Genomic DNA, 72,089 nt, shown 5'->3' with positions numbered 1-72,089 from the left:
ATGACCGTAGCTGAACCTGATTCAGCCGATGAGGGGATGTTGTTCGGCACATCCTTCGTGAAGGACATGGGATCTTATGTCAAAACATTTACGGCGATCGACAAGGCGCAGGCAAATATGAAGCGCGTATTCGCGCCCAAGGTTTTCGGAGGGGCCGGGCGTAGCAGGAACCGTCCACCCGGCCGTGGTTTCCGAGGCTCGTTCCGTGCCACCAGAGGTTCCTTTTCCCCCTCCCGAGGGTTCCAAGATCCGAAAACGCCTCCCTTCTTTCCGGCAAGAGGGAGATCGTGGGGCTCCAGATACCCCCGTGGTGGGTCTTCGGGCAGACGCCCTTACGGTGAGTACCCTTTCTTCCCCTCTAGATCAGGTTCGGGTGGCGGGGAGGCTGGCTTTATTCTACCTAAGGTGGGCAGATATAACCTCAGATGCTTGGGTTCTGCAATGCGTAAAGGGTTATCAACTGGAGTTTGTCTCCCTGCCTGTTCAAACGTATGCCCCCAGGGAATTGTCTCTCCCACAGGAGCAGGACGCGATGATCTCCGCAGAAGTCGAGGAGATGTTCTCGAAAGGCGCAATCGAAGAATTGCCGTTCGCCACTCCAGGCTTTACGAGCAATCTCTTCCTAGTGCCCAAGAAAGGGTGCGGAGTCCGCCCAGTGATAAATCTTCGCCCTCTCAACGCCTTCCTGCGCTACCAACACTTTCAGATGGAAGGCATTCATTGTCTCAGAGACCTTCTGAGACAGTCGGATTGGATGGCCAAGTTGGACCTGAAGGACGCGTACTTCACAGTTCCAATAGCAGTAGAGTCCAGGGACTACTTACACTTCACCTGGCACGGACGGCGTTGGCGTTTTACATGCCTGCCGTTCGGTCTCTCCTCGGCCCCTTGGTGTTTCACCAAGGTGATGAAGCCGGTGGTGTCGTACCTCTGTACCCGAGGGGTTCGACTGATTATTTACCTGGACGACATCCTGATCATGTCCCAATCGTTGGAATGCCTGAGACTGCATTTGGACTGGACAGTCAACCTTTTACAGAACCTAGGTTTTCTGATCAACTGGGACAAGTCGGTCCTGACCCCCGCCCAGTCTATGGAGTTTTTGGGGTTCCAGGTGGACTCCATACGGCAATTCCTGTACTTGCCGGAATCCAAGAAGAAAACAATCCAGAAGGAGCTTCGTCGAGCTCTTCGTGCTTCGGACTTATCGGTTCGACAGTTGGCAAGGATCATCGGTCTACTGGCCTCCTCCATTCAGGCGATATTCCCAGGCCCTCTGCATTACCGGGCCCTCCAGCGGCTCAAGGGGTCACACCTACGTTCGGGTCACTCCTACGAATCTCGGATATGTTTGGACAAGGAATCCAGAGACGAGCTGGTATGGTGGCTAGCACACATGGAAGCCTGGAACGGCAGGGCGATTTTCGGTTCCATTCCGGACGTGATTATAGAATCAGATGCTAGCTTGCACGGCTGGGGTGCTCGTTGTGGCGACGTTTCCACAGGAGGCAGATGGTCCGACACAGAGAAGTCGTTGCACATCAACTGCCTAGAACTTCTGGCAGGAGCCTTTGCGATTCGCAGCCTTACCCCTGGAAAGGCGAACTGTTGCGTTCTCCTCAAGTTGGACAACGTATCGGCGGTCCGGTACATAAATCACCTGGGCGGCACCAAGTCCAGGATGTTGGCTCTCTTGGCGAAGGATTTTTGGCAGTTCTGCCTTTTCAACAACGTTTCGGTGACGGCGGAACATATTCCGGGTCTGGACAATTCGGGTGCGGATTGGAACTCCAGACATTTAAGAGACTCGGGAGACTGGCGCTTGCACGCCTCGGTCTTCCAAAGCCTAACCGGGTTGTGGGGGCGATTCGAGATGGACCTATTCGCCTCTCGCCTGAATACTCAGTTGCCGAAGTTCTACAGTTGGAGACCGGACCCGGTGGCTGTGGCGACGGATGCCTTTCTTCAGGAATGGCCGCCGGGCCGCCTGTATGCCTTTCCTCCATTCAACATGATTGCTCGCACAATCTCGAAGCTGGTTAGTCACGACTGCTGTCTGGCTCTGATCACCCCTCTGTGAAGATCCCGTCCGTGGTTCCCTCGACTGATGGAGTTGTCCATAGACTTCCCTCGTCTATTACCGAACTTTCAGGACCTCCTTCTGGATCCGGATGGGAACTCACACGAATTGGTATTACGGCACCAGTTGCCCCTGGTGGCGTGGTTCCTTTCAGGGGACGCTGGGTTGTCCCTGACGTTCCACAGACGACTCTCTTGCTCCTCGATAACGCCTGGGCTCCGGGCACGCGATCGGCTTATCGAGCTGCATGGAAGTCTTGGTCTGGTTGGTGCATGGAACGGGCAATGGTGTCAGGGTACCTGCGGTCTCTACCTCCGAAAGAGGTAGAGACTTAGCTGTTCCTCCATCCAGACGGCCTGATGGCTCCCTTCCCCACGGTCTATCCGGTCATGCAAGGCCGGCCGCGAGGGAGTGACTGCCTTTTACAGCATCTAGGCAGGAAGTTGTCATCAGGACACTCCTCCGGAACGACCTGTCACTCAATTGCTGCAGGACCAATCAGGAAGCCTCGGAGGCGTGGTTACTGCTCTGAACAGGGTATTTAACAGAGCTTCGTTCATTAGCTCATTGCCCTGTCGTGGTTCTAGCTTGTTCTAGTCACTCAGTGCTTGTGTATTCTATTATCCCTTTTGGTTTTGACCCGGCTTGTTTACCTTACTCTGCTTATCTCTGTTACCCTTGATTCGGCTTGTCTCTCGCTTACCTGTCTTCTGTTACCCTCGACCTCGGCTTGTCTGTGACCATTTGTACTCTGTTTGTACTCCGTTTGTACTCTGCGTGTTGGATCCCTGTCCCGATCCTGACAAATGGATCCCGTATCTGCCCCTCTCCATTTGATCTTGGAGTTTCTCACAGCCCTGTTCGACTCGGGCAAGGCGTACAGAATTTATTTATTTATTTATTATTGCCATTTATATAGCGCCAACAGATTCCGTAGCGCTTTACAATATTATGAGAGGGGGATTTAACTATAAATAGGACAATTACAAATAAACTTACAGGAACAATAGGTTGAAGAGGACCCTGCTCAAACGAGCTTACATTCTATAGGAGGTGGGGTGTAAAACACATTAGGACAGGAATTTACAATCAAATAAGGTGGGCTGCCCTTTAGGAGAGGGCAAGAGACAGGTATGTGAGGTAAGGGTTAGTCTTGGAGGCCATAAGCTTTCCTAAAGAGATGGGTTTTAAGGCACTTCTTAAAAGATGCAAGACTAGGGGAGAGTCTGATGGCGGTAGGCAGGCTATTCCATAGGAAGGGAGCCGCCCGTGAGAAGTCCTGCAAGCGCGAGTTGGCCGTACGAGTGCGGACAACGGACAGGAGGTGGTCACGGGCAGAGCGGAGAGACCGAGAAGGGACATACCTATGGATCTGTGAGGAGATATAAGAGGGGCTAGAGTTGTTCAGTGCTTTATAGGTGTGAGTTAGTACCTTGAATTGACTCCTATAGCATACAGGAAGCCAATGTAAGGACTGGCAGAGGGGTGAGGTGTGAGAGAAACGACTAGAGAGGAAAATCAATCTAGCAGCAGCATTCATTACAGACTGTAAGGGTGCAGTACGGCTATTGGGAAGACCAATCAGGAGAGGGTTACAATAATCCATGCGGGAAATTACTAGAGCATGGACAAGCTCCTTGGTAGTATCTGGTGCAAGAAAGGGGCGGATGCGGGCTATGTTTTTAAGATGGAATCTACAGGATTTGGCAACATGCTGGATGTGAGGCTCAAAGGTGAGACCAGAGTCAAGTATGACGCAAAGACAGCGCGCTTGCAAGGATGGACTGATGTTGGTACCACAAACTTAGAGGGAGAGGGAAAGAGGAGGATCAGTATTAGGAGGAGGAAAGACAAGGAGCTCAGTTTTTGAGAGATTGAGTTTCAGAAAGCGGGATGACATCCAGTCAGAGATGGAAGAAAGGCAAGCAGTGACACGTTGCAGGACGGCAGGGGAGAGGTCCGGGGAGGAGAGATATAGCTGGGTGTCATCAGCGTACAGGTGGTAGTGAAATCCAAAAGAGGTAATAAGTTTGCCAAGAGAGGCAGTATAAAGAGAAAATAGAAGGGGACCAAGGACGGAGCCTTGGGGAACTCCAACCGAGACAGGGCAAGGGGAGGAGGTATCATTAGAAAAAGAGACACTGAATGAGCGTTGGGAGAGATAAGAGGAAAACCATGAGAGGACAGAGTCACAGAGACCAAGCGATTGAAGAGTTTGAAGAAGGAGAGCATGATCAACGGTGTCAAAGGCCGCTGAGAGGTCAAGAAGAATTAGTATGGAGTAGTGGCCTTTGGATTTAGCTGCGATTAGGTCGTTAATAACTTTGATAAGGGCAGTCTCTGTAGAGTGGAGAGGGCGGAAGCCAGATTGAAGGGGGTCAAGGAGAGAGTTGGAATTGAGGAAATGAGACATACGGGTAAAGACAAGTCTTTCCAGAAGCTTTGAGGAAAAAGGGAGCAGAGATATGGGACGGTAGTTAGAGGGGGTGGATGGGTCGAGGGATGTTTTTTTTAGTATAGGTACTACAGTGGCATGTTTAAGGTCAGCAGGGACGATGCCAGAAGAGAGTGAGCAGTTGAAGATGTGTGTTAGAGAAGGCACGAGACAAGTGGAGAGAGATCTAATAAGGTGAGATGGGACAGGATCGAGCGGGCAAGTGGTGGGGCGAGAGGAGCAAAGAAGAGCAGCCACTTCAATATTCCTATAAACCCACCTTTGACCTCTGCAGCCACTAAACTATCAATGTTTTTCGCTCGGCCATATCTGCCGGTCACGGTGGTTTGGAAGGTTTACCCGTCGGCAAACATCCTTTTGTATGCCGCCTTCTCAAGGGTATTCGCCTCGTCCGTCCACCTAGGTCGCGTTTTTCGGCCTTTTGGGACGTCAACATAATGTTGCGGTTCCTGTCGGCGTGGTATCCTAACCATGACTTGACCCTTAAGCAGCTATCCTCCAAGATGGTTATGCTGCTTTGCCTGATCTCTTGTAAGAGAGTCTCCGATGTCAGGGCTCTTGACTGGGGTGCCTTCGTGTTTACTCCTGAAGGCGTTACTTTCAACATATCTAGGAGGACTAAGTCGGCATCCAAATCCTTCGTATATCCTAGATTCTCGGTATGTCCGGCACTCTGTCTGGTGGATTGTTTGAAGGCCTATCTGGATGCTACGCGAACGTTACGTTCGTCTGACCGACATCCCCTATTCATTTCCTTTAAGGCTCCTCATCGGCCGGTTTCGACACCGACGCTAGCGCGTTGGATTCGTTGGCTTTTATCTCTGGTGGGTATAGACACGTCTATCTTTACACCTCATTCTGTTCGAGGTGCTATGGCCTTGAAGGCATCCACAGTTGGTTGCCGTCTGGAGGACATCATGCGAGCAGCGGACTGGTCCCGAGAATCAACCTTCAGGGATTTCTATTTCCGACCAATTGAACACATCGCATCTCAGGTGATAGCACAGCTTTGAACTTGCATAATATGAGCCTCCGTGTCTTTAATAAAATTCCCAGATTTTACTAGTAACATGATGTAAAGTCATGATTTTATTAAAGACACGGAGGCGAGTATTATTCCCTCCCACCCTCCCGGTGTGGATTTGGGATAGGAGATGCTTCGATACTATGCAGGTATGTTTCCAATTAGGTCTGTATTTGGATCGTGTATTTATGTCATGTATTTTTATCATGTTTTGGATGATTTTGAACGTTTTATGCTGGTTTCTAATTTTATATATTTTTCTATTTCAGAATCCAGTTTTTATGTATGACTCCTCACGGTTATGTTTGGTAAGTCTACAGTTTTGAGTTTGGAAATTACCATATTTTTCTATCTTTTTTAGCTTGAAGTTATCGCATTGTTTCCCGTTTCCTGTCTGGATCAAGTGGGACATCGTTCTTCTTACCTGGTCTTCGGTTATCGCAAGAAAGAGGGGGATTGTGGGAGACACAGGACTTAAATAGCTACTTCCTCTGTTATGTGATTGGCTGCCTGTTGTGCCTGTACAGTTTTTTCTTTCATTTTTGATAATATTTATATTCCTCTATCTTTGCTGCTGAGGAAATAAAAGAAAGAGTTATGCATAATACTCGCCTCCGTGTCTTTAATAAAATCATGACTTTACGTCATGTTACTAGTAAAATCTGGGAATTCTAGATCACAAACTAGGTAACAGTATGCAATGCCATTCTGCTGTTGTAAAAGCTAGTACGTTGCTTTAGTGTATAAAATTAAAAGGGGGTATTGAGTCCCAAGATCAAAGTATAATTTTGCTTCTCTATAAATCAATGGTAAGACCCCACATTTTAAAGAAGGATATTTGTAGAACCCTAAAATATGCAGAGGTGAGCTACAAAATTAGTAAGGTGATAGAAAACATTAGCTATGAGGAAATGCTGAGAAAACTGCATTTGTATTCTTCAGAAAAAAGGTGCCTCAGAGGGGATATGATAGCACTATACAAATAAATACAGTCTGCTAATCGGTTTATCAGCAGGAAAATACAACAGACAAGCGGTCACCCATTGAGACTGGAAGGAAGTTGTTTTCGTATACAGCAGGGGAAAGGGTTCTTTATAGTAAGAACAATCAGATTCTATAGATCAGTGGTTTTCAAATCAGTCCTCAAGGCATGTCTACCTGTCCAGGATTTAAGGATTAACCATTTGTGTCTATGGTGCTTCTCTGGTGTTTTTAGAAAAAAAAAAAACACCTTATACACAACTGTGTGATCCCTATATCCAGGACTGGTAGGTGTGCCTTGAGGACTGGTTTGGAAACCACTGATCTATAGATATATATTTTTAAATGCTTGCATTTTTTTTGCATAAACAGAATAACAAGGATTTAACCCCTTAAGTCCGGCGGACGTATATTTACGTCCTTTTAAAAGCGGCTCTAAACGCCGCAGGACGTAAATATACGCCCGCCGTTTTTTTTTTACTTACCCGGTCGCCGGTGGTCCCACGCCGGCAATCGCGGTTGGGGGGACTCCCAGGGAGCCCCCCCGAGGCAGATCTGCCTCCTCCGGTCCCTCCTGGTCATGTGAGAGTGAGGACCTCACAATCACATGGCCGGTATAGCTGGCTCAGGCATTGCCAGCAGGGGGACCAACTGTAATGACAGTTGGTCCCCCTGCTGGCTGAAAATAAAATAAAATTAAGTTAAAAGTGTAAAAAAATATATATATATATATACTTAGATCATATATATATATTATATATATATATGATCTAAGTATATATATACACATATACACACATACACATACACCGTCTAGGTGTATTTTAATATTAATATATATATAATTATATATATTAATATTAAAATACACCTAGACGGTGTATGTTATAATTATATATATATATTAATATCAAATTACACGTAGACTGATACTGATTAAATATATATATAATTATTGCTATATATATATTTATAAATAATATAAAAAAAATAAATATGTAAATACGTAAAAAAATTAAATAAAAAAAATAATTGAAAATAAAATATTAAAAAATATATAGATGTGTTTTATTTCGTTCTAACTGTATTGTGATATTAATATATATATATTTATATCAAAATACACGTAGAACGAAATAATATATATATCTATATACATAAATATATACGTATATATCACTATATATATACCTATATATAAATAAAAATATTTAAAAAAATATATATATATATACGTATATATACACATATGTATATATATACATATATTAATTCTACACATATATTTATGTAATAATTTTACATAATTAGGTATCCTAATTAATTACAATTAGCGGGACCTGCCTGACAACCCACGCCGAAAGTATAAGGAATTTAATTTGCTAGCACTATATTTAACCCTATAACTTTCCAAGACACCATAAAACCTGTACATGGGGGGTACTGTTTTACTCGGGAGACTTCGCTGAACACAAATATTAGTGTTTCAAAACAGTAAAATGTATTACAACGATGATATCGCCAGTAAAAGTTACGTTTTTTGCATTTTTCACGCACAAACAGCACTTACACGGACGATATTACTGCTGCAATACTTTTTACTGTTTTGAAACACAAATATTTGTGTTCAGCGAAGTCTCCCGAGTACAACAGTACCCCTCATGTACAGGTTTTATGGTGTTTTCAAAAATTACAGCGTCAAATATAAGGCTTGTGTTTCATTTTTTTCACATTAAAATTCGCCAGATTGCTTACGTTGCCTTTATGACCCTATGGTAGCCCAATAATGAAGATTACCCCTATGATGACATACTATTTGCAATAGTAGACAACCCAAGGTATTGCAAATGGGGTATGTCCAGTCTTTTTTAGTAGCCACTTAGTCAAACACTGGCCAAAATTGGCGTTTTTTGCATTTTTCACACACAAACAAATACTAACGCTAACTTTGGCCAGTGTTTGTGACCAAATGGCTACTAAAAAAGACTGGACATACCCCATTTGCAATACCTTGGGTCGTCTACTATTGCAAATGGTATGCCATTATGGGTGTAAATTTATTTCCTGGGCTACTATACAGTCTCAAAGGCAACGTAACCAATCTGACAAATTTCAATTTCAAATGTAACACGCTATATTTGACCCTGTAACTTCCCAAAACACCATAAAACCTGTACATAGGGGGTACTGTTTTACACGTGAGACTTTGCTGAATACAAATATGTGTATTTTATTGCAGTAAAAGCAAACCGTATTATGACATTGACAGTTAAAATGTCATGTAGAACTAAAAAAATCAAAAAAAATCTTATTTTCTCCCATGTTTTTCATATTAAATTATGTTTCATAGCTAAATATTTGATATTAAGTGAAAGCCCTGTTTCCCCTGAATAAAATGATATATAATAAGGGGGGGTGCATTTAATATGAAAGAGGTGAATTACGGTTTGACAGACATATAGCGCAAATGCCAGGTTTTGTTTACATTTTGTTTCGTTCACAACTTGTACATTTGGCTGCGGTGTTAAGGGGTTAATTGCTATGTATGTAAACAGGCTGTTGATCCAAGAAGAAATCTGATTGCCATAATGGAGTCAAGAAGGCATTTTTCCCTTTTAAAGGCATAATTGGAAACAGCTACATTTGAAGATTTAAAAGACTGAGGATTCAGAGGATTATTTTAGGCTGACTGAGGAAGCCGTTTATTACCGGTGAAACGCGTTTTGGCTAAAAGTGGACCTATATTAAGACCACTCATATAATTGTATTGTATATGTTATTATTGTTTTTTATTTTCTAGAAAATATTTTTACAATACATTTTTCTGTAATAAATGTTTAATTTTTACTCATTCAACTGTATCCTGCACAAGTGATTCCAGGGAAGGGGCTGTGTCAACCCATAATTTGACACTAGGCTTATACACAAAAAAGGTGAGCACTTCAAATTTTACTTATATTGGTACAATCATTATCTAAGATACTACACTTAGATTGCAATATCTGTGTCTTTTACATACGTTGTGGAGAGGAACATACGCACGTTTCCTTTGAGAGAGGGGTCGTGTGATCTACCCTAAAAGACACAGACGTCTGGAAGTTTAGAGCCTTATAACTGGAAAAGGCTCAAGAAAATGTGAGTTTATATACAATTGTAACTCACAAAACCTCTTGGGACACTACTTAATATACTGCACAATTATTTGTATAATTTTTCTGTTTCCTTTATATGTACATCATACTAAAGTGTGACATAGAGTGTAAGTGTCTTTAAGCACTTTTTTGGAAAAACTCACTTACCTCACATGCAGATACAGCACTGCACTCTTAAAGGCTGAAGGCTTAGAAGGCTTTTTGCCTTTTTGCCTTCTTTTGGATCAGCAGCATAAAAGAATATGTTTCAATGTTGAACTTTACGGACTTTAGTCTTATTCAGCCTAAACGACTATGTAACTATAAGAATGCAGCAACATTACACCAAAATGCTATGTACTAGATAATGTATCTGAAAAAGGAAAATAAATCACATTTACAATCATAAAAATGTGACATCTGTTTGTATTTAGCTTACACCTGTTTGCATGCAGTGGTTCTAAGGAGTATAGTCAGTCCCTGTAGGCGTTTTGCAGTAAACACTGTCTTTTCAGCAAATGGCATTGTTTAGATCAGTGGCCACTCCTCAGATGGCTACTTGAGGTGCTTCCTGGGGTAGTGCTGTTGGGGTCCCTCCACCAACCTTTTTATAACAAAAATATGCATATTTAAACAACTATCTACCCACCTCACCCTAATAATAGTGTGGGGGGCAATTAATCTAGTAAATGTAATAAATGATATATATATATATATATATATATATATATATATATTACCATTATATGTTTTTTTTTTATTCAGCCGCAAAAAGGCCCCCAAAAATTGAATAAGCCCCGTCTTAAACTTAAACAACCTTTAAAATAAAAAAGGACTGAATTGTAAAAAAAATAAAAACAAAATAACTACACTTAAAAAATATGTAAGCGGGTTTATTGGAGATTACACAGTGCGACAAATACTTATCAGTGTTTTCCCAGGCTATGTTATTTTAGTTAGAGCACTCTTATTGATTCCCTTGTAAGCCAACCAATTAACCTCCCTGGCGGTATTTTGTACCAAAAGCGGTACCATTTTTTTGCATGGAAATTTGTATGGTGATGTATTGTAGGCCAGTAATTACTTTCTTAAACCTGACCAAAAGTACTCTCAGATGTGATAAAGTTCGAAACATAAAATCATGAATTATAATCTAATAAATAATATAATTTTATTCAATAATGTAATAAATAATGAAATTTGTCAAACAAAGAAAATTCAGTAAACATCCTGGGTGTGGTAAATTTTGAAACATGGGACTGCACATAGACCGACATCACAATCAGGGCAATGGAATCTGGTTTCCTTTCGGATTTTTTTTCCATTGCTATCTCGCTTTGAGCAGCAAACTACGCACATCCTTGTAGGTGCTGCCTTTTTTGCGGTTGGCGGGATGTAATCCATAAAGTGACGACCAGTCAGGCGTTCTGGGTTGACAACGTCAACAGCACGACGTCCAGATCTGTTCACGGCCACTGATGCCGTTTGGTAGTTCACAAAAATCCGCTCCGCCACCTTCCAGATAAAGTCAGAATGAACAAGAGGCATGTCACTCTTTCCTCTGTGCAGTATATAGGCATTCCAGAGGCATTGTTCCAGTAGATGCCTGAAGATTTTTTTGTAATATTTTTTTTGTTGTTTCCGCATAGCCGGATGAAATGTAATCGCCTGATCAGCTCTATCGACTCCTCCCATGGTGTTGTTGTAGTCAATCACAAGTTGTGGCTTCATGACATCTTTCCCACCTCTTGTGTGGACCATGGCAGTGGAGGTGTTATGCACTGTACTCATTAGGCATACGTCTTTTTTGTCACGCCAACGCATTGCCATCATCTTTCCTTTCTGCCAGGCAACCATTTCTCCTGTTTTCAGTTTTTTCTTGGCAAACATAGATGGCAGGTCACGTCGGTTGGCCCTAACGGTTCCATATCCTTCAGTCTTGTGTTTTATCAGAAACGCGTACAGCTCAGGCGATGTGTAAAAGTTGTCCGTTGTCACACAATACCCCTGATTCAGCAATGGCTCAAGCAGTGTAAGGACTGATGACGTTGCCATCCCATAGCCGCTGTACCTGGGGTTGAATTGTGTTCCTTTACCGGTGTATATGACGGAATTCCATATATAGCCAGTGGCACACTCGCAGAGCATATAGGATTTTATTCCAAACCGTGCTCTCTTGGATGCGATGTATTGAATCCAGCTGAGGCGTCCCTTGTAAGCCATCAGACGTTCATCAATGCTGATGTCTCTATCTGGCACATAGGCCTGCTGGAAAATTTTTAGGATCATTTGGTATACTTCCCAGATCTTCTTGAGTTTTGGCTCTGGATGTGTGGCTTCGTCAAATTCCTCGTTGTTGGTGAAGTGCAAATTCTTCATTATGAGGGAAAATCGGTACTCGGACATGATGGTGCCAAAAAATGGGGTTGCCAGCCATTTATTGGTAGTCCAGTACCATTTCTGCTGGGGTTTCCCCACCACCCCCTGAAGAAGTATTAGCCCCAGAAACTTCCAGATGTCCTCTTTAGTCACCGGTTTCCATTTTCTGTTCCTGGAAAACTTGCTATGCAGAGTAGCTGATTGCTGCTCGTTGTAGCGATTTGTCTCCGTGACAATCTTTTCAATGACGTCATCTGTGAGAAATAATTTTAGGTATGCCAAAGGATCATTGTGCTCAACGTCTACCTTCATCCCAGGTGATCCAGTAAACGGAAATCTTGGCGGCGGTACCTCATCCATACCGCAATCAATAAGGCACCAAGTGCGCACATCACTGAGCTCGGGTGCAGAATCGTCGCTGTCGCCACTACTCTGGTCACTGTCAGTCGGATGACGAATCTTGCCACGAATCGCTATCGCCGTCGCTCAATTCTGCGAGGGGCTCTGTGTCGCTGCCGCTGTCACTCATCTGATCCAAACCCGCTTTGGAGATGCTAAAGTGACGCTTTGATGCCATGGTAAAAAAAATATTTTATGGGCAGAAATTACAGCAAAAAGGGCAGGCAGGGCAGTGTAGGATGATCTGAGGTGATACTGTGTCAAATCTGAGGTGATACAATGTAATCTGACAGGATTTCACTGTATCACCTAACTTTGTGTGTGTGTCACTTTTATACTTTTATGCATTTGAATTACCCGCCCAGTTCCGCCCCCATGAGCCTCTGCGGCTCACAGAGACGGATCCAGGAGGGCAGATGGAGGCATCTGCCGGGGCTCTCACCGGCAATCACAGCGGGGACATCGCTGGATCGCAAGGAGAAGGTAAGGAGACTCGGAGTTATCTACCCCGAGCGTGACTTGGGGTTACCGCTTCTGGCAGCGAAAATTAACCCCGAGTCACGCTCGGGAATACCGCTAGGGAGGTTAAAACACTCCTCACTTATCCTAAGATTTGCACTTATCTCAAGTCTCGAGATAAGTGAGTTTTGTCTGTCTGACGGGTGGCCTAAAATGCAGTGGGAACTGGAAGGGAAACTAATTTCCTCTGTTTAGTATTTAATTAATAGGCCCAACTGTGCGGCAGGTGGTCCACTTAGATTGTGAAAACCATGCATTCTTAATGCTTGGTTTTAAGAATCTGTTAGGGCTGCCAGTGACAATTAGTAAAACATTTATTTTCAAATTTATTGACAGCTTATTCCTGTCAAAATGTTCAAGACGTTTTATCTGGAATTATGTGACATTGAATTGCTAAAACTGTTATTTTTAAAGGGACACTATAGTCACCTGAACAACTTTAGCTAAATGAAGCAGTTTTGGTGTATAGAACATGCCCCTGCAGCCTCACTGCTCAATCCTCTGCCATTTAGGAGTTAAATCCCTTTGTTTATGAACCCTAGTCACACCTCCCTGCATGTGACTTGCACAGCCTTCCATAAACACTTCCTGTATTAGCCTATTTAGGCTTTCTTTATTGCAAGTTCTGTTTAATTAAGATTTTCTTATCCCCTGCTATTGTACTAGCCTGCTAGACCCTGCAAGAGCCTCCTGTATGTGATTAAAGTTCAATTCAGAGATTGAGATACAATTATTTAAGGTAAATTACATCTGTTTGAAAGTGAAACCAGTTTTTTTTTTCATGCAGGCTCTGTCAGTCATAGCCAAGGGAGGTGTGGCTAGGGCTGCATAAACAGAAACAAAGTGATTTAACCCCTTAACGCCGTTACGGCGTTCCATGGGCTTTAAAGCCATTGCGGCGGCATGGAACGCCATAACGGCTGCAGCCCCCAGGAGCCAGCAACTACTTACCTCCGCCGCGATCCTCTTCTGGGGGTCTGCCTGACAGCCCAGGCAGCCCCCCTCCGGCAAATGAGGCCCCCGGGGGCCATGTGATCGCTCTCAAAGAGCGATCACATGGCCCCCTAAAGCTGGCTACGGATCTGCCAGCAGGGGGACTGTATTTTTATGTATATAATATATGTATATATATTATATATGTAATATATATACATATTATATATATGTAACGTCATACAAAGTGTATTTTAATACTAATATAAGTATATATATTAGTATTAAAATACACTTAGAATGACGTTACATATATATAATATGTATATATATTATATATATAATAGATCTACATATATATATTATATATATATACGTATAATTAAAATAATAAATAAATAAAATAATAAAATAAATAAATAAAATATTGAAACAAAATTTAATATAAATTATATATCCATATGTAATTTCATTCTAACTGTATTTTGTTATTAATATATATATATATTGGTAACAAAATACACTTAGAATGACATTCTATATATATCTATCTATATATAAAATACAAATAACCGCAAATATATATATATATATAGATAAATACATATAATTACATAAAAGATTACATTAGTATACACGTAGAATTTAAATACATATATATGTATATATATTAAAATTCTACATGTATATTTAAGTAATCTTTTAACATAATTATGTGATTTGATTAATTAAAATTTGATTGACATGCCTGACAACACAGGGAGAAAGTGCAGAGAATTTAATTTGCAAGCACTATATTTGACCCTGTAACTCTCCAAGACACCATAACACCTGTACATAGTGGGTACTGTTTTACTCGTGAGACTTCGCTGAACTCAAATATTAGTGTTTCAAACTGGTAAATTGTATTACAACGATGATATTTTAAGTAAAAGTTACGTTTTTTGCATTTATTACAAACGAACGGCACTTTTATGGACTATATTATTGTTGTAATATGTTTTATTGTTTTAAAACACTAATATTTGTGTTTAGTGAAGTCTCCCGAGAATAACAGTACCCCCAATGTACAGGTTTTATGGTGTTTTGGAAAGTTAGAGAGTCACATATAAGGCTTGCATTTCATTTTTTTCACATTGAAATTTGCCAGATTAGTTATGTTGCCTTTGAGAGCGTATGGTAGCCCAGGAATGAGAATTACCCCCATGATGGCATACCATTTGCAAAAGTAGACAACCCGAGGTATTGCAAGTGGGGTATGTCCAGTCTTTCTTAGTAGCCACTTAGTCACAAACACTGGCCAAATATTCGTTTTTTGCTTTTTTTTCAATTTAGTAATTTTTATTGTTTCAAAAAGTTTGGGGTACAGAAGAAAGAGGGGGAGGGGGAACATATAGACATCATTACCATTATGGCATATTTGTGTGATAAGTCTTTTACATTTTACATATTTTACATGTCTACATATTAACATATTTACAGGTGGGTAATGTTGCTTCATTCTGTGTTGCCTTCTACCTAAGGGGCTGTCTTACTGAGTGTGGATCACCTCTGTGTTAGGGTTGTGTCGTGAGGTGGGGTTCCCTTTTGCATCTCGGTGTGATCTGAGGTTCAGTGTGGAGATTTGGTCAAGATTCAGTGTGCTCGTGTCTGGCTACGGTCTACTCATCCCTCTCTATGTGGTTTCCTGCCGTAAGCCAATAATCTGCCCACAAACGCACGGCCTCTGCCGTTGCACCTGTCTTTCTAATCTGCTGGTCTGCCATTGTTTCATATTCCCAATTGGTTTGGATTTGTTGCAGAAGCCTAGTTTTTGTGGGGGCTTCTCGTGTCTTCCATGCCCTGGCTATTAGGGTACAAGCCGCTATTAATGTATGAAACAATAGTTTGGCATGTATTTTCGACATGTGCTCAGGCCAACTGTACAAAAGGCACATCTCGGGCGACAATACAATAGGCATAGGTATCAGGTGTGTGAGTATTTCGCCTACCATTTTCCAATATGGTTGGATGATCTTGCATGTCCACCACACATGGTACATAGAACCCCTGTCTGTCCCACACCTCCAGCACTCCGGGGAGGTATTGGGGAATATCCGTGTAAGTCTTGTTGGGACCAAATACCATCTATATTGTAGTTTCCGTATTTGCTCAAAATGTGTGATGCATGCTGTGTTGCTCTTGTGAATTGTGAAAGCTTTGGACCATTGTTTCTCAGTGAAAGTACAGCCCAAGTCATCGTGCCATGCTTGTATAAATGTATCTACGTCTTTTTGTGTGTGTTCCTGCAACGTTTCATACACCATCGAGAAGATTTTTTTATGTGGCGTGCCGGTGAGACACCAGGTGTCAAATCTGGATATCGTGGGCATTATCTGGTTAGTTGTGGTCGTCTGCATCATTGACTTAAGCTGAAGGTATGAGAAGAGCGCCTTATTCGGGAGGTCAAACTGAGCTTGCAAGTCAGGGAATTGCTTCATGACCGCCCCGTTATATAGGCAGTGTATGTGCGTGCATCCCGCTTTTATCCATGTGTTATAGTCAAATGCCTGATTCCGTAAGTGTATGCTGTACAGTGGTGTGGCTAGCGATATTTGGGAGTGACCACTGAGGTGCCCCCGGTGAGTGTCCCACGTGTTCAGCAGCAATTTTGTCGGTGCCCGTTTTTTGCTTTTTTCACACAAAAACAAATATGAACGCTAACTTCGGCCAGTGTTTGTGACTAAGTGGCTACTAAAAAAGACTAAACATACCCCACTTTCAATACCTTGGCTTGTCTACTTTTTCAAATGGTATGCCATTATGGGGGTAATTCTCTTTCCTGGGCTACCACACCGTCTCAAAGGTAACATTACTAATCTGGCAAATTTCTATTTGAAAATGGAACGTTCTATATTTGACCCTGTAACTTTCCAAAACACCATAAAACCTGTTAATGGGGGGTACTGTTGTACTCATGAGACATCGCTGATTACAAATATGTGCATTTTGTTGCAGTAAACAGTATTATGACATTCACAGCTAAAATGGCACACGGAAATACAAATTTTATTCATAATAAATTATGTTCCATATATGAATAGTTATTGATAAATTAAAGCCCTGTTTCTCCTGAACAAAATGATATATAATAAGTGTGGGTGCACTTAATGTGACAGCGGTGAATTACGGTTGAACAGACATATAGCGCAAATTCCAGTTTTTGTTTACGTTATGTTTTGATCAGAACGTGCACTATTGACTCCGTCCTGAAGGGGTTAACTCCAACATGACATTGAATTGAGCAGTGAAATTGCAAGGGAATGATCTATACACTAAAACTGCTTTATTTAGCTAAAGTAATTTAGGCGACTATAGTGTTCCTTTAATGCCAAATATGATATCCACTTTTTATATCCATTCCTTTTCTCTCTTCTTCCTCAGCATCAAAATATCTCCTTACTCCCACTTCCCACAACAACACAATCACATCCACATTAATCCCTCTCTGCTACACTCCCCCCTTCTCTCATCTCATGTTCTGCACTAATTTCTCTATTCTTTCTCTCCTGCTCCCACCCAATCTTATCCTAGACCCTGCCCATATAAAACCCATTCACACCTCCTGTCACTATCTCTCTTCCTACTTGCAGCAGCTGGTGACGTCTCTCCCAACCCAGGGTCCTTCACCTCATCTGCTCACACTAAAACAACTAGAAACCACGCAAACCTCATCCAAATACCCTGAAGGTTATCCTACTCTACCAACATTCAGTGTGTACTCTGGAACGCCTATTTCATCTCTAGCAATATTAAATCAACAGCCATACATAACCTCTTAATCTCTAATTCCCTCACACTACTAGCACTCACTGAGACCTGGCTGTTCCCCTCTGATACCGCTACTGCTGCTTCTTTATGTTTCGGTGGAATACAAATCAGTGGTCTTACGTGTTCCCAGACTATAACGAATGCGGCGGTGAGGCTCATTTTCCTGTCCGCCCGCACCTCCCCCTCTTTCAGTCCCTACATTGGCTTCCTATGTCTATGCTCTGTCCGTACTACCACATCTGATGCTCGCCTCTAAGAATTCTCCAGGGTTGCACCTTTTCTGTGGAATTCCCTCCCGTCTCCGTTAGACTTTCACTCAATCTCCACTTCTTCAGGAAAGCATATCATTTAAATTGTTAGCAGTTTTTCATTCACCCCCTCCCACCTATGACTCCTCTCCTGCAACTGTCAAAAATAATCCTTAAATAAAGTTCTCAGTGAATACTTTTCTAGCAACCTATATCATTACCCCGACTCCCAAGTTCTCAGTGAATACTTTTCTAGCAACCTATATCATTACCCCGACTCCCAAGTTCACAGTGAATACTTTTCTAGCAACCTATATCATTACCCACTACTCCCAAGTTCTCAGTGAATACTTTTCTAGCAACCTATATCATTACTCCTACTTATACCCTTTGTGTCACTATACCTGCAACATCAAGGCAAACCTCCTAGGTGAGTCCTACACTAACAATTCACCTTGAATCCTTCGGCTTCAGGTCAAAAAAATCTCTAGTGAGACAGAGAGGAGTATTTTCTAAACCACTACCTACTTATTAATCCTTAATAGGGAACACATGGGCTGGGCGGCAGCACTGTAACATGGCTGTGTAATACAAAAGCAAATACAAATATACAAAAATAAGCCTTGCGCTCAAACTCCCATTATTTCTGGGCGTGAGAGGGTAGAATCAGGCAAAAATACCCTCAATGTTCCTCAACAGTGATGAGACAGGACAACCCAGATACAACATATCTTAGCTTCAATTTCTCATCCATGCTACCTATCTCTGATAACTTGTCCCCCAATAAAATGTGACTTGTTATCCAGATTCATGTTTTTATCCCCTCAGAGATTACCACCTTGGAACACTTCCTTGCCTCTTTATTAGATTGCATTTTGCCCTGTCTATTTCAACTACCACTGACTTCAGCACTACTTCTGTTCCTTCCCATGCCCTCACCTTCTACACGAGTTAGTACATTTGGTGACATGTACATGGCGTGTACACGTCACCAAATGTACTATTTTACACGTTAAAGGGTCACCAAATGTCCCTTTTCTTGCCCACTTACATAAATCCCCACCTACTTTTCTTTAGAACCAATCTAAACTCCACTCACAGATTTCCAATAAGAATGATTTTGACCCTCACCGACCATTGTTCCACTGTTCCTTAAATTCAAGAGTCATTCTATCAACCTTCTAAGAACAGAATTACCGTATTTCACTTTTTTCTGTTTTTCTTACCTGCTGGAAATGTCCATCAGATCCCGCCATTCTGCAACATCATTTCTCACCCACCTCTTGCCATTGCTTCTAGAGATGTGACCGTTGGGAATTTTATTTTTAATCGATCCTAGTGGCATTTCCCTCAGATAAAGATATTTTGGTTCTGAGTATTTTCCTGGATTAATGGAACAAATTGCTGCATCCTCACATCGAATACTGCTCTGCTAAGTAACCAAGTTAAATGAAATTGTGTCTCTATTTATAATAATTAAATATATCTTAGGTAAATATAGACTTCAGATATAATTTTATATTAACTTTGTGACTGTTACTGGTGTAATAAAGTTACAATAGCCATATATCAACTCTGCTATTAGATTTCGTTTGACAACTTGTCTCGGTATGGCAGTGACAATCCTAATGTTTGAGAATTTGTCCAGATCAGATTCAGCTTCACAGGGTAAATTCCTGTAGTGACCTTTTCTGTTAAGTGATTTTTAATGCTTGTGTTGTAAAACAAAAACAAAGCTTTCTTCCCAGTTTTTCAAGAGTCCCTTGTAGATCTGGCTAAGGGTTCGTTTAGCATTTTACTGACAAGTAGATGAAGTTTTAGTGTTTGGTTTCCCACTGCTTCCTAAAAGCTTGAAGCAGCTTCTAAATGACCACTGACCACATGAACTGGCAAGTAAAAAGTGATTAATTATGACACAATGGAAACTTTAGACTGTTACACTCCGGTTCAATGCCTGCAAGGAGTTCAAAAATAACATCTATTTTCTATTCAGACCTTGGGTAAGTTCACAATAATTTATTTGCAAACTGTAAGATAATATGAAACATAACATATTAGAGTGGAAGGGTGTGATAACCCCCCATAGTTGGGGAACTACAATCCCAAAAATTATATGTTGGCTTGTCATTGGTAGATATGAACATGTGACAGGAGGAGAAGCCAAAGGGAAAGGGGGGCATACCACTGGTGTTTTTAGTGACTGCTTTTACCAGTGGACTGTACTACTGTTCAATCTGCTCATTGCTCCAATGTTATTGGTTCACTAATGGTGCAAGCTCATGCCATAGAAATCTCTGGGGCCCTGAAAGATATTCTCATACTGGTATTTAATTATTAGCTAATGGTAAAACATAAACACTTGCTCATGGTTCTGGTAAGTAAACATGGGTGTTCCCAAGTGCTCTCTTGAACCAAACACAAGAGTACCTTCCTGGGTACCATCATTGAAACAGATTTGGTGGCAATATGGCTGTTCCTCACACAGGTTACCTACAGAAGCTCAGCTTGTGCCAGATTGCTAGGGATGCCTTTGCTAGTGTGGTGTAGGGAAGCTGTTTATGGTGCGTTCTTGGACAGTGTTTTTTCTGAAATTCCCCTGCAGTTGTCATTCTCTGAAACTTGAATGGGAGTAAGAAATATTTTTTTACTTTGGCTGAACTCAGCTAAACATTCATTTTGTACATTTTACTTATTGATGATGCATCATAACTACTTCTAAAGTTATTATTAATATAATTTTAACAAGTTCTGTTGAAGAATCCCTTATAATACATATACATCCATTATAAAGAACAGTTTCAGTTATATTGTACAACTTTAAGCTATGATAGTTTGTGTATTCTTTGCACTTTGTTGTTGCTGGAGGAAGCTATTTTGATAATTGCAGAAAAGACTAATCTGAAACCTTCTTTCAGTCAGGGTGTTAACAGATGGCTATAAAGCTGTGGTGACCTACTTGGTTATGGGATCCTATCGAACACTTACCTTTTTGCAGGGAGGATGAGTTTAAAACTTCCTGGTGGCCCAGTGAGGGAGTGAATGGTCTGCACTTCTGGCCACTGCAGACCACAGTTAACATTTCTACAGTCCCGGCACTCAGTGAGGCAGGCTGGTAATACTGATGGCTGTGTTATTACTACTGGAGATGCAAGCCACACGCTACATTATTATCATAGTGCCAACAAATTCTTCAGCGCTTTACAGTGGGTAGACCAACAAAAACAAGAAGAAAAAAATGCAAACTGCCTGCCTTGTGACCAAAACTACATATCCTGGGCATCAGGGGATAAGAATTCCACATCATTGATTATGGAAAGGCTGAGGAGAAGTGAGTAATTTTCTTTATAAAACATAGTTACATAGACTGAAAAGAGAGCCTCACGTTTGTTTTTTGCTGTTGATCCAAAAGAAGGCAACCCCCCCCCCCCCCCAGTTTGAAGCACTTCCAATTTTGCAACAGACTGGGAAAAAAAAAATCCTTCTTGACACCATAATGGCAGTCAGATTTATCCTTGGATCAATAAGCTATTACCCTACAGCTGAAAAATTATATAATTGAATATTAAGTTTTTTGCAAATATGCATCTAGTAGCTGTTTAAACATCTGTACAGACTCTGATAAAACCGCTTCTTCAGGCTGAGAATTCCACATCCTTATTGTTTTTACGGTAAAAAACAACAACTTTCCTTTGCCTTAGACTAAATCTACTTTCTTCTTGTCTAAACGCATGACCTTGTGTCCTATGTATAGTCCTGTTTTCCACACAACCATTTGTATTGGCCCTGGATATATTTGTATAATGTTATCACATCCCTTCTGAGGTGACGTTTTTTCTAAATTTAGGAGGTTTAAATTTGTTAATAGTGATGTCCTGAACTGTTCGCTGGCGAATAGTTCCCTGCGAACATCGCTTGTTCGCGTTCATCGCGGACGGCGAACACATGCGCTGTTCGGTCCCCCCCCTATTTGTCATCATTGAGTAAACTTTGACCCTGCCTGTACCTCACAGTCAGCAGACACGTTCCAGCCAATCAGCAGCAGACCCTCCCTCCCAGACCCTCGCACCTCCTGGACAGCATCCATTTTACATTAATTGTGAAGCTGCATTCTTAGTGAGAGTAGGGACAGTGTAGCTGCTGCTGATTTGATAGGGAAATTGATAGCTAGGCTAGTATATTCAGTGTCCACTACAGTCCTGAAGGACTCATCTGATCTCTGCTGTAAGGACAGCACCCCAAAAAGCCCTTTTTAGGGCTAGAACATCAGTCTGCTTTTTTTTTTTTCTGTGTAATGTAATTGCAGTTGCCTGCCTGCCAGCCTGTGTGTCAGGCTCACAGCATAAACTGTGCCCACTTGCCCAGTGCCACCACTCACTCACTGGTGTCACAATAGCTTGCATCTAAAAAAAAAAAACCAAAAAACTTTTTTGACTGTAATATAATAGCAGTCAGTTTCCTTCACTAGTGTGCGTTTCAGGGCCTGCCCAGTGCCACCATTTACTCATATCTGGTGTCCCAATAGCTTGCATTTAAAAAAAAAAAAAAAAACTTTTTGGACTGTAATATAATAGCAGTCAGTTTCCTTCACGAGTGTGCGTTTCAGGGCCTGCCAGGGCACAGTGTCACACCAGTGCAACTCATATCTGGTGTAACAGTAGCTTGCACGCATAGTACCACTAATCGAAAAAAAAAAATGACAGGCAGAGGCAGGCCACCCCGCAGGGGCCGTCGTGGTCGTGGTGCTGTGATTCCCTTTGGCCCTAGAATAATGCCCAGTGTTCAGAGGCCACGTACCCTAAACTTGAAAAGTTCTGAGGACATAGTTGACTGGCTAACACAGGACACCCAATCTTCTACAGCTTCCGCTCGGAACCTTGACGCACCATCCTCCTCCAGCTTAGCTTCGGGCACCTCTCAAGTTACCACTCGCCCGCCTGCCACCACCACTAACACTAGCACCCCAGCCGCTTCACTTAATCTGTCAGAGTTATTTACACATCAGTTGGAAGAAATTAGTGATGCGCAACCATTATTGCCAGAGGATGTAGATAACAGGGATATGTCTCAGTCAGGCAGCATTACACACGTACGGTGTGATGATGATGATGTTGTACCCGCTGCTGCTTCCTTTGCTGAGTTGTCAGATACAAGTGAAGCGGTTGATGATGATGATGCGTCCGTGGATGTCACGTGGGTGCACGCTAGAAGAGAAGAAGAACAGGGGGAAAGTTCAGATGGGGAGACAGAGAGGAGGAGACGAGTTGGAAGCAGGGGGAGGTCGTCGCAAGGAGCTAGTGGCACAGTCAGACAGCATGCATCGGAAACCGGGGTCAGCCAGACAGCATGCCAATCAACGCATGCTGTTGCCACCACCAGCATGCAGTCATTGCAGAGCTCAGCAGTGTGGCATTTTTTTTGTGTGTCTGCCTCTGACAACAGCGATGCCATTTGCAACCTGTGCCAAAAGAAACTGAGTCGTGGGAAGTCCAACACCCACCTAGGTACAACTGCTTTGCGAAGGCACATGATCGCACATCACAAACGCCTATGGAATCAACACATGAGTACAAGCAGCACACAAACTCAAATCCGCCATCCTCCTCCTGGTCCAGCATCTTCAGCCACGTTAACCACTGCTGTCCTCCTTGCCCCCTCTCAACCATCCGCCCCTCCGTCTCTCGCCTTGAGCAGTTCCTGCTCATCTGCCCACAGTCAGGTGTCTGTCAAGGACATGTTTGAGCGTAAGAAGCCAATGTCACAAAGTCACCCACTTGCCCGGCGTCTGACAGCTGGCTTGATTGAACTCTTAGCCCGCCAGCTTTTACCATACAAGCTGGTGGAGTCTGAGGCATTCAAAAACATTTTAGCTATTGGGACAACGCAGTGGAAGGTACCCGGATGAAATTTCTTTGCACAAAAGGCAATCCCCAACCTGTACTCGATTGTGCAAAAGGAAGTAATGGCATGTCTGGCACACAGTGTTGGGGCAAGGGTCCATCTGACCACTAATACCTGGTCTGCAAAGCATGGTCAGGGCAGGTATGCAGGTAATGCACCTGCATTGGGTAAACCTGCTGACAGCTGCCAAGCATGGAATGCGTGGCTCTGCAGAGGAGTTGGTGACACCGCCACGACTTGCAGGCAGGCCTGCTGCCACCTACTCTACTCCTCCTACTCCATCCTCTTCCATAACCTCCTCAGCTGAGTCCTCTTCTGCGTCTTGCTGCGTCTTGCTCCACATCAACGGCACCCCCCCAGCTCCCCAGGTACTGTTCCACATCTCGGATATGGCCGTGTCACGCCATCTTGGGGTTGACTTGCCTGAAAGCAGAGAGTCACACCGGACCAGCACTCCTGTCCGCCCTGAACGCACAGGTGGATCAGTGGCTGACTCTGCACCAACTGGAGATCGGCAAAGTGGTTTGTGACAACGGAAATTTGTTGGCGGCATTGCATTTGGGCAAGTTGACACATGTGCCGTGCATGGCACATGTGTGTAATCTGATCGTACAACGCTTTGTGCATAAGTACCCAGGCTTACAGGACGTCCTTAAGCAGGCCAGGAAGGTGTGTGGCCATTTCAGGCGTTCCTACACGGCCATGGCGCACTTTTCCGATATCCAGCGGTGAAACAACATGCCAGTGAGGCGCTTGATTTGCGACAGCCCGACACGTTGGAATTCAACACTCCTAATGTTCGACCGCCTGCTCCAACAAGAAAAAGCAGTTAACGAGTATTTGTATGACCGGGGTGCTAGGACAGCCTCTGCGGAGCTGGGATTTTTTTTGCCACGTTACTGGACGCTCATGCGCAATGCCTGTAGGCTCATGCGTCCTTTTGAGGAGGTGACAAACCTAGTCAGTCGCACCGAAGGCACCATCAGCGACATCATACCATTTGTTTTCTTCCTGGAGCGTGCCCTGCGAAGAGTGCTGGATCAGGCCGTAGATGAGCGTGAAGAGGAAGAGTTGTGGTCACCATCACCACCAGAAACAGCCTTATCAGCATCGAATGCTGGACCCGTGGCAACGCTGGAAGAGGATTGTGAGGAAGAGGAGTCAGAGGAGGAATGTGGCTTTGAGGAGGAGGAGGAAGACCAACCACAACAGGCATCCCAGGGTGCTCGCTGTCACCTATCTGGTACCCGCGGTGTTGTACGTGGCTGGGGGGAAGAACATACCTTCAGAGAGATCACTGAGGACGAGGAACAGGACATGAGTAGCTCGGCATCCAACCTTGTGCAAATGGGGTCTTTCATGCTGTCGTGCCTGTTGAAGGACCCTCGTATAAAAAGGCTGAAGGAGAACGACCTGCACTGGGTGTCCACGCTACTAGACCCCCGGTATAAGCAGAAAGTGCCTGAAATGTTGGAAAGGATGCAGCAGTTCCAAAATCAATTAAAAAGTATGCTTTACACAGCGTATTAGGGTGATGTCACAGCACAACGGGAATCTAACAGGGGAAGAGGTGAAAGTAATCCTCCTCCTCCCACGACGGCAAGGACAGGACGCTTTACAGACGTGTTGTTGATGGAGGACATGCAGAGCTTTTTAAGTCCTACGCATCGCCACAGCCCTTCGGGGTCCACCCTCAGAGAACGACTCGACCAACAGGTAGCAGACTACCTCGCCTTAACTGCAGATATCGACACTCTGAGGAGCGATGAACCCATTGACTACTGGGTGTGCAGGCTTGACCTGTGGCCTGAGCTATCCCAATTTGCGATAGAAATTCTGGCCTGCCCCGCTTCAAGTGTCCTGTCAGAAAGGACCTTCAGAGCAGCAGGAGGTATTGTCACTGAGAAGAGAAGTCGCCTAGGTCAAAAAAGTCTAGATTACCTCACCTTTATTAAGATGAATGAGGGATGGATCCCGAAGGGACTGACAGTGGGCGATACATTCGACTAAAAAAGGCCTGAGATGAGGGGGACTACTTAACACACCACTCCTTTCTGGTGGCACATTAGATTGCACGCGCAGTGCCCCAAATTTGAAGTAGGAGGACCGACCAAGCATCTTTTTCCATCTCCCGCTTCCTGATGTCATTGAAGAGAGACCTTCAATGACATCAGTGAGGACAAGGAACGGGACATGGCTAGCTTGGTATCCAACCTTGTTCAAATGGGGAGTTTGCGGTTGTGCAAATGGACTGTTTGCGGTGCGTTAAACGGGGAGTTTGGTCTGTCACTGTGAAGCGGGCGTAACCCTTACACTACCTGATCGATACAACATCATACCTGATGTTTTAAAGCACGTTATTCCAAACAATTTAGGCATTTTAGGTGATTTATGTCCTTTATGGATTAAAACCAGACTCTGCATCAACTATATAATTTTCCATGGGAGTTTTGCCATGGATCCCCCTCCGGCATGCCAGAGTCCAGGTGTTAGTCCCTTCGAAACAACTTTTCCATCATTATTGTGGCCAGAAAGAGTCCCTGTGGGTTTTACAATTAGTCTGTCCATTGAAGTCTATGGCGGTTCGCCCGTTCGTGAACATTTGCGGAAGTTCGCATTCGCGAATCGAAAATTTTATGTTCGCGACATCACTATTTGTTAACCTTTCTTCATTTTATTAATTTTGTAGTCCACCTCTGCACTTTTTCTAGTACCATAATATCCTTCTTTAGAACAGGGGCTCAAAATTTCACAGCATTTTCAAGGTGTGCTCTTACCAGTGATTTATAAAAGAGACAAAATGATATTCTCATCCCAGGAATCAATGTCCTTTTTTATCCATGACGTTACCTTACTGGCCTTAGCCACTGCTGATTGACATTGCACATTGTTGCCTAGTTTGTTGTCTATAACAATTCCCAAATTCTTCTCGTTTGTAGTTATCCCTAATTCACTTCCATTTAGAGTACAAGTTGCTTGTGCATTATTTACCCCAAAGTTCATAACTTTGCATTTTTCTACATTAAATTTCATCTGCCATTTGAGTGCCCAGTCCTCCAGTCTAACTCCCTCTGCAGCAAAGTAATATCTTGCTCACATTGTATTAGTTTACAAAATTTTGTGTCATCTGCAAACACTGAAACATGACTTTTAATGCTTTTTTTCAAGATCATTTCTAACATGTTACTGAACATGTTCGATAGAAGGGGTTCCAGAACAGAAACCTGAGAGACACCATTTACCACCTCTGTCTAGCTTGAAAATGTACCATTAATGACAACTCTAACAAAACAGAAAAGTCTTAGATAAATGTGGAGGTAGACTGGGCTGAAAGATCGTATCATCAAATAGAATGACTAGACCTGAGCCTAGAGTAGCAAGATGAATGGGGTGGGAGGCCCTGGCACAATTTTTAAAAAATTATAGCTGCCTGTTACGCTTTACACTGCAATAGGTTAATAATGCCATGTTGCCTAGCACAGTGATTTCTCTCCACTTCTGAACTCCCTCTGCCTCTCCAACATTTTACATTGATGCCAGGCGTTCATTCACTTCACAGAATTCACCACTAACTGCATGGTATGTAGGGTTTTGTAATGTAAATCACTCCAGTATACACCTCCACAAGTTTCAGGCTGGCTTTGAACTGTAAAAATTTAAGTGAGAGCATAAAGGAGGCTGGACACGGTAGTGCATGACTTTTCTGTTCCTTCCTATACCAAGGACATCCCTGCATACTAGACCACTTTGCATCCCCTCCATCCTCACAGCTAACACAGATATGTTTCAGCTCAAGGGGAAGGGAGACAATTTTCATTCTTTTGGTGAAGGTTGGCATGTAAGTGTGTGCATTTAACACACATTCGTGTATGTATAACACAAATCACATACTGCTTGGTTTATTTTCACCATCTAATCTAGATATTGTTCAGATGACAAACAAATAAAAATACCACAAAATTAGAAGTTTTCTTTCTGCATTGCTTGATTTGATTACATAGCATTTTGAGAGGTATTGACCTATTGTATAAATATTATACTTGTGATATTTATACATTACTCCAAAACTGTATGCAACATTAAAAAAAGAAGCAAACTAGAAAGGATATTGGGAATTGGGGTAAACCCCCTTACTGAAATGCACAAGAAATAAGTTCATAATTATACTCCTCCTCCCAAATCCTTAGGTAGGCCTCAAACAGCATATGCAAGACGGCTTATGGTGCTTATTAAAAATAAACATGAAAAAATAAACTGTCATGAAAAATGAATAAATAGTGGGCAAAGGTCATTAGAGAAAACAAATGAAAAATATATCACTCATATTATATAAATATTAGTTCAAACATTCAAAATCAGTTGTTGATTTTACGATAAATAACTTATTGTTTCTTTTTTGAATGGATACTTTGGTGCCTAAGAAGACTCCCTTTCTCAATGAAACACTTCCCACATGTAGAACATGAAAATGGTTTCACACCTATATGAATTCTCAAGTGTCTAATAAAGCTAGATTTGTCGGTAAAACATTTCCCACATTCAGAACATGAAAATGGCTTCTCTCCAGTGTGAATCCTCTGGTGAGTAACAAGATAAGTGCTATTTGTAAAACATTTCCCACATATTGAACAGGAGAATGGCTTCTCTCCCGTATGAGACCTTTGATGTGCAACAAGGCTTGCACTATTAGTAAAACTTCTCTCACACAACGAGCATGCAAAAGGTTTCTCTCCAGTGTGAATTCTTACATGTGCTGCAAGATGTGAATTCCAAGTAAAAGATTTTCCACATTCAGGACATGAGAACGGTTTCTCTCCTGTGTGATTCCTTTGATGTGTAGCAAGCTGTGACTTATATGAAAATTCTTTCCCGCATAACGAGCAAGCTAGCTTCTTTCTATTGTGAACTGCCTTTTTAATACGATCCAAGTTACATGTCTGGCACTCCGAGTTGTTATAGAGCTTTTCGGTGCTGTGTGTTGATTCAGGAGAGATAAAATCTGATTTCTTTTTGAAATTTGCTCCACATTTTGAACATTTTTCTATGGACACATTAGGAGTTTCCTGTGTGGATTTGAAATTTTTATTGGATTGTGTAAGTGTAAATAATGAAGGTACGAGAATGTCAGAATCAGTGGAATTTCCTTCTTCGCACGATACCGATTCTTCCTTAATATGAACAAATGTATTATCTGCTTGTGTAAGATTCATGGATGTGTCCGAGTTTATGAGCTTGCCTTTTTCAGTTGAGGATTCCTCTTTAACACAAACAGATACATATTTTTGCTGTTCTGCAGGTGTAGAAAGGCCGTGGTCTGTAATATTGTCTTCATCACATGAACTGGATTCCTCCTTAATAATAATTGCAATATAATCATCTTCTGCATTTTCTGCAGATAAGTAACTTGGACTTCCTTCAACTTCATCATGCAAGGAAGATTCTTTTCCCAAATTACGCTCAGACCTACGTTTTCTGTTTCGCTTATTTGATATCTTGTCTTTGGCTCCATTCTTTATTTTTTTCCCACATTCTTTGCTTGCACAATCTATTTAAAAGAGAGTAACATTTTCAGTTATGGAAAACATTGCATTCACGTCAATAGTATTAGTTCATATTATCTAAAAGTGTGTAGCAATAATCCAGTATCAGTATATCAGATAGAAAAAAAATGACACAATCCCAAATGACACTGAAACAAATAACCTCTCCCCCCATGCATATTATCCCCACACAGAAATACATTTCTATTTTCAATAAAATATATACTACCATGCCACTTTATTTTGACAGGGACCCAAATCATGTGTATACTTTTAGCTGCCACCCATTCTTCAATTTTAAAATTAGCCCAGTGACTCATTCTACAACAGCTTTGTCATATAGAACTCAACTAATTCTGCAAAAACGTAGCCTCAAAAATAATACTCGAATTAGAGATGTCCCTATTGCATTATCAAGACAGTTTATTCTGGAAAGTTGCCTTGGGTCTAATCAATCTATTTCTGTCCCTAACCTTATACTTGGACTATGTGTTTGCAGTTCTGCCCAATTACACTGCTTTGTGTAATGAGATGTAGGTGTTCACATACAGAATTGTCAGCATCACCTTGTGGTCAGTTCAGCAAAATTGTAAAAGGAGCAGAGACTCTTACTGCTCTCTGATCCTCCGCCAATAAATGAAGTGCAAAGTTGCTCAAAAATGATTATAGCCAATGTGGAATGATAACTTTGACATTATAAAGACCCAGAGGACCATGGGGACCCAGGAGATCCAGGTGTGAAAACAAACAGAAGCTGTTTGAGTCCTTACCAGGGGATGGTGTCAGTGGACTCTTGGCACCATTACTACTACAGAAACTGCTGTAGTTATGGTGTTTTGAGTAACCCTTTAATTACCAAACTAAATTTGTTTTTTTCCCATTGATAAAATTCCTTACTAATGAAAGATTTATCAGAGTGGGAATATCTGCTTTACACATGACGAGTAATTAGAAACTTCACTTGCCTAGTGAGCTGAGAGGCTGAAGATTTTCCATTGTTATTTCTTCAGAATGATCTCTGTAATCTTCTAAATGTTGCTCCTCCTCCATGGAGAAAAAGAAAACAACATTGTGAAACAGGGTCTGGAACCATTCTCTTCCAATTTGTTTTATCATACAAAGCAATCATTGACCGAGGGAAAACTGCATAGCCTCCGTAGACTTACAAAACAGGGGTCTCAATCACAAACAACTGTATGGTTTCATTTGATAATGGTTTCTGAACTTTGCTTGGCGTTGCATGTTTGCTTGCTTTCTACATGATTACAATCCAAAAATGCCTTCATCTGGTTTCTGACAATAATACCAGTGAATAATCATTATGAACTTTAAATCCGATAAATACATTTATTTCTAAGGTTTGACGTTTTCCATTTCTATTTGAGACTTAAGGCCCCTCCAAATGTGTCCTCAAAAAAACAAACAACCCCCCCCCCAAACCCAAGTAATTTACATTTAATCCAGTGTTGAGTTTGTTGTCTTTTCACTTCAGCTCCACTCCACCCCCCTCCACCGAGATCAACACAATCATCATAGAGAAGCATAGGGAGCATGCACAGCAATCACCAAGATCTGCTCAAAGAAAACCAATACAATCAACACTTCTATACAAGAAGCTCTTACTTCTGTTTCTGTCTGGTTGACAACTAGGAGGTGTTACCAAAGGGACTTACAAAAGTGCTGGTTTCTTTTGAAATTGGCACTTTGAAAAATAAAACAACAAATACATAAAACAAGGGGAAAATGCATTTGTAACCTAAATTACTTAGCAAGCTGAAGAGGTTTAGGGGTTTGTAGTGTTCCTTTTACTTTTGTCATAAATCACAAGATCTTGAGATCAATATGCAGAGATTGCAGGGTTAAAGAACCACTATAGTGCCAGGAAAACATACTCGTTTTCCTGGCACTATAGGGTCTCTAGGTCCCCCCCACCCTCAGGGTCCCCCTTCCGCCAGGCTCTAGGGCGTGGAAGGGGTTAATCCCTTACCTTTTTCCCCCTGCCGGGCTCCCTCGGCATGGGGAACTCTCCTCCTCTTTTTCGCCGTCATCGGCTGGATGCGCATGCGTGACAAGAGCTGCACACGCATTCAGCCAGTCCATAGGAAAGCATTGTCAATGCTTTTCTATGGACGCTGGCGTCTTCTCACTGTGAAAATCACAGTGAGTAGAGCGGAATCGCCTCTAGCGGCTGTCAATGAGACAGCTACTAGAGGCTGGATTAACCCATAGGTAAACATAGCAGTTTCTCTGAAACTGCTATGTTTACAGCAAAAAGGGTTAAACCTAGATGGACCTGGCACCCAGACCACTTCATTAAGCTGAAGTGGTCTGGGTGCCTATAGTGGTCCTTTAACACAACATGATAACTTTCATACTGTGATGTAATTGCAAAGTTATCAGTGGCTAATCCTATAACCTTGTATTACGTGCATAGTGGGCACTATAATCCCCCAATAATACTATGCTATTTTTGATATATGTAGTGTTTGTTTTCACTTTCTAGTTATTCGTTGATTTGCTGAGAACTGTTGTCAGCTGTCATATCGAATCGTATTGGCTGTTTAGCTGGATAAGGGAATTAGGTTGTAATAAATCGTATTCTTTAAGCGCGACTGCTTAACTTAAGGTATAAAGTGTTTGAAAACAATGAAAAAGTGTGTCAACACTGTTAAAAGCTCATAAGCAGCTGACAATAAATATGAAATGATAGATTATGATTGAGGCATACAGTAATAAAAAATAAATAAATGGTAGAATAAGTGGAGTAATAGATAAAACCAGCATGTCACCACATACATCACTTTGAGATGGCCACCTCATTCAAAATCTTTAGTTGACTCACTTTACAGGCTGAAAAATAAAATCAGGTAAATATGATTTTTTTTTTTTTTATAGTTACCTGCTGCTTTTTTGCTTATGCATTCTACACCAACTCAAGGGGACCCTATCCCTATGAATGCTGGAAAGGATTTACACGTGCAGTTGGAAGATACCTTAAAGGACCACTATAATGCCAGGAAAACACACTCTTTTTTTCCTGGCACTATAGGGTCTCTAGGTACCCCCCCAACCTCAGGGCCCCCTTCCCGCCGGGTGGAAGGGGTTAAATCTTACCTGTTTTCCCCCGCCGGGCTCCCTCGGCGCAGGGAACTCTCCTCCTCCTTTTCGCCGTCATCGGCTGAATGCGCATGCACGGCAAGAGCAGTGCGCGCATTCAGCCTGTCCATAGGAAAGCATTCTCAATGCTTTCCTATGGACGCTGGCGTCTTCTCACTGTGAAAAATCACAGTGAGAAGCGCGGAAGTGCCTCTAGCGGCTGTCAACGAGACAGCCACTAGAGGCTGGATTAACCCTAAAGTAAACATAGCAGTTTCTCTGAAACTGCTATGTTTACAGCAGAAAAGGTTAATCCTAGATGGACCTGGCACCCAGACCACTTCATTGAGCTGAAGTGGTGTGGGTGCCTATAGTGGTCCTTTAACCTTATTATGAGAGGAAAGAGCGTATGATCAGTGTGATTTATGCAGAGCAGGCTCCAGTATCTGGTTTCTCTCTCCTGGTGATGCCCTATATCTATCATTAGTGGACTGGTCTGATATTGAGACGGATGGGTAAGTGGGAGGGTCAGCTGAAGAAACTTCACTAGCTGTGAGGCGTGCCCAGTAATACAAGCTGACCAAGTTTATGAATGTTTATTACATACGTTTCAACGGTTTTCTTGCTTTGTATATTTGTTTAGAAGTGTTTCCTTGCTAATTTTTTTTTTAAATTCTTTATTTTTGTAGTGCTTTGCAAAGTACACAAATGAACATAGACATTGCAAGGTATCAAGAGAAAATATCAACCATTAAACAGCATCACATGTCTGAATCTCTGCACTCTTTTTTATATAGTTATAATATCTAGATGTATATTCATGCTTGTAGGATATAGAGTAGGGTGAACAGTGGTGATTTGCTGCATAGAGTTCAATCATGCTGAGAGAGATTAATGAAACATGCTTACACATTGCTTTTAAACTATTAAGATTAATGGACCTCTGTGGGTGTTACGTGAGTGGGTTTTCTCGCTTGTACTAGGGGATCAGGCAAGAGTGGTATTTAGAGCTGGTCTAAGCTGCAGCCCAGTGGATATGGTGGTAAGCCTGATAGCTTATGTATGTGGGGGTTAGGGAGGGAGGGAGATAGCATGGATATAGTCACCAGGTGGCCGGGCAGCGTTCAGTAAGGAGCATGGTGCTGGCCGCCTGCCTGCTGTGTAGTCACCCCTTTCCTTTGGGTGGGAACCGAGTCTGCGGCATTGGGGGTTCCCGTTGGTAGTCGGTCCGCCGGGAGATGTCTGGTTTCGCCCTCCAGCTCCGGGCCGGTAGCACGGCCGGCATCCTGTGTCCACTGATTCGGGTACCTCTAGGGTCCGGATCCTTCCCCATCGGGACAGGTCTGGAGGCCTTGGTGTTGCGTCGCCTTCGGCGGGCCGGTCTCCGCCTGTGTGGCTGATGCACTGGGGTTGTTCCCTCAATGGCCGTCGGCCCAGATGGGCTATCATCTCGTTTTGTAGGCTGCTTTACTAAGGCTTTGCCCGAGGGTGTCCCAGTCCCCCTTCGGTCGGCGTTGTCGAGTTGGCCCCCCATTCTCCTGCTCTCCCGTTCCTGCTGCTGCTCTGCCACTTGCCGGGCCATAATTCGTGCCCAGAAGGCTGTGAACAGGTCGTTCAGGCGGCTGGTAAGTAAGTCGCTTGTGCTGGGGCTGCATTCCGCTGGCCTTTCTCCTCCACCCGGCTGCACGTCCGCCATTTTTGTGTGGCTGGGTGCTTCCAGGCATGGTGCATGGTTGGGTCTGGTTTCTGCGTGTGAGGTCCACAGAGGTACGTTGTTCGAGGCTATTTGGACCGGGATAACCCCCACCGGTCCTAAGGGGGGGGGGTGGCAGCCTTGCGTTGCGGGTGCTGCGTGTGTGTGCGGGCCGGGAGAGCGGCCGTCTCTCCTCTGCCCTGCTTGGTGTAGGCCCCAGGCCTCAGGTCGGTCATTCCGGCAGGTATTCCAGGCTTGTGGGGTATCCCCCAGGTCGTCAGCTTCTGCATAGCAATTTGTGATAGATTAGGGTTCAGGATGGCACAGATTGCCCCTGATTTCAGCCGATATTCAGGCCCAGGCGCCCATATCATGTGCGACTGTACAGCTTCCCAGTCAGGCCACGCCCCTTCCTTGCTAATTTAAAAAAATAATAATTGTCAAGTAATGTATGTCCCTTTAATATGCAAACAAAATATATTTTTTTTCTCAAACGCTGTATAAAATTACCTCTTAAGGGTAGTGAAAGGACAGGAAAAAGATACTGTTTGAGCATCTTGTGGAAAACCACAGGCTCCCACACAAACAGCGCCTGAACCTTTCTGATATGTTCTGCTGATGTTATAGTGTCCGGTACAACAGTCTGGAATGACATAAGTATCTAAATGGATGCTGGTACAAGAACACATTTTAATCCCCAGCTGGTAAAGGTTTATAAGTCAAGGTATCAATGTTAAAGGCAGGCTTAATACATGAATAAATGCAATGTCTTTAAGCAGGAATGCACTTAGATATTGCATTTGTACATATCACATTGCATATGGCTTCACTCGTAATTTCAAAGCAATCTGTCAATTTTTTTTTTTTAATGTTCAAAGTTTAAGCAGACAGATGGTTGAAGGAACACTATAGTCACCTAAATTACTTTAGCTAAATAAAGCAGTTTTAGTGTATAGATCATTCCCCTGCAATTTCACTGCTCAATTACTGTCATTTAGGAGTTAAATCATTTTGTTTCTGTTTATGCAGCCCTAGCCACACCTCCCCCGGCTATTACTGACAGAGCCTGCATGAAAAAAAATACTGGTTTCACTTTCAAACAGATGTAATTTACCTTAAATAATTGAATCTCAATCTCTAAATTGAACTTTAATCACATACAGGAGGCTCTTGCAGGGTCTAGCAAGCTAATAACATAGCAGGGGATAAGAAAATCTTAATTAAACAGAACTTGCAATAAAGACAGCCTAAATAGCCCTCTCTTTACAGGGAGTGTTTATGGAAGGCTGTGCAAGTTGATGTAGAATTATTAAAAATCTTTATTGCACTTGTATTGAATTATTGTACTAACTCCATTTTAATCTCATACCGTGACAAATCCTCCATTTTGTCCTCCTAACCTGACTTCTTCATTCCTCCATTTTGTCCTCCTAACCTGACTTCTTCATTCCTCCATTTTGTCCTCATAACCTAACTTCTTCATTTTAAAACTACATTACATGACAGAATTTCCCAGCACATCTAACAATGGACAAAGACTGATGGACAAAGATTTTCTATTAAGACATGACTAACTCAGGAACTGCTGACTTTCCCCTAACTCGCAACATAGTATAATTTGAAGGCCATGAGAACACAGTAGTAATGAAATGTTCTATTCATAAGAGACCTTGCACCTGGCCACGAGATCTGAGATCACTGACCGTGTAAAATGACGCTCCAAACCCCCTTGTCCCCACCCGTGTCCAAAATAATACCACCTCTTGGTGGGTGGGCACGGGACTAACCACTTAGTTTTTGAGCCAATTAATTATACTGATAGGTGGACACTAATTCAGACACTTAACAATTAACCCAATTAATGATGTTTATTCACTAATATATTGATAATCAATGATGACGTAAAATGTCTCTTAAAAGGGCCTGCGCGCCCGCTTTGCTTCACTTGCCAATAAATTTTCTCGAAGTTATTTTAACCTGAACTCCGTGTGTCAGACTTAATTACTTCAGCGTATATACGCAATTCAATTTTCTTAATTTGGACAGGAACAGATAGACATTTAAACATTTTGGTTTACTGCAAAAAGTACCATAACAAACTTGGCGCCCAACGTGGGGCACCGGGCTATGTCTGGCCGGTGAGCCGTCCTAAGGAAGACACTGTTGGACGGAGGAATCCAGGGGGAAGGAAAGGAGACTGATCACCTCCAGGTACACGGTAGAGACTTCTGCAGAGCCACCGGTATGTTCCGGCCCCTTTGATTGACCCGTCCACGTGTCTGTGACTGCTTCCCGGGAGGACATCAAAGACAGGTAAAATCTTGCCCGGTGTCTCGTTACTCACTTGTTTACCTGCATTTAGTCTATCTGTTGCCTGGGTGTGTTTGAACTGTTTGCCTGTTTCCCCTTTTTGAGATAAAGGGGGGTGAGCCTGCGGGGGTCTTGCCTGGGGTTCTCTGTTTCGCCTGTTTTCCCCTTTTTGAGATAAAGGGGGTTGAGCCTGCGGGGGTCTTGCCTGGGGTTCTCTGTTTTGCCTGTTTTCCCCTTTTTGGGATAAAGGGGGGTGAGCATGCGGGGGTCTTGCCTGGGGTTCTCTGTTTTGACTGTTTGCTTGCCTACCCCTTTTGGGTTAAAGGGGGGTGGACCCGGGGGATTTGCCTGGAGTCCTGTTTGCCTGTTTTACTCCTTTTAGGGGCCACGGGTCTGTGGCTGTAAGGAAAAAGGGGGGTTGACCTGTGGAGATTTTCCTGGGGGTCTTCTTTGCCTGTTTACCTCTTTTAGGAGCCTCGTGGCTGTGGCTGTAAGGAAAAAGGGGAGTGTTGGAACTGTGGATTTTGTGTAGACTCATAATTTCCTGTGATCCTTCTTGTGTCACTTTGACAGCCTAGCTAGCTTCATTGTGCACGTAACTCTGCTTGCAGAGAGGTGGTAACCCACAGCTTCGAGCGCTGAGGCTGGTGGAATTCCAATTTTTTTTATTTGTGGCGGGGGGATTCAGGCAGGCATTGCTTGTCTCCCGCACCACGTGGTAGTGAGACCTATAAGTGGGTTTATAGGGGCACTACGGGATTGAGGGAGGTGACTTTGGAGTAAGCACACGAGTAAAGGAAAGGTTTACTGTTGATTTTATTTGAACTGTGATGCATGCACTGTATTTCAATTGTACTGTTGTCTTGTTTGTGTAATTAGGAGTTATTTAAACTCCTGTGTCTGTCTCTAAGGATTTTTCCTTGCCTTTTCCCTTTCCTATACTTCCTATATTATTATTCTATCCACTCCTATTTCTCTTGATAGAGAAGTGATTGGTCACACACTTCTCACCTCGCTCCAATCCGTGTCTACCACCTCGGGTAGGCGGATTCAGTGACTAGTCTACGTTTTCCTTGAGTGGACCCACCCTTTTCCTTGAGTGGCAGTCGACACCCTTTTCCTTGAGTGGCAGTCGAGCATTGTAGACGCTCTTGTTCCTTTTTCCTATTCTATCCCTATATCTAGGACGCTGGTATAGGGGGGAGGGGCAATATGGGACAGGAATTGGGCAAGCCCGGTAGGGGCTGGCTCGCATGTGATTTAGTTGAAGACAGAGAGGGAGAGGAAATGGTTAAAGGTGTTGAAAGAATTGCTAAAGTGTGTAAAATTGCTGTGCCTTCATGTGGTAGATTACAACCAGAAAGCTGGCGTAGATTACTGACAGAGAAGAAAGGCAAGCTTACAGATAACGATTTATTAAAGACTGCTGAAGCATGGTACAGAGTAGCGAAGGCTATTCAGCAAGAAGGTTGGGTTGAGGAAGAAATAAATCACAAAGGTGTGAAATTGTTTGTGTATCATAATAATTGTGTTGCTGGGGCATTCCCTCAGCCAGCGCCCCAAAATAGCGCCCAGGGGATGTCTATCCCCAAGGTTCAGTCAGCTATAGGTGATAGCCAGCTGACTATGTTCCCCACTCCCAATCCTCCCGATGCCCATCCCATCACCTCCCCTGTCTGCCCGGTCCTGAATTCTGACGGATCTTTCTTTTCTCCTTTCCCACCTCTAACACTCCCATCATCCTCATCCATCCCTGCACTACCTTCTGCACCTAATCCTAACATTTCATCTGCCATTTCTTCTCTACACTCCCTCTCCGTTAACAACTCTACCCTCCCTTCTGCATCCGCCCAACTAACTACCTCCTCCTCCTCTGCTCCGGCTCCTCCTTCTACACCCACCCCTACCAATCCTTCTTCGTCCTCTCCCGTGCCCGCTTCCGCCCCGGTCCAATATCCCACCTCCTTCCCAAATCCCCACCCAACTCTCCTGCCCTCCCCAGCCTGGCCATACCCCTTCCCGTATCCCATGGCCCTGCCCTATCCAAACTATCCATACCCCCTTCCCCAAGCCACTCCCCAGGTTCCGGTCATGCCCAGTACGGCACAGTCTGCCCCGGATGTGCCCACATCCAACATGGCCGCCGCTTCTTCCCTTAACCCCAACGCAGCTTCCTTTCACGCCCCCAATATGGCGGCCCCCAGTCATTCAGCCCTGATGCCGGTACTTCCCGGTGACTACTTATCCCACGACTACGACCCACAAGCCACCCCTGCATCTGGAACTCCCTCCCATCCCCCGGTTCTGACACCTCAAGCGGGCCCCTCACGTAGAAGGGCCCAGATCGTAGAAATAGAGGAGGAAGAGGATGACAGGGTATCCCAGGATTCATTGGAGGCTGTGGGAGCCTCAGCTCATCGTTCTATCGATGATCCCTTTGGGCACAAGGGTCGGGGAGAACGGGCCCCTCCCAAATATGTTGCCTTTAACCCCACTCAAGCTAGTGCTTTAATGAAATCACTCCCTGACCCAGAAAAGCAACCTATGCCTTTTTACCGAGGGATAGTTCAAATTCAAAAGACTTATTCCGCCGCATGGCGTGATTTACTGAGTATTTGTGCTATTAAAGCGGGGGATGCATATTGGCCCAGCATGGCCCGTCACCTCAGTACAGATCTGCTCTCCAGTGATGTTGATTACCCCTCCGGAGTAACTTTCTGCAACCAATTAAGAGAATGGGCTAAGGACAAACTTGCAGATCAGGCTGCTGGCCTTACTGATGTTATACAAGATAAAGGAGAATCAGTGGAAAGGTTTCATGCAAGACTGTATCAAATGTTTACAGATTTGGGGTTTGATCTTACTGACAAGATTCATTCACAAATGTTGTCCGGTGCATTTGTCCAAGGTGTTAAAGATTCCATACGCAAGGGAATCATTGCTGCACGCCCAGAATATAAGGTTGTTCCTCTGGATACTTTACTTTTAGTTGCTAGAGGTCTGGAATCTGCCCAGACCCCAAGAAGACCCACCTCAGCCCCTCTCATGGTGTCCCGCTCCACCCCTATCCCAAAAGGCACCAAACTTGAGGATGGACATTGCTTTAATTGTGGAGCCAAGGGACACTTTAGAAGTGACTGCCCAAAGCCTAAAAGAGAGCCAAGAGAGCCCAGAAAGCCGTCCAAGCCTGCCCCGGCTCCCAAAGCCACTAAACAGGTTCCAATAGTTGAGGAACCAGATGATTAGGAAATTGGCAAGCCTGTGTCATTAACCCCTGTCATGGCAGTCTCTACAGGGGATAAGGGGGGGCCACTTGCTACAGTGACTTTACCCATTGAGGGCCAACCAACCACATTTCTTGTTGACACAGGTGCAGCCCGTAGTGTTCTGCGAGAACAAGGCCTGCCAGACCCATCTTTTCTGTCCAATATTGATGTGTTGGAGTGGATGGCCAGCCAAGACACAGCCCTTTAACAACTCCACTACGAGTTGGCTCTAGCTTGCTTGCTCGTTTTGTGGTTTCCTCCACTTGCCCAATTAACCTATTAGGCGCTGATGTCCTCTCACGCCTGCAGGCATCTATTACCTTCACTCCAGATGGACAAGTAGAAATGTCTACACCTCTATCTGATTCAGATACCTCAGCCTTATGCTCCATACCTCTGATGCTGCAGTTAGCAGAACCCCATGGGCAAGCAGCAGAACAGAGGTCCAATTTCCCAGAAATATTAATGACCCAGGTGCCTGCTCACTTATGGTCCTCAGGCCCAGAGGACATAGGTCACCTAAATGTCCCACCTGTGGTGGTAAGGCTTATTCCAGGAGCTAAATTACCAAGAAAACCACAATATCCGTTAAAACCAGCTCAGGCTGAAGCCATTTCAATCCACATCAAGGCACTCTTGGAGAAGGGTGCTTTAGTGAAATGTAAATCAGAGTGTAACACTCCATTATTTCCTGTAAAGAAGAAAACTCCAAAAGGTGAGCCAGAGAAGTACAGGATGGTCCAGGATCTCCGTGCAGTCAATGAAGCAACTGTCCTGGATACCCCTCTTGTACCAAACCCTCATACTCTGCTCTCTGGAGTCCCACCATCTGCAAAGTATTTCACAGTCATTGATCTGGCTAATGCTTTTTTCAGTGTTCCACTGGACACATCCTGTCAATACCTGTTTGCTTTCACCCATGAAATGCAACAGTATACCTGGACTGTCATGCCCCAAGGGGCCCAAAATTCTCCAAGCCAATTTGCAAAAGCCATGTGTACCATCCTTGACCCATGGCAAGCTGAACACCCAGAAGTTGTTTTACTCCAGTATGTGGATGATTTACTGCTCTGTGGAGATGATATTCCCACTACTGAAAAGTGTTCACTTAGTCTCCTTTGCTATTTGGCAGAACAAGGATGCAAAGCTTCACTCCTCAAGCTGCAGTTCTGTCAACCTTCAGTAATTTTCCTTGGTCATTGCCTATCTCAAGGTACCAGACATCTCACTCGGGACCGGGTGAGAGCAGTACTGGATATTCCACCTCCAAGGACTGCAAAATCTCTTCATGCCTTCTTAGGCCTCATCTCCTATTGCAGAGCATGGATTCCAGAAGCCTCTCTGCTTATGCAACCCCTCTATGATGCACTCAAGTCAGATCCATTTGGCCTGACCAATGAAGCTCTGGACAATTTCCGCACCCTAAAACGTGCTATTGCATCTGCTCCTGCATTGGGCCTACCAGACTATTCCAAACCTTTCAAATTATTTGTCTCTGAAAGACAAGGCCATGCTACGGGAGTCCTTACCCAAACTAATGACTTAAGAGGCCGCCAGAGGCCTATTGGATATTTCTCATGCCAACTGGACATTGTGGCCAGAGGGACTCCTTCCTGCCTTAGGGCTGTTTTTGCTGCAAGAGAACTCATTGAAAGAACCTCTGACCTGGTCCTTGGCCACTCTCTGGTTGTTTTGGCCCCCCATGACATCTCTGCCATTATCAACCAAGTCCAGCTCAAGCACGTGTCTCCCGCCAGACACCTACGCCTGCAATGTCATCTTCTCCTGCCTGACAACATTTCCATACAAAGATGTCAAGTTCTTAATCCATCCACTCTTCTTCCACTCCCTGAGGGGGGTATCTACTATGGGTTTATCATGGATGAAACCTACATCTACCTTCTCTGTGGGTGCATCAAGAGAATGCATCCAAACCTAACATTTCATGAAGAAGATACACCTTTGTGTGAAGGCCCGGAGTACGCCTTCTGTACCACGTGGTACAAACCAAATATTACTCCTGAACCTTGCTATGAAGATGAGCTATACCCCTGGACAAAGGTGGAGCTCACCGCTCAAGATTTCTATTGTGACTCTGAAGGCAATAGCATGGTTCTGATCCAACTACCTCAAGAACTTAACTACCTCTACCGCCATTGGGATACTGCTATCCCACATATTGCTGTTACCAAATTGAAGACAAGGTCATGGAATGATCTTGGGCCCATGGCAAAGTTATGGGCCACCATGGATGAATCACAGCTACAGGAAAATGGTATTGTCAAATACCCAACAACTGATCTTCTTGAAGCATGGCCACGCCATTTCCTGGAAGAAGAATTTCAAGATCTGGTCATAGTGAATGATTATGATCCAGAAACACCCCATGACTGTTTTGAACAAATGAAGATGGAGACAGTGCACTTACCAACTGTGCATGAGAATCCATTGCCAGATCCAGATTTTACCCTGTTTGTGGACGGATCAAGGTATGCTGATGAAGAAGGAAGATACCATACAGGATATGCCGTAACCACAACAGATGAAGTTATCAAATCATCACCTTTGCCACCAGCAATGTCTGCGCAAGAAGCTGAATTACAAGCCCTAACTTCAGCATGCAAAATTGCCGAAGGAAAACGTGCCAACATCTATACAGATTCAAGATATGCTCTGGGTGTGGCACATGACTTCGGCCTCATCTGGAAGACAAGAGGATTTCTTACCACTGCCGGTACACCAGTCAAACACAGCTTTGCAATCAAGGATCTAATGGATGCCCTCCTACTCCCCGAAGAGGTGGCCGTTCTGAAAGTGAAGGCACATGGGAAGTTGGATACAGATGAAGCAAAGGGCAACCATTTGGCTGATCAGGCTGCTAAGCAAGCAGCCAGAGATTTGCAGGAAGTGGATGAAGAAGTGTCCGGACAAGAAGAAGAAGTTCCTATTTTTGCTCTGCAAACTCTTCCTACTGATTTAAGAATTCTGCGAGAACAGCAAGCTGCAATTACCCCTGAAGAAATCCAGAAATGGAAGAAGAAAGGAGCTGTCCTAAAGGATGGGGTATACTACAACAACTTCAAATTTTGCCTTCCAAAGAATTTATATCCAGCAGTTGTCCAATGGGCACATGGACCTGCACATTTGTCAAAAGACTTAATGGCCGCCCTCATACAGAAGTATTATGAAGCACCTGGAATCACAACATTGATCAACAGCTTCTGTAGGGCCTGTGTCATTTGTGCCAAATGCAATCCAAGAAAACCCATCAAGGTGCCTCCAAAACACCTGGCGAAACCCATGTACCCATTCCAGAGAATTCAAATTGACCATATACAAATGCCCAAGAGTGGGCCTCATGAATATGCACTAGTAATAGTGGATATGTTTTCAGGCTGGCCAGAAGCCTACCCCGTGGCCAATATCACTGCAAAAACAACAGCAAAACGTCTACTTACAGACATTGTATGTAGATTTGGACTTCCAGAAGTCATTGAAAGTGATCAGGGCCCAGCTTTTACAGCAACAGTGACTAAAGAAATTTGGACTGCTCTGGGGGTGACCCTAGCCTTTCACACCCCTTACCACCCGCAAAGTAGTGGTAAAGTAGAGCGCATGAACGGCACTCTAAAAGCCAGAATGTTAAAAATGTCACAAGAAACAAAGATGCCCTGGCCAGAAAGCCTGTCAATAGCTTTATTCAGTGTTAGGCACACACCTAGAGGGAAACACTCATTATCCCCATATGAGATTCTATTTGGAACAGCACCCAGACTAGGTTGTTATTATCCGCAACAGTTACAGCTCCAATCAGATGTTTTAGTAGACTATGTAACTGAACTTGCAAGTGCCTTAAACAAAATACATGCCCAAGTTTTCTCTTCAATTCCAGATCCCGATTTGGATACAGGTACCCACAGCCTGCTTCCCGGAGATTGGGTTCTGGTCAAGAAATTTGTGCGGAAAAATACCCTGGAACCAAGATTTGACGGTCCATTCCAAGTTCTCCTGATCACCGCAACCTCCGTCAAAGTGGCCGGCAGGCCAAATTGGATCCACGCTTCCCATTGCAAGAAGTCTCCTGCCCCAGAGGAAGCAGATACCGCACAAGCATGTACCTCTGGTACATAATCTCCTTAATTAGTTCAATTAAGGCCCAGCAGGTAGCCATTACTAAGGATATTAGTGGGTACACCTTTTGGTATAATTCATCATGTACCCATGTGGCTACCTATACCTTTGATTATTGTGATATTGTAGAATGCCCGTTCCCTACATCACAAATTCAGAACATCTATAGAGATATTCCCCATTCAAAAGACCCATATGTTTGTGTAGTGGACAAACAATGGGGGCACAATTGTGACCATTGGGGGGCGGCGGGATGGAATGCCGGGCCTGCCTGGGGTTACAAGCCAAAAAGTGCCTTATCTAAAGTAGATGATCAGGGTAGATCCCTTCTCCAGAGAATGACTTTGAGAAAGCCTGGGGGAGGTACACCAATGAAATTAATTCTTAATATTGAGCATCCAAGTCCAACAGATGTAGACCAATATGTGATGGGAATGTATTGGAAAAAGGGTTCCTATAAAAAGTTAGGGCATTTCTACCTTAAAGATATGTGCAACTCTTCTGAGTGGCAAGGGGCTACCCATATGGTCCCCAATCCATTAAAACCACACATCCAGACTTTTCAAGATATGATGGCCATTGCTAACCCCACCTTTGAAGATACCATGGCCGCAGAAACAGGTTTTAATGATGTAAATCTATGGTTAGAATGGATGAAATATAATGCTAATAAGCATAATAAGACTGCATGTTATGTGTGTGGCGGTGCCCGGCCTCACCTGGGCACTGTGCCTTTAATCCTGCCAGTAGATATAGAAGCATGTGTTTTGAGCCTTTTTGCCTATCACTATGATTTTAACAGGTCCATATGTAAAGCATGGACAAAGGAGTATCCTCTCCTAACCCAGGATGTCAAACCCCCAGATGGTATTACAGTATATAAAGGTAATTACACTTGTTATGCTAATTATGATGGAATTGGCAGATTCTTAGGTAACTTCTCCAAGGGGTATTGTGCTACCTACAGAAATGTCTCCATGAACTTGTTGCAGTTTCACACTAGGTCATTGGGGGATATTTACTGGTTGTGTGGGGATTTACAGTTAAGATCCAGGATGGACAAGGAGTGGTGGGGGGAGTGTACTTTGGCTAAAGCCATTATGCCCATACACATCATCTCTGACACACACCTCATTACTCATGAGTCCAGACACACTAAGGTTAAGCGCGAAGCCCCAGTGAAGGGAAGTTTTGACCCTCATGTTTATATTGATGCCATTGGGGTGCCTAGGGGGGTGCCCAATGAATTTAAATCAAGAGATGAAGTTGCTGCAGGATTTGAATCACTTTTTGCCATAGTTACCACAAACAAGAATTTAAATTGGATAAATTACATTTATTATAATCAACAGCGTTTTGTTAATTATACCAGAGATGCCCTCCAGGGATTGGCCGAACAGTTGCAGGCCACATCCCAAATGGCCTTCCAGAATAGAATGGCCTTAGATATGATCTTAGCCGAAAAAGGAGGGGTATGTAAAATTTTGCCCGACACCATGACATGTTGTACCTACATCCCAGAAAACACAGGCCCTAATGGTAAAGTTACATTAGCCATAGAAAAATTAAATGACCTTTCTGAAGAGTTAAAAAGGAATTCTGGGATAAAAGATCCCTGGGAAAGATGGTTTGGTTGGATGACAGGATGGCAAAAAGCTTTAATGCATATTGGTATGGCAATACTAATTTTTCTTTTTATCTTTGCTCTTCTCTTTTGTTGTGTCCTCCCTTGTCTGAGAAAATCCCTCATGAAGACTGTTGATCAAGCGGCACCCACTTTCACACATCTCGAAGTTGATGACCAAGATTTCCAAGATCTCAACTCACCCTGTTTACCGCTGCAAACTATCCCTTTTGTTGATAAAGTGCGAGAATTCTAGGAAGGGACCAGCTTAGGGACAGCATCTGTCAGTGAATGGTAAAGTCCCCGTGTGGAGAAGTGGTGGGCAAGCCATCATGGGCCACCCATGGGAGTGAAGTGTTCGAGAGCCATGCTGACGATGAGTTAGCCTATTAGGGTCAGCTCTAGGGACAGACTTGCACTTTGCATTAACACCTAGCTAGCGGCCACGGGGTTTCTGTGCCTTTGGGTTAACACGTCTTCTGGTACTAACAAATAAAGTTTTATCTCTTAGAATCTAACATTTCATAGGGGGGACTGATGTAGAATTATTAAAAATCTTTATTGCACTTGTATTGAATTATTGTACTAACTCCATTTTAATCTCATACCGTGACAAATCCTCCATTTTGTCCTCCTAACCTGACTTCTTCATTCCTCCATTTTGTCCTCATAACCTAACTTCTTCATTTTAAAACTACATTACATGACAGAATTTCCCAGCACATCTAACAATGGACAAAGACTGTATTTTCTATTAAGACATGACTAACTCAGGAACTGCTGACTTTCCCCTAACTCGCAACATAGTATAATTTGAAGGCCATGAGAACACAGTAGTAATGAAATGTTCTATTCATAAGAGACCTTGCACCTGGCCACGAGATCTGAGATCACTGACCGTGTAAAATGACGCTCCAAACCCCCTTGTCCCCACCCGTGTCCAAAATAATACCACCTCTTGGTGGGTGGGCACGGGACTAACCACTTAGTTTTTGAGCCAATTAATTATACTGATAGGTGGACACTAATTCAGACACTTAACAATTAACCCAATTAATGATGTTTATTCACTAATATATTGATAATCAATGATGACGTAAAATGTCTCTTAAAAGGGCCTGCGCGCCCGCTTTGCTTCACTTGCCAATAAATTTTCTCGAAGTTATTTTAACCTGAACTCCGTGTGTCAGACTTAATTACTTCAGCGTATATACGCAATTCAATTTTCTTAATTTGGACAGGAACAGATAGACATTTAAACATTTTGGTTTACTGCAAAAAGTACCATAACAAAGTCACATGCAGGGAGGTGTGACTAGGGTTCATAAACAAAGGGATTTAACTCCTAAATGGCAGAGGATTGAGCAGTGAGGCTGCAGGGGCATGTTCTATACACCAAAACTGCTTCATTAAGCTAAAGTTGTTCAGGTGACTATAGTGTCCCTTTGATTTTCCTAAACTTTACTTAAATTTGGTATTAACTTAGAAGTGGCCTTTTCCAGGGATGAAGCTGAATATGTTACACAGAGACATGCGTCCATCAAGTTCAGCATTTCAAACATCTGTTTTTGCTATTGATCCAAAAGAAGGCAAAAAACCCAGTTTAGGAAAACATTTCTTCTTGACCCCAGAATAGCAATTTAGATCTCTCATTGGATCAAGGAAATTTTACCCCACACATTAAAAATTATATCCTTGAATGTTATGTTTTTGCAAGTATTCATGTATTTTGTTGTGATAAAACTACCTGAGGCGGAGAATTCCACATCCTTATTGTTCTTACTGTAAAAAAAACAAAAAACCCTTTCCTTTGCCTTAAACTAAATCTCTTATTTTTTCAGTCTAAATGTGTGAACTTGTGTCCTATGTATAGTCCTGTTTATGAATAGATTTCCAGACAATAGTTTGTATTGGCCCTGAATCGATTTTTCATATCTTCTAGAGGCACTGTTGTTCTAAACTAAAGATATTTAAATTTGTTAACCTTTCTTCATAACTAAAATGTTTCATTCTTTTTATTAATTTTGTAGCCTGCATCTGCAATTTTTCTAGTACCATAAAATCCTTCTTTAGAAGAGGTGCCCAAAATCTCAAAAAAGTGTGGTCTTAGCAGTGATTTATAAAGAGAAAAAAATGATATTTTCATCCCATGAATTATTGCCCTTTTTATACATGACAATTGCCTATTGTTGCCTATAAAAATTCCCAAATCATTCTAGTGTTATCCCTAATCTACTACCATTTAGGGTGTAATTTGCCTTGGCATTCTTTATGCCGAAGTGCATAACTTTACATTTCTCTACATGTATGTCCTTACCCTGAGTTCTGAAGTCAACTCGTCCAAGTTGGTGATATGTATGGTAGCTTGGTGAAAAAAAAAATATTTGCATATAGGACAGAATCCAATACCTTTGTAAGTACACTATGTTTGGCATGGTCAGATAAGTTATTATAAGCACTTGTTATTATTAAAACAATTACATTAACTTATTTTTTTTTTCTACATGTACATGTTGACTGAAGTCCATTAGATCTATCACATTACGTCTGTCTGATTAACATTTGATTGATGCTTTTGCTCAGTGTTAAGCCCTTGTGATATTTATGTCTTGATTATTGCAGGCCTACTATGTTCCAATCTGAGCTATGGCATAACAGTCTTAGGAAAAATAAATCTGACTGTGATGAATTCTGAAGACACTAATATGATCTCAATTCCATTAATTAGGCCATATCATGTGTCTGCTTAATAAATTTTACTTGAAATGTATATAGGCTGCTTGACATGACTTGGCTGAGATGATTAATGCAACCATATCCTGAGGATTCTTACTCCTTGTACAACTTTGACGATTGAGGGTTACAAACTAAATGAATCATCACATTATTGTGCCAAAGAAGGCTTGGACAATGTCACAGGGCTCATCAATCTGCTAGAAATGCCAAAACGTTAATGGCGAATCCAGATTCTACTAGCGACCATTGGCTTTGGAAAGACCTTCTAGCCAGGTGCATCATAGGAAATGGTCATCTGTTTCAAGAGGGGCCAGAAGAAAGACTATAGTGATCTAGCCATCAATGCAAAGACCAATATATGCTAGCAGGGAGGGCCACAAGCTTTTCCCATAAACTTAAAATAAATCAACAATCGGGGCTCATATGACCTGGATAGGAACGTGCATGTGGCTGCAGCACGACGCTCCTTACCTGTGTGTGTCACAAGCACACTAACAAGTTGAAATTGACATAGCAATGTATAGAGTAGGAACGCGAGAGGAACGTCTGGACGCGCATTTTGGCGGCAAAGTCAGCAATTTTAAGGATGTCTATTACTTTCTTTTAACCAGGGCCATCGAAGGGACGTGGTATCCCGAGCGCGCAGCCCAGGAACCTATCACGTTCTAGGATCTTACCTATCACGTTCATCTGAATCCAGGATTTTAGCTGTCTCATTCAAGTAGAACCCAGTTACTTGCAACCTTATATTGGATCTCACACTCATCTCCAAATTTGTATATACCCTGGAGTTAAAGAGGCTGTAAAACATGGGTGAGATCGAATCTATATTCCTGTCAGGATAATGTTATATATACATCCGGACTGTTTCACACTTTAAAAAAATTAATGTTTTTTACTTTTTATTATAGTTTTCCTTTTTATTTTTGTGCACATAGCTCTGTACGTATGTATATATTTTTTTCTATATTAGGAGAATTATTTGTTTTTTACCATTATTTGCTACATGAATTTTTCTACCTCATTGTACAGTCCAACCAGTGAAAGATATGCTACATCAAGTATGATTATGGTTGCAATCAATTTTCCAATTGAAAGTTTTTCTGATGAAATGAACTATGCACAAGGCAAATATTCAGGGACGTATTAGGGGTGAGGCAAACATGGCATTTGCCTTGGGCGGCATTTTCCAGGGGGCGGCAAAAAAATCCGCCCCCAAATGCCAAGGGCAAATGTCTTGTTAGCCTGGCAGCTAACTAACAATCCGGATGGGCTCATGGGCAGGCTGGCTGCTCGGCGGGCGGCGCTGGTGAGGGAGCACTTTCCCATGAGCTGTCTTCTCAGCTCCCTCGCGCGCGCAGAGTGATGCTGGGAGCCGGAATATGACCCAGCATCACTCTGCTGGCGCTAGCTGAGCAAACAGCTCAGAGGAAAGTGATCCCTCGCCAGCGCCGCCAGCGCCACCAGCCCATTAGCCCGCCCAGCAGCCAGCCCAGCAGTCACTGGACCCCCTGCTAGTGACTGTATGTGTCTGTTAGCTAGTGTATGCGTGTCTGTCAGTGAATGTGTGTGCATTTAAAAGGCGGGGCAGGGGGGAAGGGTGGGGTGGGGGGAGCCGCCTAAGTTTTGTCATGCCTAGGGCAGCACAAAACCAGGATACACCACTGCAAATATTGAACTATTTCCTACATCAAATGAGATTGTTACCCTGCAGGAATTATTTCTTATCGGATGGGATTTCCATTTGAGTACGCATTCATGGTTTTGTGTACGATCTTGCTTATATATACATAAGAAAGTAGATAGTGTACTTTACCAGTATTAGCACTTTATGCACATATTAAGCACTTAAGAAAAAAAATGTTCTGCATTTGTCACTTTATCTTCACTCTCAAAATGGATAGGTATTAAAGCTATATATAGGTATATGGCAATGTTCTGCTAAATAAATCTTTATATTTTCTTTACGTTGAGTGCGGTATCATTTGTAGTATTATAGAGTAGGAACTCCTCCTTTCTTAGGACCAGCGGGCTGACTACAGCTGCCGTGATTTTTACAGCCCCACTATGAAGATAAAGTAGGTGCCGCACTGTGTACGTTATAACCTCTGCAATGATGTACGTTATAACCTCTGCAAGCGCTTGAAGTGACGTGTTAAAAAATTGGGGCATTTTGGATTTTCAAACAACATGGCTTACTGTCAATATTGTTAGTGCATTACAACTTCCCTTTATTTGGTAATGCAATATTGTTAAATCATCGCTCACCTCTCCAGTCAACAGGTGAATGATCGTGTTAGCGATTTCAATAATTTTAAGATTGTTGTCCTTCTCTTGTACCACGGAGAAAAGTGGAACCTCCATGAAAGAGCTTTGCATAGTACAGGATACTTCTGACCCACTAGTACTGCTACTACAGCTTGCATGATTGACACACTTCTTAACAATGATATAGTCCTATAAAATGCGAGAGAAAGTAGAAATAGTTAGAGCACAAAATAATAAATTTAGTACTTTTATTTACTAAAAATATTTGCAGTGAAACGGATACCTTAGCACAAAAGTTACATAGTTACATAGCTGAAAAGAGGCTTGCGTCCATCAAGTTCAGCCTTCCTCACATATGTTTTTGCTGTTGATCCAAAAGAAGGAACAAAAAACCCAGTCTGAAGCGCTTCCAATTTTGCAACAAACTAGGAAAAAATTCCATCTTGACCCCAAAATAGCAGTCAGATGTCTCCTTGGATCAAGCAGCTATTATCCCGCTAATTAGAAATTATATCCGTGTATGTTATGTTTTTGCAAGTATTTATCTAACTGCTGTTTAAACATCTGTATGCACTCTGATAAAAACCACCTCTTCAGGCAGAGAATTCCACATCCTTGTAATTCTTACTGTAAAAAACAACAACTTTTCTTTGCCTTAGAGTAAATCTCCTTTCTTCCAGCCTAAATGCGTGACCTTGGTTTCTATGTATAGCCCTGTTTATGAATAGATTTCCAGACAATAGTTTGTATTGGCCCTGAATCGATTTGTATAATTCTATCATATCTCCTAGAGGCACTGTTGTTCTAAACTAAAGAGATTTAAATTTGTTAACCTTTCTTCATAACTAAAGTGTTTCATTCCTTTTATTATTTAGTAGCCTGCATCTGCAATTTTTCTAGTACCATAAAATCCTTCTTTAACAGAGGTGCCCAAAATCGCACAGGATATTCAAGGTGTGGTCTTAGCAGTGATTTATAAAGAGGCAAAATTTTACATTTTTAGCTTGAGCATTTATGCCCCTATTTATTGATGACAAAACTTTACTGGTCAAAACAAGTATCTTTCTCGTGTGTTGTTATCCCTAACTACCATTTAGGGTGTAAGTTGCTTGTGCATTCTTAACCCCGAAGTGCATAACTTTGCATTTCTCTACGTTAAATTTCATCTGCCATTTTAGTGCCCAGTCCCCCAATCTATCTTAATCCCTCTATAGCAAAGCAATATCAAGCTCACATTTTATTACTTTACAAAGTTTTGTGTCATCTGCAAACACTAAAACATGGCTTTCAATGCCTATTTCAAGATCATTTATAAACATGTTAAATAGAAGCGGTCCCAAAACAGAACCCTGAGGGACACCACTTACCACTTTTGTCCAGCTTGAAAATTTACCATTAATGACAACGCGTTGCACCCTATCCTTAAGCCAATGTTCAACCCAAGAACAAGAATATTCATCTAGACCAATTTCTTTTAGTTTGAAGACTAACCTATTGAGAGGAACCGTATCAAATGCCTTGGCAAAATCCAAGTAGATCACATCCACTGCAACACCCTGATCTATACTTCTACTTACTTCTTCGTAGAATACAAGTAGATTAGTTTGAAATTACCTATGTTTCATAAAACCATGCTGATTAGTGATAATAAAGTTCTTCCCAATGAATTCCTGAATATTATCCATTATACTACAGGGCTGTTTAATGCTTCAATCTGATTGGTTGCCGAACGTTCTAAGGTGTGCCTTATTTTCAGGGAGAAGCACGGCTAAAGTAGTTCCAGACAGGTCTTGACCGCATTACAGTTCCATATCCCTTCGCGTAGTCAACTGTAATAACTGTAACTGTAACAGTCTGGAGTCAATTATTCAGCTGATACTACAGTTACCACACCTCAAAACATTGTTCAGATGATGTATTTCAAGACGTTTGTCAAGTTTTTGTAATTAAAACACTCTTGTATGTAGGACTAATTTCTTACGCATCAATTTCCATGCCTTCATTGCTAATTCAAAACGTAATTTAAGAGTTAGTAACGGAGATTTGAGCCACTGATAGCATACTAGTGCAGTTATTAGAGAGACAGAGAGAGGTTGCAATAATGAGACAGAAAAGCATGTGCGTCAATATTTAATTTATTTATTAATTCACAATAGGTTTAATTCATTTGTTAATTTTATTTTTCAATTATTGACAGTAGGCTGTATGAAAACAGCAGGACTATGTATTTATGTATATTCAGTTCAATTTTATATTGATTATAGCTAGGACTATATACTTTATTTATTCCAATTAAACTGCACATTTCCATTGATTGTGAAGTTAGACATCGGAAATGGCAGTTTAAGCGCATGGGGCTGCATGTTAGCAGAGGTTTTTCTTTCCTGGTGATCCTTGGCTTGATTTTCGTTTGTACTTTTGTTTCCTGAGAGGATCAAGCTCCATTTCTTTCTTTCTGTAGCGGAAGGTGCCCAGTAGCTTCTCGGGCTTGTTTCATACATGTGCCCTGTGACAGACATGATCTGCCTGCTCTCCAGCCCTGCTTCTGAATGGGAATTGATGCGTAAGAAATTAGTCCTACATACAAGAGCGTTTTAATGACAAAAACTTGACAAACGTCTTGAAATACATCATCTAAACAATGTTTCGAGGTGTGGTAACTGTAGTATAAGCGGAATAATTGACTCTAGGCCTTTGAATTATTAGAAAAAATAATGCACACCCGAGGTGTAAAGGCCACTCCGCTTCACGTCGTGACCGCATTACCAGCTTGGTTGTGCATTATTTTTCTAATAATTCAATGGCCTGTCGTCAATTATTCCTTACTTAATAGGCCTTCACATATTTTCCCAGTCACAGAAGTTAAGCTCACAGGTCTATAACTTCCAGGCAATGATTTTGAACACTTTTTTTATATAGGAACAACATCTGCCTTCCTCTAATCCTCTGGTGCAATACCTGAAACAAAAGAATCTTGAAAAATTAAATACAGAGGTTCACCTTTTTCCCCACTTTGCTCCTTAAGTACTTGTGGGTGAATACCATCAAGCCCCGGAGCTTTAGTTCCATTAATTTTCTTTAACTGGTGTAGCACCTTGTCTCGAGTTATCCAATCAAAAATTATCTGCATGTTTCTTGCAGCAATCATTTGCATATCTCTTGCCATAGGATCCTCATTAATATATACTGAAGAAAAATTGTTATAGAAAATTTCTGCCTTTTCCTGGTCTTCATTAACTAACAGACCCATCCCTGTTTCCAGTGTACCTACACTTTCATTTTTTTTTCAAATTTTTTTTTGGAATTGATGTAAATTTGATGGGGTTGGTTTTGCATTCTTTGGCTATCAATTTCTCATTTTCTAGTTTAGCCCCTTTAATTGCATTTTTGCAAACATTAGTGGCTTCCTTATATCTTATATAGGATGCCTCTGATTTGTCCGATTTAAATGCCCTTTTCTTATTTTTAATCTCTTGTTTTACTTCTCTTGTAAGCTACATTGGTTTAAATTAGTTTCTTTTATATTTATTACCCAATGGTACATACTGAGAAATGTACCTTTTTTTTTTTTGTAGTTTATTAAGTTTAGAATAGCATATTCAACTTTTCCAATATATTCAGATAAGTATCATGTGTGAGCATATTGACATCATAATGGGTATACCAATAGGGATCAGGAACAAGGTGCTGGTCAGTCTCTTTTGTCTCTATGTTGAAACTTGGTGGTCGCTTGTGACTATCAGGATCCGACGGAACAGGTCCACGTGCGCACAGAGAGGAGGACGGGGAAACCACCTCAGGGCACACAACTACCCCCCACTGCAGCCACCCACACAAGACACCCACGCAGGCTGAGAGCAACAAGGGCTGCAACCCACAGGTACCGGCCACACAGGTGCAGGGCCACCAGGCAGAAGAAAAGACCGACAGCAACGGACTGCAAGACCCAGCACAAAGCACCGCACCGCCAGGGAAGACCCTGGACCTCAATGGCTCTCAGGCTCTCGTGGCAACAGGGTACCAGCTCTCATACAGTTCTGGGGCCAAAGTGGTGTCTCACTTCCATGATGCTGCACTAGCCCCCCATCGGGACTAAACCCAAACCACAACAATAAACCTCACAGGGGTATCAGATGATTGCTCACTCACCGTATTAAGGCGCTGGCACATTAAACCGCACCCTGGGTCCAAGTAGAACCGAAAAGGACTAAATATAATATTGAAGTGGAAGACATGCCTTATTTTGTGTTACGTTATGCTTATTTCACAAACACTTTTATTTTCATGTTTTCACTCTTGCCTGACTGAAGCCCTCTCCTACTGTGGTTTCAAGCTACTTAATAATCTTCGCTAGGGCAGGTAGTATAGTGACATGTTCGTCTAATCGGAACTAATCACACTAATTTAACGCTAGATACACTTTCCTCACACAGTCAGTGGATGAGCCTACACAACCTTCTATACGCACACTATGACTCGCGACACACTACGGTACCTAGCCAGAACCACACCGACTTGTTTCATATAACACAAGTCTACTCCAAGAACCTACCACAGTATAACATCGTTCTGTGAACATGAACACCATAACCACTCAGCTTAGACATGTCTGTTTAATGTGTTCCACTTTTGCTAAGCCTGATTCTACTATTCTCATATAATAAAAAATTGTGCACGTTTACTATAATATCGCAACTGTAAGACATGAAATGGCGCTTGAGGATTGCCGTTAGGGGACCCTCACATGTACCAATGTTATGCACAGCAAATATATATATATATATATATATATATATATATAAAAAAAACTTCAGATTTGAGAAAGGGAGGTTCTCCCGAAAGCTTGTCATTAAAAAATTCTGATAGTCCAATAAAAAAAAAAAGGTAATACAAGATACAAATTTTATCTGTTTTTTTTACATCTACATCACTGGACTAATACGGCTACAATCTTTAATTGTACTATCTTAATAATAGAGTTCCCTACCACCACAACCTGCCTAGCCTTCCTTATACTCTCAACCCCACCCGTACTAGAGTGTACAGCTACTCCTGAGCTGATGCTCCCAACAGCTTTACTCAAACGGGCAAATCTGTTAGGCTGCACTAGATCAGGACTAGCTAAACATTTCCTCTTCCCTTCCCCCCCCCCCCCCCCCCCACTGCCCTGCCCTACTGTTACTCAACTATGTGCCTGCTCACCAATTGACTCATCTCCTCCCACTCCACTACCTGCCCCCACTAAACTCTGCTCAGTGAGCAGCAGACTCCTCAAGATTGTCAATCCCCCTCAGTGTTGCAATTTGCCTCTCCCGATCTCCAATCTGAGCTGCCAGAGAAGTCACTCGCTCACACCCGCCACAGAGGTATGGACCCTGGACAGATTCATCCAGGCATGCATACATGCAGCTGGATGTGCACGGAGTAAAACCCGCAATCTTGCTAGCACTTATCCCCAGTTACCAAAAACACAAGAGAGCAAAACAATATTTACCCTCTTGGTTTCAACTCTCTTATAGTTTAAACTCCTGTTGTTTCAACTCATACTTAAAAGAGACTACTTTAAATAGCCTACTTTCAAGCAAACTTCAGTGAGCAAGCTCTGTAAGTCTGTAGTGGGTTTATATTGGCAATACAAATCCCACACAGGTGGCAATTAAGGGACACTACTGCTTATTATCTCAGCAGCAGCACACACAAGGAGGGGAATAAAAACAGCAAAGAGAAAAATATAAATAAAAAAGAGGGAAAAGTTTTAAATAAAATCAGTAAAGATTTAAAAAAGTGAAGGCTCTTGTTAATTCTAACAGAGAAATATTTCTTTATGCTATAAGCATTGTGGCCACCTATGTATTTCATATACCATGCAAAATGTGGTGTAAACATTTACATTAAACTTGTCGTGGTGCACATTTAAAAAAAAAAAAAAATATTCTTTATTTTATTTGTGCAAGGGTGGGACACATTAGGCTTACAATGCCACAACAGCTAGGGTAAGCAGTTATATATAGACATCGTGTTACAGTAGTTAGGCATTAAAGGGTACTGCACATTTTTATATGTATAATTGTCGCTTGTCAAGTAGTTTATTCAGTGAAGCTTTTCGGGAGACGTGTGGTACAAGTTTAGGTCAAACATAATAACATGAAATAACAGAAGATTAATTATATAGGTTAAGTTAAAACATTGCTTCTCTGTCTTACAGTGCAAACACGGCTAGGGCAAGCAGTCATTCTAACAAGTGGTTACATTAACTATGCATTAAATTATGCTGCTTATTTTAATATTTATTGATGTCGCTTGTTAAGTATGTTCACTTGTTCTGCTTGTTAGGATAGGTGAGGTATATGTTTAGCTATGACACAATATAAAACAACGCCTAAAGCAACATATGTTCTGTGCTAGGGCTCAAGGTCTTTTAGTGTGAGGCAAGCAGGCTAGGTAGGGAGGCAGATGGTAGCCCTTATGAAGCCTCCGTATGGTGAAGGTGGAGCCATACGGAGCCCACTATTAGACATTATAAGTTGATGGCCACATAAGGGAAAATACTAGATATAACATTGCTAACATAACTTCGTGGACATGTTAAGTGAGGTCACTCCATTCATATTATGGTGAAAGGTATAGCTATCAAGGTTGAGACAGGTATAAATTAAACAGCATGAGTAACATATCTTAGCTTAATAAGAAGTGTTCGTAACAGCAGGTGATGTGTAAGCTGCAGCTAGTTGGATTGCGCTGCGGGTGTCCAGGAGGCTTGTGAGGCCAGCTCTGTTTGATGGTGTGAGTCCCGGGTCAGCCGATTCCTGTACTCGGGAATTACTGAGGGGCTGTGGTCGAGCCGTTTGAGTGGGGGTGTGGTGAGGAAGCCCCATTGCCCCGGGCTCGTGTTGAGGTCTGTTTCTCAGGGTCACTGACTTGAGCCCCGACAAAGTCCAAGTCCTTCCCCATAAAGTGGGAGCGGAGTCTGATCGGGGTCTTGTGTTGCTGCGTGAGTAGGGGCGAGTCCAGGGCCCCTGTGGGTGGTATGGTAGGTCGCGGCCTTTCGTCGCCGCTGGTGCTTCGGGGTGAGTCCTCCCTTAAGTCTGGGTGGGCTATCTGCCTGAACAGCAGGAGCTTGGGGGTTAAGAGTGTTCATAGTGTGTCGCCCTCCCGTCCCCCACTCCTTTACCTCGTGGGTTGCCGGGGGTTTCGGTTGTGCCAGGTGCTGGTTTAATCTAGCCCAGAAGTTGTCGAATATCCTGTCCAGGCGTTTGAGCGCGTCTTCCGCGTAGTTGCTGTCTAGTTGATGAGGCGCTGGCCCAGCTGACCAGGACAAGGCCGCCATTTTGTTTGTCCAGGTGCCATACCAATCTGCGCCCCGATGGATGACAGGATGCTGTGTACTCTGGGTCGGTGTGGACCGAGATGACCCCCGCTGGTCCACGAGGGGGGAGAAGGGGGGAGGGGGTGTTCCACACTGGCGTGTTCAGCTGGGTATGTTGGTCGGGGAGCGGCCGTCTCCCTCGCACCATCCATGCTGGTAGGCCGCGGCCTCCAAGTTCGTGGGTCCGGTGAGTAACACCACATATTTGGTGTCTCAATATAGCTCACCTGGCCCTCTGTCGTTTGGGCTACAAATTAAGTCTGGTTATGGCCTTTGTCAGTGCGGATTTCTAACGATTGAGCTTAGTAGTGCTGGAGCCCCAGACAAACATGTCTGCTCGGCTCTGCAGTCAGGCCATCTCCCGTGGTGCACATGTTAACATAAAATTACATCTATACATTATTTTTTTTTTTTTTCAATTCTTTATTTTTATTGTGCAAAAGTTTAACAGACAGGCTTGCTATGCCACGACAATAAACACAGGCATTTCAAGAAGCGTAAGACTTTTGAGGCATATGATAGTACTGCACATTTTTTTTTTTAAACAAGAAACAGGCTGAGACATGTAATGTCACTTAACAAGAGAACAGATAGATTGTGTGAAACATCTTGTTTGGATTGACACTGGTGTATACAAATATAATAATTCAAAGTAAGGTAACAGGCTAAACAGTAGGTAATTCTCTGGCATGGGAGCTGCTGGGCGCTATGGTCGGTGTAGGCGCTTGGGAGGCTAGCAGAGTATTAATGGTTGCACCATCTTGACTATCACCGCCGGGATAGCTCTACAGCAGTGGGGAGGGTGCCAGTAAGAGAGACTAGTATGACCTCAGTGGTGTTCCACCCGAGGAAGGGCCCTGCACGAGCCAATCTGGTTACATTGCCACAGCAGGCATATATCATATACAGTTGTATTTTAAACAGATGTCATAGGGAACAGACTACCTAACTTCGCACTTAGTGATCTGTTAGAGCATGGCATCGCAGTTTTGGAGAGCAATATTAGATTGAGCGCAATGATCATGGCTTTGACATAAGAGGCATACTTGACATGATGTTAGATGGTTATGTACTTTAGCTAATATGGAAAGACATGCAAGCTAAGCCCTAGGATAAACAATTAAATGGGTGGAAACCAAATTTATAAAAATAATGTGGGCTGCTAAGAATAATTAAGTGATGTCCAGAAGATGGCTACCACCTTAGTTCGTACAAAGTAGGAGTAGGAGTGAGCGATCATAATTCTTGCCTTTCACAGCTAAGATAGACTTTGCCATGGATGGACCTGCGCCTAGGTCTGCTTAGCCGATGCCCGTTATTGGCAGGCTGCTATCAGTAGGGAACTTGAGTCCTCTTTTCTGTGTGTGAGGTCGTCGCCTGCCACGGATGCCTGCATGCTTCTGCCTCCCGCCGTTAGACAAGTAGCTGAGTTCCTTAATCCGTCCACTGCCTCTGGGTGTTCTTCGTGCTTGTGGCTGTGGTTGCCAGGAGTGTACCATCCCAGAGAGCGGCTTATGAGCATTGACTCGCCTTCCTCCAGAACGTCGCCCAGGGAAGCGGGGATGAGTTGGTGAGATGGTTTTTTTCACGCTGTGCTTTGCCTCCCATCGCTTGCGTGCTTGGAGCCGTCTGTGTGCCGTGTTTGGTTGCAGTGGTTTCCTCCGCTTTGCCGCCATGTGGGGGTGAGAGGTGCTTGTCCCTCCGCCGCCATTTCACGGCTCTGTTCCCCGCAGGGGTTGCAAGCTGGTGCTGTGGATCGGGTGGCAGCTGTCGAGGTGAGTGGCTGTCTAGGAGTGTTGGGGCACTCTGTAGCAGTTTTTGCTCGAGTTGTAGCCAGAAGTTACGGAATATTCGGTCCAGGTTGGACACGTAGTCGTGTTTCACCTCATGGCTGTGTGAGGTCTGCGTGGTCTCCGCCATTTTAGGTGGGCCTCCCGGTTCTCCGGCTAACTTCCCAGTTGTTGCCGCCACGCCAGGGAGGTTCCCCATAGGTGGACCGGGATCACCCCCGCCGGTCCAAGGGGGGGGGTTGCGGGGTGCCCGCTTGCAGCAGACTGGTACCAGGCATCTCCAGGCTGGGAGATCGGCCGCCTCTCCCGCCCGGCGTGTGCTAGGCCGCATGCTCTCACGGGCTTGACTGTCGTTCTGTTGTCCGCTCATGGGCCGCTTCACCGGTTTCCCGTGAGGACTGAGGGTCAGTAAATCTCTTTGTTGTCTTATTTTGGAGCTGTTTGTGGTCAGTAAATGCCTTAATAGCCAGGATTAACGAGGAGCTCTAGCAAGGCACGTCTACCCTCCATGACAGTCAGGCCCCGCCCCCCACATCTATACATTATGCTAGCATAACTGACAGAAAATGTACACATTATTAGAAAAATATGTTTAAAAATATGAGCCTTAATTCATCTCTCAATAAACCTGTGTGAGTTGTCCCGATCTCCAGTAACGAAACTAAAGATGTCTGATATGACTGCAATTATTTCTCTAGTACGTACACCTGCACTTGTTAGCGAAATATATTAACAAATTAATAGATACCACCCCATTCTGAAAAACATGTAACAAAGATGTTATACCTAAAGGAATAAAAATGAAGTTTGTGCAAAACCAAGGATGGGGGTCAGCTCTGCTGCAGAAACACATTATTTTTCTGCTAAGAAATATAAGATTATGAAGGTTGGAAGATATTTAGGAGACTCATCAATGCATATTTATTTAACTGTACAGTGAAAGTGCATCTTGTAATTACTGTGACATTATATAGAATTCTGAGTTCCCCATAAATGGGGCCTAAACACATTTAGCATAATTTTTCATTGAACATTTCATCAGTCAACTGATATGTTAAAGGAACATTATATAGTGTCAGGAATACAAGCGTGTATTCCTGACACTATAGGTCTAAATGTGCCACTAACTCCCTGCCCTTAATGCTGCTAAAAAGGTGAATTAATCATCCTTTTTCATATACTCCTTGCGACTGGCTCTGCACCCACTCCGCCTCCTTGGCGGAGATTATCAAATTTGATGATCTCAGCCAATCCAATGCTTTCCCATAGGAAAGCATTGGGAGGCTATTGTGCATGGGTAGCAAAAAGGCGAGCTGCACCAATCATCATCTCCTCATAGTGATGCATTAAATCAATGCAGATCTAAAAGGAGCGGTTAGCATCTCCATGCAGAGCGTGGAGATGATGAACACTTGTGCAGCACTGACCCAGGAAGCACCTCTAGTGGCCATCTGAGTGACGGCCACTAGAGGTGTTACTAGGAAGTAATGTAAACACAGCCTTTTCTCTGAAAATGCAGTGTTCACATTAAAAAGCCTGCAGGGACAGGCAGTAGACAGCAGAACAATTACATTAAGCTGTAGTTTTTTTCTGGGAACTATAGTGTCCTTTTAAACATGTCAGACAAAATACTGTTTTATTGGAATAAAAACAATGTCATGAAGAAATTCTCAGAAGGTCCTCACCTCTCCAGTTAGCAAGTATATAATCTCCAGGGTGAGATTCAAGATCTGTTTATTTTTCTGATTCTGGCTTTTGGTCATCATCCCAAAGTCTGACGCCCTGTGAGTTCTTGAAAAAGGATTGTCTTTTAAAACATATCCAGATATAAATGTTGACGAATGAAACAATTGTAATGTTTGATATAGGTTTCCATCCCAATGTAAGTAGTCAAACCATTTTATACCCAGAAGCAACTCTCTACTTGAGCAATATAGCCTGATTAACTGGCATGTCAGCGTTGGTTAAAATTATCTATCTATCTATATATATATAAATAAAAAACACAAAAAGGAAAAATACCAAGACAAAGATGTTTTATGAAATACTCATTTTGGAGGGGAAAGGAGCCACTAAAATTTATTTTTATGACACACATTCAAAATAGCTATGAGAGTTTCCCAAAAATTAATTAATAACATGTTTCTAGAAATATCACTGTAAGTCAAGATTGATGAGTCTAGTGCACATGCACAGCAAATTGTCATGCTACACCAATCAAATGTTCTCATGAGGAACACTTGATTGAGAACCCAGACTGACTGTTCTTACAGGGGAAGTGTCTGTCAAGTAGACAGCCACTAGAGCTGTGTTAACCCTGCAATGATAACTTTATTATTATAAACATTGCTATTATACTAATTAGCAATGTTTTAGACTGCAGGGTTAAAACTAAGGAGCCACCGCACCCAGACCACATCATTGAGATGAAGTGGCCTGGGTGCCTTTCAGTGGTCCTTTAATTCTGGTAAATTTTGGAGGACAGATAATTTTGTAAACCTTTCAAACTCTCCTTCCTATGTGTTTGATATATCCAGAAAGCGCTAACTTTGAGAGACTGCTCAGAAGGGTCATTAAGAAAATGTAGGATTACACTGATGGTTGGGAATAAGGGGTGTGCTAGTGTATAATTGGTATACTGTATAGGACATTTGTGGCACACTCCCTGACCAACAGTGCAACCTTGCAAAGAAACGTCTTGGCACTATGTGGGAGTGCTTTCTAAACATCAGCTAACTGACATTTAACCAAGTGAGCAAAATTTAGCGAATTTAATCTCAGAATGTAATTCATCTTCTTCATTTCAAAATGTACATTTTCCAGTTTTTCTACCATCTCACCCATTCTTATAAGGTGACCTAGTGTACATCTAAACATCTGCTCCTTTCAATAGTCCTTTTTCTTTAGGGGCAACTTACATCGTATACTTCTAAACATATGCTCCTTTGCAATAGTCATTTCCATAAGGGCAACTTACATAACAAATCTGTATTGTCTTATTAATCCTTAGTTTTTCCCCAAAACATTTTGCAGTCCATCTGTACAGTAAAAACTACTTAAATATGTATAATTACCTGTAAAATATAATTTTACACGAAATTGTTGTTTACATGGGGGCTCACTTGTCCAGTTTCCTTATTAGCTTCAATATTTCCACAGGGGATGCTTTCGTAAAAACTTGTTTGCACAGATGTGCATCTGTTATGGAGCTAAGCCATCGATTAGCTGCAAACAAAATACAAGATTAAGAATGCAAGAAATGTTGATCAAAGCCAGGAATCAAGCGGACATGGTCAATATTCTAAAAATGTCAACAAACTGTAATAGGATCCTAATACCTATCACACTCAGCCAGATGTGTGAGGGCAATAAGATTTACAATAAAGTAAAACATTTACTTGAATATGCGTTAAGCACCTACCCCCGTGGACAGACATACACTATCCAAACTAAGGGCATAACAATAATAATATTATAACAATAATATTCTACAATCTATTTCCATAGTGAACCTCCTCTGTAACATATAAAGGAGGCTCTGCAAATACTTTAATTCCTCACCACTTCACTATTATTATTGTCTTTCTATGACTTGATACATAGCCCCACTGCTTCCCTGTAAAGGACTGATACCATGCTGGTGCTATATAAACATTAATAATAATAATAAATCAATATATTGTGGGATGTCATGGAAACTATATGATCCAGTGTATGAACAGCCAGCAGTGAGTGCGGTAGGACTCTGGTTTATAAAGGATTCCTTAATCCAACATACCCTATTATCCACCCGGTGCCTGAGGATGATCTCACACCCAGGGGTCCATTTCCCCCAGATATTCAATCTTCTCGGTTCTGGCAGAACAAGCACCAACGTCACTTCCGGGTTCTGGCAGCGTGAACCGGAAGTGAAGTGTGGACAGTTTAATGGACCTGAGACAGTGTGTGGATGGTCTCAGTGTCTGTGTGTTATCAAACGGCAAGGAGGGGATGAGGGGGGTGTAGGAGAGTTCTAGACAGCAGCAAGGGGGGCACAGTGCAGGAGTTTGAAATCCTCTCATGCAGGGAGGGAAAGACTAGAAGTAGAAATCATGCTGTGAAATATATTTTTATATTTATTTTTTTCTCTATCCAAATAAGGGTACATGCTCCTAGAAGTCATGTTTTACTTGCAATGGTAGTGCCAATACCATCCTAAAAGTGATGTTATTGTGCAGAGGATGCCCTTGCTTGCAGTGTTGGTGTGTACCTGTCATGGAGAAATACATTAGTCAAGCCATCAGCAGACAGTTTTCGAATTGCTAGAAAATCTGGTCAAAGCTAAGACTGGGGTGTCAGACACTTCATGGATTACTAATATAACCTTTCATATATATATATATATATATATATTTTTTTAATTATTGTATAATGCCCCATAAGGCTAACCTCCCCACCCCCCCCCCCCCCCCCTAAAACTTTGTATAATAACCCATGCACACCCACTCTGATGTTCAGTAATGTAACTATTGGGAGGGGAGGCGGTGCACATTGCCCGGCACAAAAACTGCACAACGCAGGCAAAGTGGCGGAACAATCTCCCGCAAGCTCAAGGGGCTCTTTAGGTGACCATCTTTGATCAGAGGCGACTGGGCCCCCTGATCTGTATAAAGCTGTGTTGCTGGAAGGCAGTGAGTACAAGTTACTTCCTCCCAGCATATTAATGCGCCATGCAGGAGAGTGTGAGATATTAGGACTAGAGAAGAGGTCAAGATTGGAGTCTGGACACGACTCCCATCAGACCCAGCCAGATGCCACTGGACCCCAGGGAAGACACCCCCCACAAAATGTTGTTCTGTCCCTGGTGACCATAACTCTGGTTACGGCACTACTGATGTGACCACTGCCCTCGTGAGGGCCAATCAAAAGCTTCTCATTGTGTAATTTTTGACACGTATATTAGACAGAACAGAGATACAATTAGTCCCCGATACAAGAATTAGGATATTTAAATATGTGCTGTGGTTCAAGCAGAAACACTCTACATATGAATTCCTACCACTATGACCATTTCTAAAAGTAGAAGTGGAGATGGTGGTAGGAGTAACCCTTTAATAAAATGCAGAGAAACCATAATGCTCAGTGACACACAATTCTCAGCCAGACAGCTGCCCTTGTGCAATGAGAATAACGGTGATTATATTTAGTGCAGGTTAATCGGACAGTATTCAAACTGGCTAAGAATGATGATAGTACCCCTGTAAGTAGTATACCAGCCGATGTCATGGAGAGATGTGAGTTATCCATCTATATAGTATTTTATTTAGTGGCTTAGAATTCTGCTGTGCATATTCTCCAAAGTATGTTGGGGATTACGCCAGGGAATGTTCCTCTTATGGATGTCTGAGAATGATGGTTTCTCTTGTGAATAATACCCTATCTGATGGCTGAGGATGATGACATGCACCATAGTATTTTGAGATTTCCTAAAATAAATGGTTGAGAATCGCGTGTTAACCCCGTGGCTAGTTATTTGTAACTACATATTTCGCATATTTTCACCACTGATATTAAGAGAGGACAAGTTATACAGTAGTTGTTGTGAATTAGTGACGTATTACTTATGCAGAGGGTGACTTAATGTCACTTACTTAAATTAAGGTTAGATTCAGTAAATTAACGATTTAAAAAAAATAAAAATGAAAAACTAAATAGAAATAAGAGGAAAGTGATTTTTTTTTTATTTCCTTGCTATGATAATCTTTAAAGATCTAAGTATAGGCCAACTGAATATTCATGTGGCAAAGGTGTATTAGATTTGATTGTTCTGTAGGTATTTAGGTGATTGATCAAAACAATTTGACAACTTTATTTATGGAGAGGGTAAAAAAAGTGCTTTTCCAGCACAAAAAATGTATAGATAAAAAAAGTTTCCAGTACAAAATGTATAGATAGAAAAATCCATTATAATAGCACAACATGGAAAAAAAGTCTATGCAACACATAGTCACAAGTCACATACCCTATAACAACTATTTTTATTTTAAGATTGCAATTACAAAAATACAGTATTTTGAAATGTTATGCACTGCTTAGTTAACAGGGGACGCCTGTAAGGAAAGCAGAGAGTAAATGTTAAAACAGCATTTTTTTTTCTCCAAAGCGAAAGTAGAACTTAATCCAGATCTATACTTAATGCATACGTTTCTCTTTGCAGAGTGCCAAGATCCATTCTTTAAAAAGGGATTATTGATGACAATAAATCATTTCTCTACCTGAACTGCCATGCAATGCCGTATCCCTATTCTATAAGGTTGGTAGAATGTGCTTCCCTAATGGCAAACATAAAGCAAAAAGAAAATGACTACAATTAAATCATGCTTATAGCAATTTTCAGAGGCAACATTTACAAAAATTACAAATTACAAGATGACACAAGTCTGCCCTGGGAGGAGTCGGGACCCAAGACAAGATGTAGGCTTAGACTGACAAAGTACCTCCCCAAGTATTGATTCAATGGATCTCTATGAGGAGATACTGATTCTCCAGAACTTTGTTTGACTTTTGCTGGTTCTGCCCCAGATTTGCCTCCTTGACCGTCTCAGCCAATCCTATGGGGAAGCATTATGATTGGCTCAGAACACAACTTATAATGATGACAACAGGCAGGTCTGAGGGAGACAGGGGCAGAGCCAGCAGCTACAGACTTGAATACTAGTAAGATGTTACTATATTTATTGAGGCAAGGGGGGCTAGATGGTGGTTTTAACACTACAAGGTCAGGAATACATATGTGTTCCTAAATCTAGTGTTCCTTTAACTATTTCCAGGTTACCTGTCTTAAAGGGACACTATTTGCACCCAGACCACTTCACCTTATTGAAGTGGTCTGGGACCAGTGTCCCTGACCCCCTTAGTCCTGTAATCCCGCCGGGTACACTCACCGCTCTCATGAGGTAATGCCGCCTTGCCTGTCTCATGGCATCCGTAGCGTCCTGTCTATGTAGTCCTCCCATGGCTGCCACACTTTTGAGAAGGTGCCCATGGTGTTTCGTACTTGTGCTGTCAATTTGTCCATCAGACAGTTGTCTTTTATTTTGTGTATTACTTTGTGCATAGGAGGAATGTCCGGGCTGAGTCATTGTTGGGTCAGTGCTCTTCTGGCCGCTAAGGTAATTTTATTGACTAGTTTCTGTTCTCGTGTCGTCAGAGAGTGGTATAATTTTAAACATGGCTTAATGGCATGCAAATGGCTGTATCGGTTTCAAATTGTCTAACAAGAGAGCATAAGTTATACAGTAGTTGAAGTGAATTAGTGATGTATATCTTATGCAGAGGGTGCCTTAATGACACCTAAATTAAGGTTAGGTTTAGTAAATTAATGATGCCTATGGTAAGGAGTCAATAAATGTAGTATATTAAAGCATTCTATTAAAAACACACTGTCCAGCACAAACATTTAGTATAATGACCCATTAAAAATAAGGTTCCAGACTGAATGGTGATTGAAATTCTCATTCCCTGTGGGCAAAGCCTGGGTCCGTGCACCCTCGGAGGGGTTTCTATTTAGTTTGTTTCATTAAAACATTCTGTTGTTTTTTTTAATAAAAAAACAAACAAAAAACTAACAGGGCTTTTACAATTACACATTGTAAATTTGTCAAGTACTTGCCCTCAATACTTCCTCAAAGGCTTGTTCTATTTTACTGGTGTTAAAGTGGCATTGAAAGAGCATCAGAAGGCAAACTTGCCTCCTATTTTTTTATATAGATGATATAGTTACATAGTTAGATAGCTGAAAAGAGACTTGCGTCCATCAAGTTCAGCCTTCCTCACACCTGTTTTTTGCTGTTGATCCAAAAGAGAAAAAAAAAAAAAAAACCCCAGTTTGAAGCACAATTTTGCAACAAGCTAGGACAAAAAATTCCTTATTGACCCCAGAATGGCAGTCAGATTTATCCTTGAATCAAGCAGTTATTACCCTACATTGAAAGATTATATCCTTGAATATTTTGTCTTTGCAAGTATGCATCTAGTAGCTGTTTGAACATCTGTATGGACTCTGATAAAACCACTTCTTCAGGCAGAGAATTCCACATCCTGATTGTTCTTACAGTAAAAAAACCTTTCCTTTGCCTTAGACGAAATCTTCTTTCTTCCAGTCTAAACGCATGGCCTCGTGTCCTATGTAAAGTCCGGTTTGTGAATAGATTTCCACACAATGGTTTGTATTGGCCCCGAATATATTTGTATAATGTTATCATATCCCCTCTCAGGCGACGTTTTTCTAAACTAAATAGGTTTAAATTTGTTAACCTTTCTTCATAGCTGATATGTTCCATTCCTTTTATTAATTTTGTAGCCCGCCTCTGCACTTTTTCTAGTGCCATGATATCCTTCTTTAGAACAGGTGCCCAAAATTGCACAGCATATTCAATATGTGGTCTTACCAGTGATTTATAGAGAGGCAAAATGATATTCTCGTCCCGAGAATGAATGCCCTTTTTCATGCATGACAATACCTTACTGGCCTTGGCCACTGCTGATTGACATTGCACATTGTTGCATAGTTTGTTGTCTATAACAATTCCCAAGTCCTTTTCGTGTGTTGTTATCCCTAATTCGCTTCCATTAAGGGTATACGTTGCTTGTGTATTCTTTACGCCGAAGTGCATAACTTTGCATTTTTCAACATTAAATTTCATCTGCCATTTGAGTGCCCAGTCCTCCAGTCTATCTAAATCCTTCTGCAGCAAAGTAATATCTTGCTCACATTGTATTATTTTACAAAGTTTTGTGTCATCTGCAAACACTGAAACATGACTTTCAATGCTGTCTTCAAGATCATTTATAAAAATGTTAAATAGAAGGGGTCCCAGAACAGACCCCTGAGGGACACCACTTGCCACCTCTGTCCAGCTTGAAAATTTACCATTAACGACAACTCTTTGTATTCTGTTTTTAAGCCAATGTTCTACCCAAGAACAAGCATTTTCATCGAGACCGATTTCCTTGAGTTTGAACACTAATCTTTTGTGTGGAACTGTATCAAATGCCTTGGCAAAATCCAAATAGATCACATCCACTGCAACACCCTGATCTATACTTCTACTTACTTCTTCGTAGAACGCAATCAAGTTAGTTTGACATGACCTGTGCTTCATAAAACCGTGCTGATTTTTGCTGATAACCATATTCTTCTCAAGGAATTCTTGAATATTATCCCTTAATAACCTTTCAAATATTTTACCAGCCACAGAAGTTAAGCTCACAGGTCTATAATTTCCAGGCAAGGATTTTGAACCCTTTTTGAATATAGGAACCACATCTGCCTTCCTCCAATCCTCCGGAACACTTCCTGAAAGAAAAGAATCTTGAAAGATTAAAAACAGAGGTTCACTTATTTCTACACTTAGTTCCTTAAGTACACGTGGATGGATACCGTCAGGCCCTGGAGCTTTGTTTATATTAACTTTCTTTAGTTGCTGCAGCACATTGTCTTGAGTTAACCAATTACAATTATTCTGCAAGTTTTTAGTAGCAATCATTTGCACATCTATTGCCATGGGTTCTTCTTTAATATATACGGAGGAGAAATAGTTATTTAGAATTCCTGCCTTTTCTTGGTCTTCATTAACTAACACCCCCGTTTCAGTTTTAAGTGTACCTATACTTTCATTTTTGGGTTTTTTGGAATTTATGTACTTAAAAAATGCTTTGGGGTTGGTTTTGCTCTCTTTAGCTATCATTTTTTCATTTTGAAGTTTAGCAAGTTTAATTGCCTTTTTGCACGCATTATTTGCTTTCTTATATCTTTTATAAGATGCATCTGATTTGTCTGATTTAAATGCTTTAAATGCCCTTTTCTTATTTTTAATCTCTTGTTTTACTTCTACTAAGCCACATTGGTTTTAATTTGTTTCTTTTATACTTATTTCCCAATGGTACATACTGAGAAATGTACCTTTCTAATATTTGTTGGAAGATGATCCATTTATCCTCAGTGTTCTTTTCACTAAAGAGTTTATGCCAGTCAATATATTGTAAAGCTTCCCTTATCTTATTGAAATTGGCCTTTTTAAAATTATATGTTTTAGTATACCCCATGTGCTTTTGTTTTTTTGAGTTTATTTCAAAGGACACTATATTGTGATCACTATTTCCCAAGTGCTCACCTACTTAAATGTTGGTCAAAAGATCAACGTTGTTTGTTAAAACCAGGTCCAGACAAGCGTCCATTCTAGTTGGTGCTTGTACAAGTTGTGACATGAAGTTGTCATTTAACAAGTTTAAAATGAAAATTGCGAGCACTATATGTTGTATCCTAAATATAAGACCATAAAAGCATATTCTTTTAGGGGTTTGTATACTTTGCAAAGGCCCACCCATAGGTAACATGCCCACTTAGTGTGTGGTGACCTGGGAGAGATGCTTTAGGAAGATATTTTTATCTTACATGCTCCCAACTTGCGCCGTTACAGTACATAATGAATGCGGCGGCGAGGCTCATCTTCCTGTCCGCCCGCACCTCCCATGCCTCACCCTTCTGTCAGTCCCTACATTGGCTTCCTATAAAATATAGAGCTCAATTTAAAATCCTGTTTCTTGCTTTCAAATCGCGACATAATGCTGCTCCCACCTATCTATCCTCCCTTACACACAAGTATGTCCCGTCTAGGCCCTTACGATCTGCTGAAGACTTACGTCTATCTTCTGTCCGTACTCCCACCTCTGATGCTCGCCTTCAAGATTTCTCAAGGGCTGCTTCCCTCCTCCGTTAGATGCTCACCCTGTCTCCACTCCTTCAAAAATCGTTAAAAACCCACTTCTTCATAAAAGCGTATCAATTAAACTGTTAATAGCTCCTGACTGATTCCTCTTCTGCAACTGTCACTAGTCTAACACTATCCTTACCTTTTTTGTGTCATTTTACCCCACTCCCTCTAGCATGTAAGCTCATTGAACAGGCCCCTCTGTTCCTGTGTGTCCAACTTGTCTGGTTACAACTACATGTCTGTTCGTCCACCCATTGTAAAGCGCTGTGGAATTTGATGGCGCTATATAAATACCACAATAATAATAATAATCTGAAGCTTTCCTTTGCAGGCATTGCCATATTTCTGGTGAGATTCATCTTCTGCTCCAAGCTTTCATCCTCTGGAGTTCTGCCATTTTTGTACTCTCGCACATATATGCAAGTTACAACTCAGAGGTTTCAGTTATGATCAAGTGAGACTGCAGGATTCTTCATAGACCTTCTTGTGCAGTGCTCCGGTAGATACCTCTTTCCCACAGTTTTTGCTAGCGTCAGCTTTGAGAAATGACAAGTACTGACACCTTTTCTCAAGCATTGTCAACCTTGTTTCTCTGACTTCCAAGTTGTTTGTTTCAAAGCCCACTTAGTCTCTTTACCTTGACTCTACATTACCCACAATTACAATATACAAACATTAGAGCATGATACTTTAATATGTCTCTCCCTTATATAATAAATAATTTCCTACTTTACTTGGCTGTCAATGGGATTTTTGTACTTTACAAAAACAAAACAATACACTTCAAACACCGCCTCCCCAAGCCACCCAACCCCCCAAAAAATATTCAAGTTATTTACATTTTTAAGCCTAACCATATAAATGACAAAATCAATATTTGCATATTATTACGGAACAGAGAGATCCATTAAGCAATATACCAATTCCTTTATCAATATAATAGCATAACATTTTTGTGTAGCATCGTGTTCGACCACAAGATGGCGTCTGACATTGAAAACCCATCAGACACAACTAATAATATGAAATGATTAAGAACCAGCTTAACTGCAGTGCAAGTAAGTATTAGAGTGAGTCTGTGTTTGAATCTAATTGATTGAATGTAATTAGTGATCGGATGAGACAGTGAGTGTGTGAATAGGACTTGTGAATGAATTTGTGGCTGAAATCATGTGAAGAGTCCGACTGTACGCCCAACTCCTAGTATACATGGTAAGCTTAAGGAATTAGTTGGTTAATTCACAATCTTCTCCCCATTATTCCTGCCTAGTAATATGGACATACAATATAACAATATATAAAGGGAAGCCCACACACTACAGGTAACAGATAATTACAAGTACCTATTGTTGAATTTGACTAGCTGAGCCGATTGAAATACGATTTTTTTTGGCCGAATGTGGGCCTGAGTTTGATCCGCAATTTTTCCCAGCAAACGCAGGAAAATTACAGCGTGACCCGCAGAACATGCATTTTCCTCCACTGAGATTTTGTTCCCTGCTAGGTGACCTCCAAGGCCCTGACACCAGAAGCACCGGAATGGAGTTGAAAGTAGCCAACTACAGGCTCTCGCCTTTTAATAGCACAGTCCGTAGACTGTTATATATGTTTCTGCTGAGTATGAGTTCAACATAATTTCAAAAATTAATTTGGCGATG

General features: G+C 42.2%; 1 protein-coding gene across 2 annotated transcripts; it reads right to left on the bottom strand.

The window, feature by feature from the left end:
* Positions 1 to 27,909: 27,909 nt before the first annotated feature.
* Positions 27,910 to 63,560, bottom strand: LOC134610298 (zinc finger protein OZF-like). Of its 2 annotated transcripts, XM_063453243.1 has the most exons (6): positions 63,456 to 63,560; positions 62,752 to 62,902; positions 61,363 to 61,468; positions 50,522 to 50,710; positions 30,363 to 30,441; positions 27,910 to 29,402 (listed from the first exon to the last, which is right to left on the bottom strand). In XM_063453243.1, exons 3-6 carry the CDS (start codon positions 61,441 to 61,443, stop codon positions 28,240 to 28,242), a joined length of 1,512 nt encoding a protein of 503 aa, XP_063309313.1. In that variant the 5' UTR covers positions 61,444 to 61,468; positions 62,752 to 62,902; positions 63,456 to 63,560; the 3' UTR covers positions 27,910 to 28,239. The 2 variants fall into 2 exon arrangements, with proteins under 2 accessions (XP_063309313.1, XP_063309314.1); XM_063453244.1 differs by lacking the exon at positions 50,522 to 50,710.
* Between the last annotated feature and the right edge of the window lie 8,529 nt (positions 63,561 to 72,089).

Source organism: Pelobates fuscus, chromosome 5 (genome assembly GCF_036172605.1).
Source record: "Pelobates fuscus isolate aPelFus1 chromosome 5, aPelFus1.pri, whole genome shotgun sequence".
Lineage (NCBI taxonomy): Eukaryota > Metazoa > Chordata > Amphibia > Anura > Pelobatidae > Pelobates > Pelobates fuscus.
Note: the sequence above shows the minus strand (reverse complement) of the source record. Positions and strands in the feature narration are given on the sequence as shown.

Excerpts from the sequence above, each read along its gene's own strand:
- LOC134610298 (XM_063453243.1), bottom strand. The coding sequence starts at position 61,443 with ATGATGACCAAAAGCCAGAATCAGAAAAATAAACAGATCTTGAATCTC. Across the intron at positions 30,442-50,521 it reads TTCACCTGTTGACTGGAGAG|GAGGAGCAACATTTAGAAGA; the intron begins GTGAGCGATGAT and ends TTCTCCATGGAG. Across the intron at positions 29,403-30,362 it reads TCAGCCTCTCAGCTCACTAG|ATTGTGCAAGCAAAGAATGT; the intron begins GCAAGTGAAGTT and ends TCTTTTAAATAG.